The sequence below is a fragment of the Schistocerca serialis genome, chromosome 4 (genome assembly GCF_023864345.2).
Source record: "Schistocerca serialis cubense isolate TAMUIC-IGC-003099 chromosome 4, iqSchSeri2.2, whole genome shotgun sequence".
Classification (NCBI taxonomy): Eukaryota; Metazoa; Arthropoda; class Insecta; order Orthoptera; family Acrididae; genus Schistocerca; species Schistocerca serialis.
Genome location: NC_064641.1, coordinates 921,533,857 through 921,605,945, shown reverse-complemented (window position 1 = coordinate 921,605,945; position 72,089 = coordinate 921,533,857).

The following is a 72,089-nucleotide window of genomic DNA, read 5'->3' as shown; positions in this document are numbered from 1 at the left end:
AAAGAAAAGGTACCGTTTCTAGTTCTGGTTCTCCTGCCATTTCCCCCTTGGCCACTCCATGGGAGGAGGGGCAGGCCCACCGGCTTGGGGCGAAGTACTTCCCCCGCTATTTAGTCTGTTCTCGAACCGATGGGGGGACGTTCGCAACCTCCAAGCCCATGTTCTTTCTTCAGCACATTGAGGATGTCTTCGGGGAAATTGAGGCTCTCAGCAAGATACGATCAGGGTCCGTTCTTATCAAGATCACCTCTGCCACACAGTCGACGGCACTCCAGGTGTGCGACCGCCTAGGGGACATCCCAGTATCCATTGTCCCACATCTGGCACTAAATAGGACGCAGGGGGTTATTTTTCATCGTGACCTCCTGCTACAGTCTGATGAGGAGCTCAGGGCCAATCTGGAGCTACGTGGCGTGCATTTCGTCCGGCGAGTCCAGTGCGGCCCCAAAGACCGTCGCATCGACACCGGGGCCTTTATCCTCGCCTTCGAGGGGGACGTTCTCCCGGAGAAGGTAAAGGTGATGTGCTACCGGTGCGACGTGCGACCTTATGTCCCACTTCCTATGCGCTGTTTTGGGTGTTCGCGCTTTGGGCACATGTCGTCCCGGTGTGAGGCTGAGCCCCTTTGTGGCGATTGTGGACGTCCTCTTTGTGAGGAACATACTTGCACCCCACCACCTCGGTGCATTAATTGTCCTGGCGTCCACTCGCCTAGATCCCCAGACTGCCCCGCCTATCAGAAGGAGAAGAAGATACAAGAAAACAAAACTTTGCATCGGCTCTCTTATTCTGAGGCCAGGAAGAAGTATGACCGCCTTCATCCCGTGTCACTGACCACTTAGTTTGCCTCAGTTGTGTCCACTCCTTCCGCGGTATCCTCACCCCTATCCTGTCCCCCATCCGCCTCCTCTGCCCATCAGGGGGCTCTGCCTCCGCCTCCCAAATCCCTCCCTTCCAAATCCTCCTCCCCCCAAGCCACCTGAGAAGCGATCCTCTTCTCAGGCGTCCATCGGGGAAACGTTCCGGACCCCAGCTTCCGAGGTCCGGGGTTCCAAAACGGACCCCGCACGTGAGGACCTCCTTCAGGTCCAAACCATCATCTCGGTGCCTCCTCGACCTTCCAAGAAGGCCTCCAACAAGAAGTCTCTATCCCCCTCTCCACCCCGGCGCCCCCCCTGCGGGTTCGGGGGTTAGAATAGGCCCGCGGTATTCCTGCCTGTCGTAAGAGGCGACTAAAAGGAGTCTCAAATGTTTTGGCCTTAATGTGATGGTCCCCCTTGGGGTTTGACCTCCATTTTTCAAAATTCTACAGAAGTACGAGCCTTTTGGGGAAGGACACCTTACATGGTGTACCACTGGTCCTAAGTGCACTAAGACCTTGGCACTCAGCATTGCACCGGCGTTGTCACCATACCCATTATTCCTCAAATTGGGCCTAAACGCCTGATGGGTTGTCCACGTTACGCCCATAGTGCCTCTCCATCTGCACCAGCGATCATGATGGACTTTCCATGGCACCAGAAATCCAGCACGGTAGCCAGCCCGTTGTGGTGGGGTCGTCATGTACCCTCTAGGTTGTAGCCCCCTGACAACACAGGGATCGTACTGCCGATACCTGAGCTGCACCCTCCCCACGTTGGCCAAGGAGTAGATGCCCGTCTCCTTGGGGCATCAGGACTCCCGGCAATGGTCATCCTGCCAGGTGGCCCTTGCTGCGGCTGGGTGGCGCCCGTGGGGAGAGCCCCTGGTCGGAGTGGGTGGTATCGGGGCGGACGTTTCGCACATGAAACGTCAACACGTATCAGGTCGCTCTGCGGCCGAGTCTTCCAAAAGAAAAGGTACCGTTTCCAGCTCTGGTTCTCCTGCCCTTTCCCCCTTGGCCACTCCATGGGAGGAGGGACAGGCCCGCCGGCTTGGGGTGAAGTACTTCCCCCGCTATTTGGTCTGTTCTCGAACAGATGGGGGGACGTTCGCCACCTCCAAGCCCATGTTCTTTGTTCAACACATTGAGGACGTCTTCGGGGAAATCGAGGCTCTCAGCAAGATGAGATCGGGGTCCGTTCTTATCAAGACCACCTCTGCCACACAATCGGCGGCACTCCAGGCGTGCGACCGCCTAGGGGACATCCCAGTCTCCATTGTCCCACATCTGGCACTCAATAGGACGCAGGGGGTCATTTTTCATCGTGACCTCCTGCTACAATCTGATGAGGAGCTCAGGGCCAACCTGGAGCGCCGCGGCGTGCATTTCGTCCGGCGAGTCCAGCGCGGCCCCAAGGACCGTCGCATCGACACCGGGGCCTTTATCCTCGCCTTCGAGGGGGACGTTCTCCCGGAGAAGGTAAAGGTGATGTGCTACCGGTGCGACGTGCGACCTTACGTCCCGCCTCCTATGCGCTGTTTTAGGTGTTTGCGTTTTGGGCACATGTCGTCCCGGTGTGAGGCTGAGCCCCTTTGTGGCGACTGTGGACGTCCTCTTCGTGAGGAACATACTTGCACCCCACCACCTCGGTGCCCTAATTGTCCTGGCGTCCACTCGCCTAGGTCCCCGGACTGCCCCGCCTATCAGAAGGAGAAAAAGATACAGGAACTCAAAACTTTGGATCGGCTCTCTTATTCTGAGGCCAGGAAGAAGTATGACCGCCTTCATCCCGTGTCACTGGCCACTTCGTTTGCCTCAGTTGTGTCTACTCCTTCCGCTGTATCCTCACCTCTATCCTGTCCCCCCTCCGCCTCCTCTGCCCGTCAGGGGGCGCTGCCTCCGCCTCCCAAATCCCTCCCTTCCAAATCCTCCTCCCCCGCGGCCCCCACCCCCCCTGCCCCAGGGGCCACCCTTCCTCCTCGTCCTCCCCCCACGCCACCTGAGAAGCGATCCTCTTCTCAGGCGTCCATCGGGGAAACGTTCCGGACCCCAGCTTCCGAGGTCCGGCGTTCCAAAACGGACCCCGCGCTTGAGGACCTTCTTCGGGTCCAGCCCACCATCCCTGTGCCTCCTCGGCCTTCCAAGAAGGCCTCCAAGAAGAAATCTCTATCCCCCTCTCCACTCCGGCGCGCTTCATCTGACGCTTCATCCTTGAGTCGCTGCTCCCGGCCGTCCTCAGTTTCGCCGGGACGCTCTGCTGCCAGGCGTTCCGCCGGCCTTTTGTCGGCAAATGATGCAGCCCCTCCTACACAATCAGGGACAGCGGCCGCAGCTGGCGACGAGTCGATGGAACCGGATCCGCCTGCCGTCAGTTGTAGCGTTGTTGCCTCGCAACCTGGCCCTCCGCGGCCATCGAGGTGACCAGCTCTTCCCCGTCTCGTTCCCCCAACTTTTTGACTAGCAATGGCGTTGTTTCATTGGAACATAAGGGGTATTCGAGCTAATCGGGAGGAATTACAACTGCTCCTCCGCCTGCACTGTCCGCTCGTCCTTGGTCTCCAGGAAACCAAGTTGCGCCCGACTGACCGTATTGCCTTTTCCCACTATACCTCGGAGCGGTATGACCCTGCCCCTGTGGACGGTATCCCAGCTCATGGTGGGGTCATGTTGCTCGTTCGGGACGATGTATATTACCATCCCATCCCATTGACCACCCCACTCCAAGCAATAGCTATCCGCATTACTCTTTCTGCTTTTACTTTTTCCGTTTGTACCGTCTACACTCCACCGTCATCTGCTGTTAGTAGGGCTGACATGATGCACCTGATCGATCAGCTTCCCCCGCCGTTCTTATTGTTTGGCGACTTCAATGCCCATCATCCCCTTTGGGGCTCTCCTGCATCCTGTCAAAGAGGCTCACTCTTGGCGGATGTCTTCAACCATCTCAATCTTGTCTGCCTCAATACCGGCGCCCCGACTTTCCTCTCGGACTCTACTCATAGCTACTCCCACTTGGACCTCTCGATCTGTTCTACCACTCTTGCCCGTCGGTTCGAGTGGTATGTCCTTTCTGACACCTATTCGAGCGACCACTTCCCCTGTGTCGTTCGTCTCCTGCACCACACCCCATCCCCACGTCCTTCGCGCTGGAACATACTGAAAGCTGACTGGGGACTTTACTCCTCCCTGGCGACCTTTCCGGACCGCGATTTTTCCAGTTGTGACAGTCAGGTCGAATACCTCACGGCTGTTATTATCAATGCTGCCGAACGTTCCATACCTCGTACTACTTCTTCTTCACGTCGCGTTTCCGTCCCCTGGTGGAACGAGGCTTGTAGGGACGCTATCCGTGCTCGACGGCGTGCTTTACGCACCTTTCGCCGCCATCCTACGTTGGCGAATTGTATTGCATACAAACGACTCCGAGCGCAATGCCGTAGAGTCATCAAAGACAGCAAAAAAGCTTGCTGGGCCTCTTTCACGAGCTCCTTTACCAGTTTTACTCCCTCTTCCGTTGTTTGGGGTAGCCTGCGCCGGCTGTCGGGCATTAAGGCCCACTCCTCAGTACCTGGCCTGACCTCAGGTAATGAGGTCCTTGTTGATCCTGTGGCTGTCTCCAACGCCTTTGGCCGCTTTTTCGCGGAGGTTTCAAGCTCCGCCCATTACCATCCTGCCTTCCTTCCCAGGAAAGAGGCAGACGAGGCTCGGCGACCTTCCTTCCACTCGCTGAATCTGGAGACTTACAATGCCCCCTTTACTATGCGGGAACTCGAACGTGCGCTTGCACTGTCCCGGTCCTCTGCTCCGGGGCCAGATGCCATTCACGTTCAGATGCTGGCCCACCTTTCTCCGGCGGGCAAAAGCTTCCTTCTTCGTACCTACAATCGCGTCTGGACCGAAGGTCAGGTCCCCATGCGTTGGCGTGACGCCGTTGTTGTTCCTATACCCAAACCCGGGAAGGATAGACACCTTCCTTCTAGTTACCGCCCCATTTCTCTTACAAGCTGTGTCTGTAAGGTGATGGAGCGCATGGTTAATGCTCGGTTAGTTTGGATTCTTGAAACTCGACGACTACTTACTAATGTCCAATGCGGCTTTCGTCGCCGCCGCTCCGCTGTTGACCACCTTGTGACCTTGTCGACATTCATCATGAACAACTTTTTGCGAAGGCGCCAAACGGTAGCCGTGTTCTTCGACTTGGAGAAGGCTTATGATACCTGTTGGAGAGGAGGTATCCTCCGCACTATGCACAAGTGGGGCCTACGCGGTCGTCTGCCCCTTTTTATTGATTCCTTTTTAACGGATCGAAAGTTTAGGGTACGTGTGGGTTCCGTATTGTCCGACGTCTTCCTCCAGGAGAACGCAGTGCCTCAGAGCTCCATATTGAGCGTAGCCCTTTTTGCCATCGCGATCAATCCAATTATGGATTGCATTCCACCTAATGTCTCAGGCTCTCTCTTTGTCGATGACTTCGCGATCTACTGCAGTGCCCAGAGAACATGCCTCCTGGAGCGCTGCCTTCAGCGTTGTCTAGACAGCCTCTATTCATGGAGCGTGGCAAATGGCTTCCGGTTCTCTGAAGAGAAGACGGTTTGTATCAACTTTTGGCGATATAAAGCGTTCCTTCCGCCATCCTTACATCTCGGTACCGTTGTTCTCCCATTCGTGGACACAACTAAGTTTCTAGGGCTCACGTTGGACCGGAAACTCTGTTGGTCTCCACATGTCTCTTATTTGGCGGCCTGTTGTACACGTTCCCTTAATGTCCTCAGAGTTCTTAGCGGTTCATCTTGGGGAGCAGATCGCACTGTCCTGCTTCGCTTGTATCGGTCCATAGTCCGATCGAAGCTGGATAATGGGAGCTTCGTCCACTCGTCCGCTCGGACATCCCTTTTACGCCGGCTCAACTCCATCCACCATCGGGGGATACGTCTTGCGACCGGAGCCTTCTACACTAGTCCTGTCGAGAGTTTTTATGCTGAAGCTGCTGAGTTACCATTGACCTACCGGCGTGACATACTGCTGTGTCGGTATGCCTGCCGGCTGTTGTCTATGCCTGAACACCCCTCTTACCAGTCCTTCTTCGCCGATTCTCTCGACCGTCAGTACGGGTTGTATGTGTCTGCCCTGCTTCCCCCCGGAGTCCGCTTCCGTCGCCTGCTTCGACAATTGGATTTTGCCCTCCCTACCACCTTCAGAGAGGGTGAGCGCCCGACACCACCTTGGCTCCAGGGTCCGGTTCGTATTTATCTCAACCTCAGCTCACTCCCGAAGGAGGGTACTCCGGCTGCAGTGTATTGCTCATGGTTTGTCGAACTTCGTGCTCGACTTGCCGGTCACACCTTTATTTACACCGATGGCTCCAAAACTGACGATGGTGTCGGCTGTGCCTTTGTCGTCGGGGCCGCCACCTTCAAATACCGGCTCCTTCACCAATGTTCCAGCTTTACGGCCGAGCTTCTTGCTCTCCATCAGGCCGTTCAGTATGCCCGCCGCCACCACCATTCATCGTACGTACTCTGCACTGACTCACTCAGTGCTCTTCAGAGCCTTGGGGCTCCCTATCCGGTCCATCCCTTGATTCAACGGATACAGCAGTCCCTCCATTCTTTCGCTGATAATGGCGGTTCTGTCAGCTTTCTGTGGGTTCCCGGACATGTAGGAGTGCCTGGGAATGAGGCTGCGGATGCTGCAGCCAAGGCTGCAGTCCTCCAGCCTCGGCCAGCCTCCCATTGTGTCCCGTCATCTGACGTTTGTGGGGATGTATGTAAGAGGCTTGTGTCCTTGTGGTGGGATGCTTGGTCATCCCTCCAAGGAAACAAGCTCCGGGCAGTAAAACCGCTCCCAACTGCTTGGACAACCTCCTCCCGACCATCTCGGCGAGAGGAGGTCCTTCTGACCAGGTTGTGGATTGGGCATTGCCGGTTTAGCCACCGCTACCTGCTCTCCGGTGACCCAGCCCCGCAGTGCCCTTGTGGTCAGGCATTCACGGTGCGCCATGTTTTATTGTCGTGTCCCAGTTTTAGTCAATTTCGTGTTGTCCTGTCCCTGCCATCTACCTTACCGGATGTTTTAGCTGATGACGCTCGAGCAGCTGCTCGTATTCTGCGTTTTATAACTTTAACTGGCTTCACCAAAGACATTTAACCTTTTTACTTATTTAATCTGCATCTTTGTCAGGTCCTTCTGGTGTCCCCCCATCTCCTTGAGTTTTAACAGATTCCATGTGCTCTAACAACAGTGACTGGGCGCTAATGACCTCAGCAGTTGAGCGCCCTTAAACCCTACCAAAACAAAACAAAAAAAAGGTAGGGATGACCACCTTTATTTGTTGTTTCGGGTATATCGCCAAAAGTTGATACAAACCGTCTTCTCTTCAGAGAACTGGAAGCCATTTGCCACGCTCCATGAATAGAGGCTGTCTAGACAACGCTGAAGGCAGCGCTCTAGGAGGCATGTTCTCTGGGCACTGCAGTAGATTAATTAGTGCTTGTACCAATGTTGCTGCCTGTTCATTTCACACTGCAACCTTTTAGACAGGTTATGAAAAATGATTCATAATCCCAAAAAATTCAACCTCTTAAATTGCTCTTCAATTTGCAATGAGTTTGTGCTTGGCTACCATCGAACCTCTGCTACTGTAGCACCTTTGCACTTCCGTGCTGCATGTCTATCCTCTTTTTTTTTTTCCGTCCCTTTGGAACATGTCACGGGCACTTTTTGTGAATGACGTTCAGGTGCTAGAACTTCAGCACACAGACTACAGTTTCTTCTTTCTTAATCTATCATTCTCCACTTTGGTGGTTGGGATTTGTATTTGTTTCCTCTTCATCACTGTGCAGTTCTGAAGGCCAGCCCAAGTGTTTAAAGTGTAACATGTGACGGGGTAACGTAATTACCGTCCCCAGGTCTGTAGGTAGGGTTTGAACATACATGGTACAGGCCAGGTCCAGGGAGGGGCGGTAGCCTGAGGTGTGAACCATCACCTAATGAGTGTGAACTCCCCTCTGAGGAAGGGTCCCTCAGCAGGAACGAACATGCTATGCCTTTGGAGATGATGGTGGTCTTGGGGATTCTGTCACAATGAGCCAATTCCAATCTGAGTCTCCTAAACGTAATGGGAATGAGGCTAAACATTCAGACTCTTCCAGCTTGCACATTGGTTCCTCATACCACATACTGGACATTCATTTCTTTGCTACAGTTAATCCATTTATTATTCAGAAAGGTGCTGACACAATTGCTGGCCCTGTGAAATCCTGCTCTCATTTATGTAATGGCAGTTTGCTTTTGGAGACCAAGTGTGGTCCTCAAGCGCAACAACTGCTTGCAGCTTCATTCCTCCAAAGCTGTCACATTAGTGTTAAGGCCCATGGAATAATGTGGTATTTACACCAGGCTGCTCGATGGTAAACATTAAGGACAAATCCAAATGTATCTTTCTGATCAGTGTGTCATTGCAGGCCATTGGATAATAAAACAGGTTGATGCAGCGTTAGTTCGTACATACTCTCACTTCTGATAGAGTAGTGCCTCTGTCAAAGATAGAGCAAGTAATGAAGTCATCAGTCCAACCACACATTTGAAGCCAGACGAGCTGTTACCACTGCCACAGTAACAACCACACTCCTGTCACAACACAGCCAAATGTTACTTGTGGTAGGGATGCTCATGAGTGATTGGCTGCCTACTCCTCTCTCCTGCATAAATTGCAGTGGCGACCATGCAGCCTCATCGCAAGATGAGAAATTCATCCAGCAGATCTGAGTGAAGGCTTGCAAGTTGTTGGGTAGTTGAAAGCCCTGCATTTTACCATCTGGCACTTGCAGTACTGTTCTTGATACGCCTTGCTCCACAAAGGACATAGCCATGCAGACGTGTGACCTCAAATTCAGCACTACAGCTGTAAAATTGCCCAGTGTCACAGTAGTGCCACCTTCTCCTCTAGCTGTGCAACAAGCCACCAAATCTTTGCCTCTGGCAATGAAATCACGTGCTACATAATCAGCAGGATGGAAAGGACAGAGGAAATACTCCTGTGAAGGCTTCCTACTTCCTTCAGGCTAACAAACTTCTCAGCTTTCATCTACTGAATGCAAAGCTTGCAAGAAGCCAAACAAAGGCAAACAGTCTTCTCCTTCACTGACTCACAGGTCCTCTTCAGCAGTGTCACCGAATAATACCCTCACCTGCCCAACCTCCGTTTTGCCAGTGCACACTGCTAACCATTTGGCTATGCTGAATCTCCATGCTGAGTCTGATAGAATGCTGACACATATAGCTCACATGGAACAGGACCCTACAGCGACTAGCTGCCAAGTTCCAGCCTTCGAAGACTCAGTACTACAGGCGACAGAGGTGACTATCCATCATTTCTTTCAGTCTTCCCATTTCCCCACCGTGACTTCCATTCAGTGGACCAGTCGCAGCACTAGATCCAACAAGGGGAATTATGGCTACTCTTGCAGTTGCAGTGTCCACTTGTTTTCTCCCTCCAGGAAACAAAATTGTCCTGCTTCAAACCTCTTGATATTCTTTACAGCCCTCTTTGACCTTCTGCCTGGGGATGGCATTCCATCTGAGGAGTCACACTGCTCATCTGCAATGACATTCATTGTCACTCTCTCACTGAACACCAGACTGAAGCTGTTGCAGTCATCACTTCATCTTTCCTGTTTCTATTGTCCAAGTATCTCCATCATTGGGTGTTACCAGTGCAGATGTCCTTCAGCTTATTGGGCAACTTCCTCACTTTTTGCACTTCAATGTGCACCATCCCCTTTTGGGCTCTTCTGAATAAGATATTTGTAAAAATAGCAAAACCATGGTGAAGAGCTAATAAACTTTTATTCACAACTTTTATTTGTGACTTGTTGGTTGATTTTTTTTTTTACCTCTTTCTTGACCTTCATGCAGAAACTGAGTAGTACCTTCGTCTACATGAATGGCTCTGACTGGTGCCGGGTGTCTCTTCATTGGCAAAGAATATTTCCAGCATCAGCTGTCAAAACATTGCTCAGTATTTAGAGCAGTGTTCTTTGTTGTGTATCAGGCCACATAGTGACACAGGCTTTTCAGTTGTATCGTCTGCTCTCTCTATGAAATTCAGAGTCTGTGCTGTATGTTGTCCATCCCTTAGTGAAACAGATCCAAGAGAGCTTCCACTTGCTAACCCTTTATGGAGCCACTGTGATGTATTTGTGGGTCCCTGGTCATGACAGTCTGATAGGAAATGAGGCTGCTGATACTGCTGCTGAGGCAGCTGTCCTCGTACCTTGGTCTGCTAATTCTTCCATTCCCTCTGATCTTTGTGTTGCTGTCTGTCAGGAAGTGGTCTCGCCTTGGGATTAATCCAGGTCTTCCCCTCAAGGAAAAAGCTCCAGGGAATTAAACTTCTTAGTGGCTTGGCAAACTTCTTTTTCCTCTTAAATGAAAAAAAAGTCCTGGAATGTACAAGCTTAGCTACAGAATTAGTCCTTCACCAGCCACAAATGACACTGTATTAATCAACAAGGAAGTTTAATAATCATAAGCAATCTTGGCCTCAATCCCAATTCTAAGAAGTCTTACCATGTAAGTAAGAACATCATTCTGGGTAAGCACTAATATATCACGGAAATGAAACCAGTGCCACTCACTAAAAACAAGCCAGCACTGCTCATACACTGCAGACATTGTCCTGCTGAACTGGCCTCCATCACTTGATTCCACATTGCTCTCCTTTAATTCCCATGGCGCCAGCAGTACAGCTCGAGGTTATAATTCAGATGTGCCACTTGTCCTCATAACAGATATTCCATTAGAATACTGCTGTCATCTGCAAACATAGTAAATTTGTACTCAACACCATTCACAATAGCAGGCAGATGATTATCAGAAATCAGAGGACAGACACAGGACAGAAGGCACTTTCCCCCCAAATCCTATTCCATTGATATTACTAAAAGACTAACTTCATTACGTGCAGTGCCAGTTTCATATTGCTTATCTGACCGTGTCCTGGGTCAACGGAAATATTCATTTTTAAAATGCAGTCAGTAATCACAAAAATACTGAAAATGAAACTGTTCCCAGAATTTAGTCAGTAAGAGGTATGATATTGAATCAGAGGTTAAACATAGGAAGAAAAGTATTAAGAAACGGTGTGCATGTCTTCAGCCAGTGCAGATAAAGATGCACAAAAAACACACACTATATTCATCCAGTGTTTCATAATGAGAGCACTTAGCTTCTTCCAACAAACATTTATTATAAATTCAAACCTTTTCAAAAGTCTTAATAGCAGACATTTAAAACATCATTTACAAAGTAACAGAAGTTCAAAGAAACTGCAGTGTGTAAAAAAAACTCCAAATAATTTGAAGTTTAGTTATTTGAAGCAATAATAGCAATTAGAAACCCAATAGCAAACGTTTTCCCTTAGTTTGTTTGTGGCCTTCCATAACATTTTCAAGGTTTGCTTGAGCTACAATAAATCCAGGTTTATGAAAACTATATTACAAATGTGAGTTTACCACACTTCACTTTCCTTTGAATTCTGTCACATGCTTTTGAAATCAAGACTTAAAGCTACATATGTATTACATTCCTGCTTTGTGTCCTTTAGCCTTTTCACTATCCAAGGTTTTCATTGCATACTGTTGAAGCTTTAAGAATACAGAAATAATCGTAATGTGATCTGACTCTCGTTCCTGTCATGCTATTAAATAGGTTCTATTACAGTAACTACATGACATGGTAGTTTGTAGACATACATACTTAGTAGAAAAATATGATCTGATCTTCATGGGCAGCTACACAAGAATGTATTGTTACTCCTGTGCTTTTTAATCTCTCTCTAGGAGAGCTTACATCACAGACTTGTGGGCTTCTTATGATTTTCCTGTAAATATATTTTTGTGCACACTACTGTAATTCAGTTGCAAATTTTTTCCTTTGAAGCGAACAACTGTGCATATAGAAATATTAGACGCACTTTTATGATCTGAAATACTGAGTGCCTGTTAATGTTGACATCCCACCTCTTGTCCTAAGCAGACTAATAAAAAGGTTGATGTATCGTTACATTACAAAGAACTTATTGTATGTGTTGTCTGGCAATTTAATGTGATTATGTATAAGCTTAGTGGTGGCCATGTGTTTAAGATTGTTTGACACACAGATCACCATGTCTTCAAAATATTAGACCCCATAAATAAGACATAGTAATACATTTATGTTCCTTGACATGATGTAATTATATTGGACTTGACTAGCTGTAGTGAGTGAGCTGCTTATGACATGGCAGTTTTGTGTGTTTACATAAGTTAGGGTTGGTACACTGTGTTTTTTGTTATGGCATATATACGTCAAGAATATGTGCACCCTTTTTTATTCAGTTTTCTTCAGTTTTGTTTTTTATACAATACTGGCACTGTGAGGATGGTAAATGACTGAAACCAGTTGTAATAAAGTAACCTCTCACTACTCTCACCTGTCAGAGGAAAGAATTGTTAGCTCAAGAAGCCATAGTTTCCTCAGTTAAACATTTCTGTTGACATCTTCACTGTTTTGCTATGACTTGTTCACATTCTATTACAGTCGTATGATATGTATTTAAGTGTGTAAAATACAATAGATTTCATGTAAGTTTACATTCTGATAACTTGAATTAGTAGTACAAATTTGCATAGTTAATGAAATCAGAATTTCTGTGCTTCGGGTGTGTTATCCATTAGCACTCTTAAAAATATTTTGTTCCAAAAATGTATCATTATTGACATTTGTAACAATTAGTCATTTAAATTTGGTCCCTTTGAAAGGAAGCATAAGTATTTCATATTGCTATTACTGAAGCTCCTACATTACTGTCGATTCTTGCAAGCATTGTAAAATGTCTGGTACAAATATTTGCAACAATCTGAGCTTCATGAAGTTCAATTAAATGACACAATGTCATATTTTGTACTTCCAACATAGACATTATAGTATTTGGAGATTTATGAACTACAGGAAATTGTAAAGCACTGATGTAGAAAATGTATTCTACCCTTCATGTAACATCCAGTATTTAGGTTGCATGTTCCATAATATGAAAATATTTAAAATGATATTCCTCAGTTACTAGAAACTCTTACCCAGCTAGATACAAGATATTCTTTGTTTGCATTAAGGATGTATATTATACCGTCAGCCACAGGTTCATATATTATTGACAGACCTGTATGTAGTCTTTGTATCTTTGGCAGAAGTTAAAACATCTAACTAGATCTTGACTGTGTATGTTGATGTTACAAGTAGATTTGTTGTGATTTGTGCATGATAAAATGTTGTTCTGAAGTGAGAGGACAGAACCTTTGTAAGTTGCGTTACAGATCTTCAGCTACTTCATGCCCTTCAGTAGGTATTTCATAAGAAGTGTGCTATTATGCATACATGGCTTTATATGTGGATTGATAATTTGTGTGCCACATCATGTGGGACATAGTGTAAACTGTTCATATAGTAATAACTAATGGGTGATGATGCAAATTGAAATTTGGATTGTCATTAATACATTTTGACTTCACTTGACAGTAGAAATTACATATTGCTCTGTGGTGGTATGTCTTTTCATAGGCACTTGACAGCAGTGTGGTAGTCCAAACTGGCCAGTAATATGATAAATGTACAGACTAAAAAAGTTTCCTTCTGTGGAATATTTGGAGACTGTCATCACATATAACAAATGTTCATCAAAGTTAGTAAGCTGTAAATGAAAAAAATTGTTAGCTAAGATGGTTTAGACTGTGTTAGAGCTTCTAAATGTCATTATTTAAACTTAATTTAGGGAAACCTTCACTGCCTTTGTAAGTATTATGGAAACGTGAGAGGAACTCCTAAAAATGTTGTTTACCGTGTTCTATAACCTAGGTATGTAAAAATCTATAAATTTTGTCTTGGTTGAAATCAGTCATTACCCAAACATACATGAGCTAAAATCGTGAGAAAACATTTTGTTTCAAAATATTTCAATTGGTGACTCATCAGCTGTAAAGTCTCCCAGCTTTGTGCTAAACTTGCAATGTGTTACTGCTGTATGATGCTTTTCTATAGATACACATTGAATATGTAATTTAGAAAGATTGTAACATTTCTATCGAATGATTTCAATTTGGTTATGATGAATATCATCTTTCGTATTACCACATCAAACATATAGTATAGCTATTTCAACTATTATTCAAATGAGGAAAATCTTTCATGTGCATAGTTTCTATTTTTAGCTAAGGAGTACCCTGCTTGTAGCAGGTAAACAGAAACCTTTCAATGTTAATTGGATGCAACATGTAAAAAGTCTCTGTAAAGTGTCTGCGTGTTGTAAAAATAAATGCTATTGAATAGCAGCACTGTTAATCTTTATTTTTTTATGCACTGGTGGGAAAAACTGTTACTCAACAATCCATGTAAGAAAAATCTAAATTGTAATCTAACCCTTAAGGCAAGGATCTTCCTTCTGTGTATCAAATAACCTTAGACAATCTTTCAAAAGATAATCACATGTCTGTCTGCTCTGACAAAGCTTGTGCTTACTTGCAGACATCTGTTTCTCTCTCCTGTCGGCCTCCCTTGGCCAACTCTTGATTTTTTCGACCCCGACGGTATTAGGTTGCGAGGCCTGAGGGTGTCATTCATTTTCTTTCTCTAATCTTACATTCCATGGGGAGGAGGGCCTCCATAGACACAGTGATGCCAGTCCTCTGCGAACCTGTAAGAAAAATGTGGTCCTCCAAACTGAGGGTTATGTGACTGCTGGTAATCTATCCTTGCAGGAGCAAAGAGATTGTGAGAACAGAATAGACCATAATGGGTGTGTGGACATGAGTGTTCCTACCATCATTCACCTACAATGACACTCATTTGGGAACAAAGTGGTCTGCAGTTGGGGACACTGCTCTGCATGGAAAATGAAGTTGGTGACCACATAAAATGGGAACTGTTCCAGGTCTTCGAAGAATTATCATCATAAGAAGTAATGAAGAATAATGGAAACTTGTAACCCCATGTTGGTGCAGTCATTACAAGGACAATCCTGAAGAGAAGCACAGCACTTCACCACTGCACTGAGGCAAGTGACAAAGCACAACAGAGGAGGCTGGTGTTCGAAAATACATGTCGTGATATGCACCCATTGGATATTGCTGAGGGACAGAATGAAAGTAATTTTAGTGGTGCCTAGTGTGAAGAGAAGACTGAAGTGGAAATAATAAAACATTGTGAGGGACTGTTGCTGTAATGATGAACCAATGTACTTCAGCCCACAACTCACATTACACAGCCTCTCACATGATAAGATTCCAGAGTTGAGTCATCCCATACCTCATGGACATCTGCACTAATGGTCTTCATTTGTATTTTGGTGACCACACTAAGAGAAATATGACTGTTATTGAAGATGTTTCTGGACATTTAACAGGAAGACGTGATGGTCAGTCAGCTTGTCAAGAGATCTGAAGCACCTTCACCTGCAATCTTCCATTTGGGAGAGGGACATGAACTACCTGTACGCCAACATAGTTCCACAAAAATGTTAAAATTGTGACAAAGTAGCTCTACCTGCTAACCAGCTAGCACGTTTCCTCCTGTCATGCATTTCCTTCACCTTTGCTGACATGTTTACCATTAGAGCCAAGAAACCAAGGAACGAACAGTAAACGATGACTGCTGTGTCTGCATGCTGTGGATTCTATGATGTAGAAGCGTATCAGTTGCTTGTAACACAGTCATATCTCAAAGAATATTCAGCTGAATGCAGTATTAAATACCAGTGGACTGCTAATTTCGTCTGGTGAGAGAACGGACAGCTTATAATAAATAAAGTGTGAGATGCCAGTCTTAGTGGAAGTCCCATCCTGATGTTTCACGGACCAATCAGTGAGATGTGGTGGAACTATGAGTGTTGTAGAAAAAGTTCAAAGAATAGTGGTAGGTCTATGGGTGGCTGTTCCTAAGTTGGCCCGGCTGAGGATTTATATCACGATATTTCATGAGGGAAACAGGATAACCAGAAGAATGCAGCATGTTGTGTGGCACAAGAAACTACCACCTGTTCTCAAAGATCTGTGTGGACTTCGCAATGAACTACATCAACGGAGAAGACCATCCAGAATTCGTGATAAGAGGTGAAAGGGTACAAAGTAACCTGTTGTTGTCAGGAGTAAATTGCCTCCTAGTCACTGCTGTTACTCTGTCTTCAGTGTAATATCAGCCACAGTTACCACTAGTGTGATGCATGTGCCATGAAATCAGTTGTGACCAGGAGCAGGACAAAAACATTTTACTAGCACAGGCAGTGTCACTGGGAAAAAAAAATCTGGGTTTAGTTTCGCTTGAGATATTCCTAACATATTTATGTATGTACCTTTCCTGCAGCTTTGCTGTTTTTCTCGTCAATTATATTTAACAATAAATATTGTGTACATAAATATTTGTTACTTGAGAATTACCTGCCTCTGTTCTGCACCAATAGTGCAGGACAGAAGCTGTGGAAGCCCCAACTGACACAGGTGATGAAATGTTAACACTACTGCCTGCAATGTATCAAGTAACATAACTTACGTTGTATGTAATAAGCAGATTTAAATGAATGTACCAGGTAAATGAAGTTAATTGGCGTCTATAATATACAGTAACAGAGACCTACAAATATTTTACAGATATGACAAATTACTTTGATCATTAAAATTAAATGTACTGAAAGAAATCACAATGTCACTATATTTGCCATTTATTATATAGTAAAAAATGCTGTACCAGTTTGATGCTCAGCTTATGTTCAGTGCTGATAGATATGTGAAAGAGAGGTGTATTTTGTAGTAAAAAAAAACACACCAAGCTGTTAAATGTTTTATTACTTGACAGCTAGCTTTGTATGAATATTTCACACCAAAAGAAGTTCCATGCAAGCTGTGCTGCCCAATTTTTATATAGGATGCTATGTTTTAGATTGTCATACTTGTGAGTTAAGTGATTGATTGGCTCAACAAATGATAGTGTGAGTGGAATAATAATAATAATAATAATAATAATAATAATAATAATAATAATAATAATAATAATAATAATAATAATAATAATAATAATAATAATAATAATAATAATTTTATTTAATAATAATTTGCGAAACATAATATGAATGTAAAGTTATGTAATACCTCCTTACATCACAAAAATTCATGCGCTTGTATAAACATTGTAAAGTCAAGTTTTCCACTCCATTTTTAATTACTAAAATTGTCCCAGAATTTGAACCATACCTGCTGTAATGCACTTGCCGGTTGTGGCACTGCTGTTAAAGCTAGAAGACTGCCTAGTTGTACAAGAACTGAAGAGCAGCTGTAATTTTGTGTTAATACAAAAGTTAAATTGAAGTATACTGAGAACTCTCCTGAAAAAGTCTAGAAAGACAATTACGCAGTTGCACCTGTTCATTAAGGATGTTTTACTGTTCATTGTTGGGACACAGTGAAGGTAATGTGAAGGAATCCTCCACTCACCACCGCAAGCAAGACATAATCTGTAGTTCGATCACACGGTTCTCCTCAGTGTGCAGTGTGTTCCACAATTCCTATTCCAGGCTTTCACAGGTTGTACAGGAGACTTTGTATATTTGTCAACATTGCCTCCTTACCAAAACCTCATCTACTAAACTTGCTCTACAAGTGTGTGATAGGAATTGTGAAATACCCTGTTTTCGTTAGTTACCAGATTATGGGAAAATGGTTCGCATACTTCATTGCGCCTCAGTAATACAGCATCTAGTGTATCTAATTTTCAAACATCTGCTACTATACAGATAGTGGAATCATGTGCAATTACTACACATAAATTTATGCATAATGTTAACATCATGTTAACATGTTAACATGTTGTCAATTGGGTTCAAAACAAGTCTGTTGTTTGTTGGAAAGCTGGCATAGATGATGATTTAATTAACCAAGCTTGGGGAGCAAATTGTCGGTGCAAAAATGTGCTTGCATGTCACCAGCTTTCATTCAGTCTTCCTTAATGAATATTACTATGAAGTAATAGAAATATGTTGTTAATCTGTAATGCTCATAGAACTGTCTGTTGATAACATTTCTAAAATGAAACCTCAAGTCTGTAAAATGTATAACAGTTCCCCATATGAATTAAACTGATGATGACTTCATTGTTTATGAATGTGAACAAAACGATCGCCATTTTTTCATACTAGAATTAGCAGTCAGATAATGTTTATGAACGAAGTAAACTATTATGTACATACTGGTTTGCAAGTGACACTAATGAGGAACAAAAAGTTTGTTGGAAGTTACTACGAAGTGTTCTTGCATAGTTATTTTGAATGGAAACATATTACTGCATTGATATTACCATGTTTGTGTACTGTATCTGAAAATTCTATGCCTTATACAGGTTTACAAATGTACTGGTAAATCTGTATTGTCTAAAGAATTGATCACCCATGCTTAAAAGAGCTGCAGACTAATTGCTCTGTAAATTAGTTCATGTGTTAGTAATTTACTTGGTGCATGTGGCCAACAAAATGTTCGGGAAAGGTTTGATGTTAAGCATAAAATTTGTTGGTAGTTGGTAAGTGCTCCCACTCAAAAACACTGGATGGATAGTCAAGGTAGATGGATGCAATCCATGCTAAGATGACAAGCACTCACTTTCTCCAGTTCCTAACTGTACTATTTGTGTTATTCACTTGAACTTCTACTATATTACACATCTTAAAGAGTAAATTATGGCATTCTAAATTTCTGAATTTTGTCAATTTGGGGAAATAATGATTATGAATTTTTCATTGTCCTTAGAAGCTGTGACATAAGCAATCTGAGACTGGTAGCGGCTCTGGGCTAGTTACTTACTGACCAAATCTTACAGTCACATACAGGTACATAGAAGATAGAACTGAATACCAGTTACTGAAACAGTTATTATAGTGATCATAGTAGCCAAATACTCAGTCACATAAGAATGCAAAGTTAGAATTACAGTATTCTGGCTGCATAGTGACTTCAACATACTGAATCTTGAGTTATTAATGCCCCTACATTTTCATCTGTTTTTCTTCAATGTTTTTAGTACACCAATTCTTGGCTACAGATTTCCCCTCACATGTATGTATTCATGAAAGAGGGTGTGCCCTCAACATAGATGTTAAAGTACTACACAAGCACTGTAAGAATTCTCCTGTCAGTGAAAAAAGGTGAATATGTTCCTCTGTAAAACAATATGAGAAAAGTGAGGAACCAACTGCTCAATCCTCATTCCCCTTTCTTCACCAAAATTTTAGTATGTGATTTTATTCGTGCTGTTCAGATATCGAACATTCTAGTCTTTCACCCCATCTCTTTACAGTTCAGTATTCATATGCCCCTAGAATGTGAAACAAAAATGAATATGGCTATAGCAGATGTGGGGGGGAAACTGACAATACCCCCCAACCCCACACACGTGCACACAACTCTTTCAGCGAAAAAAGGTGAATATGTGTTCCCGTAATTGGCTTCCATGCAGTCAAAACCAATGGACTATATGCTGCTAAAAGTTCCCTTGTCCATTGTCTCCAATAAATACTAGATGTCTCAGCAATACAGCACCATAGGTAGCATCAGTGTTTTGTATAGCTGGATCTTGAATGATCTTGAGACACCTGGATCAAAGCAGTTAAGTTAGACTGTAGGAGCATTGGTTTCCTGGATGGAATGTGGAGTCACTCTACTTAATATGATGAGTTCTCCATGAAGAAAACTCCCAGATCTTTAGATTTGAAAACACATGTGCAGGAACGGTCTTACACCTTTAATGACTGCTTCACCCACATATTGACCTTGTCAATAAGTGGTAACAAGATAATCCAGCCTGACTTCACTTAAGGCATTGGATGATATTTCTGGAAATGGATTCATATTCTCATTTTCTTCCTTAAGGCAACCTCCAAATCCCCTCTAGGTTAGTGTAATTTTGGAACACCCTGTACAGGCAGGCACATGGACATGCATATGCATGCAGATTTGGGTGGTTGTAGACTCTAAAGATGGTGCACAGGGTTTACAATTCTCCTCTATAGATATGCAGCTCAGCCTTTTGGATCCAGTTCTCATAGACCCATCAATTGCTGAAAATCATTCCGCAGCTCATGTCTGCACTGCCTGCTTGGTCTTGTAATTGGACACATCCACCAGGATTTCCCACAAGCACAGTTTTGGCCTGGCAAGTGTCTTTCCTCCTAACAATGTGCACTGCCAGCCTTAATCTCTGCATTGTCACTTTCAGCATGACATTCAGTGTTCAATCAGGTTGTACTATTCTCATTTTTTTTCTATATGTCTGGGTGTTTTATTCAGGGATTGCACCCAAAGCTGTTCATTGTATTTTCCTGTTCAAAGATCTAAAAGTTCTCTTCATCTATATCTTGCAATGCTTCAGATTCCTGTCCCATATTAAACAGATCACTGGATTATAGGATGAAAGTTTGATCTCACTTGGCAGGCTTTCTGATATGTTTGTGTGTGAAATAAGTTTGACATCTTGAAATACGTTAATTTCTGGGTAAGCTTGTTGAAAAGTTTCTACTTCCATAACAGCATTCTCCACATTAACCACAGTCTAATACAATGGTTTCTTACCTAATATCTTACTGTTCTGACAAGCGTTTTCTCTCTCTACTAGATCTGCAGTGTTGCCTACATATCCCAATAACTGTGTTCTCCAATTTAACTCAACCTTTCCACCTTTTGATTTCTTACATGACTTCCTCTATGACAAAACTGAAGAAAACTGTGAAATAACACCATCTGTCACATTTGTGATGCTGAATTCCTTCAAAAGCATTCCTTACATTAAAAATCAGATTCGCTCTGCTTTACACACAATTACTACTCTACCATTTTGACATCACCATAGCTGAATTAAGTTTAGGAACATCTGTTCCACTGAGTCTGCTGATGGAAGCACTATTTTGACTGAAAGTTACTTCAGTAACGCCTCCTTTGCTTCATAAAGACATTGCCATCACATTTGAAAAGGACTACTTGGAAGATTTGTGTTTCACTTTCAAATTCCATTATTATGGCTCTCCACTGGGATACTGTAACACTAGTACCTCTGCTGGCGACGTTCTCCTTGCTCGGTGGCCGAGACTTGGCTGATGCCTCGGGTGCTTTGGCAGCAGTAACCCAAAGCAGTAGTGCTGAAGCAGGTGCACTGTGTCCCAGGGCTTGTCTCTGTCCTGCAGTGCAAGTGTCAAGGACATGTTCTCATGGAACGCAATGTATGCCCATGCTTCCATCGGCTTGGTAGAGATGGTGTCAGGATTCATCAGACCAACAAGTAATCCGCTAATGCTCCAATCTCCAGTACTGAGGGTCACATACCCATTTGTCGTAGTTGCCGATGCTGTGGTAACATTAGCAAATGCATGGTTTGTTGGTTGTAGAGGTCCATTTCTAGGAGTGTTCAGTGCACTGTGGTCTCTCAAACTTGTACTCCTCCCAGCACTACAGTCTGATGGTAGTTTTGCTACAATTTGCCACCTGTCCTGTTTTACCAGTCTGCCCAGCCTATGAAGACACACTGTGTGATCAAAAGTATCTGGACATCTGGCTGAAAATGACTTAAAAGTTTGTGGTGCCTTCCATCAGCAATGCTGGAATTCATTATGGCGTTGGTCCATGCTTAGCCTTGACGACAGCTTCCACTCTTGCAGGCATACATCCAATTAGGTGCTGGAAGGATTTCTGTGGAATAGCAGACCATTCTTCACTGAGTGCTGCACTGAGGAAAAGTATCAATGTCGATCAGTGAGGCATGGCATGAAGTCAGCGTTCCAAAACATCCCAAAGGTGTCCTATAGGTTTCAGGTCAGTACTCCCTGCAGGCCCATCCATTACAGGGACGTTCATGTCATATAATCACTTCACCACAGGCAGTGCATTATGAACAGGTGCTCAATCGTGTCGAAAGATGCAGTCACCATCACCAAATTGCTCTTAAACAGTGGGAAGCAAGAATGTGCTTAAAACATCAATATAGGCTTCTGCTGTTATACTACCACACACAAGGGGTGCAAGGCTCCTACATGAGAAACACGACCACACCACACCATAACACCACCGCCTCCAAGTTTTATCGTTAGCACTGCACACGCGGGCAGGTGACACTCACCGTGCATTCGCCATACCCACACCCTGCTGTGGGATCACCACTTTGTGAGGAGTGAAGAATCTTAGTACACAATGTATTTCCACTATCCAATTGTTCAATGTTTATGCTCCTTACACCAAGCGAGGCATCGTTTGGCATTTACCAGCATGATGCGTGACATATTAGGAGCTGCTCGACCATGAAATCAGTTTTCTCACCTCCCAACTAACTGTCACAGTACTTTCAGTGGATCCTGATGCAGTTTGGAATTACTGTGTGATGGCCCGGATAAATGTCTGCCTATTACACATTATGACCCTCTTCAACTGTCGGTGGTCTGTCAATCAACATAGGAGGTCGGAGTGTACGCTTTTGTGCTGCATGTGTTCCTTCACGTTTCCACTTCACTATCACATTGGAAACAGTGGACGTAGGAATTTTTGGGAGTGTGGAAATTACACTTACAGACGTATGACACAAGTGACACCCAATCACCTGACCATGTTCGAAGTCAGTGAGTTCCATGGAGTGCCCCAATCTGCTCTCTGATGTCTAATGGCTACTGAGGTTGTTGATATGGAGTACCTGGCAATAGCTGGCAGCACAATGCACCTAATATGAAAAACATGTTTTTTGGGTTTCCAGTTACTTTTGATAGTGCACGTAATGAGGGTGGTTGCCAAACCCCACAATATCAGGGGTTTGGTTCCACCACAGATTGGAGAAAATTGTGATGGTGCGCTGGTTAGGCATGAGCATTTTGGGGGACTGTGCTACTTGTTCATGGTGCAATGAGTACAGCAGTGTCTTCAGTCATACTCAGTTCACACACATTCCCATTCTACATTTGGACAGCACGGTCACTGATTCTACGTGCACTGTGCATCTGTGTGACTGTCATTTCTCACCAGGTGGTGTTGCTATCACCTGGATGCATGGTGGTAAATGTTCTGGCTGATCAATGTATATGCTCACAGGTTGCACTTTGTTGTGGCACATTTGCTAAATGCTTTTGCTGTTGCTGTTGTGAAAGGGATTCCTTCTGCTTAGGTGCAGCTGTGGCAACTATTTCCACATGTCGCCTGGTTAGCTTGGTGCACAATGGCTGTAGTGTTTCTGTAAGGCATAATAAGTGCCCACCTGCTGGTGGTTCAGCTGCAAAGTACATCCTACTTTTTGCATTTCTGACTGAATACAGTCTTTGTGCTACATCAGAAATGAATTAAGCTAGTTGTTTGCTAGTACAGCTAAGCTTTTTACAGAAAACATGGGAAACCACAATGTTTTCCACATCAGTTACTTCCTCTGAAAGGGGTTACTGGTGGTCACTGTGAGCCACACATTCTCGTTCTTATAATAATGCAAATTACAGGTTTCGTCTCCTCTATCATTTACCTAACCTAACGTTGTTCCTGGCTGCAGTAATTCTTAGTCTCTTTCCAGTTCACAACCTGCAAATGAACTTTTCTGTGAAATTAAAGTTCACATTTCACCTTTTGGGCAATTAGAGCTTTAGCTAGTCCTATTATTCAGTTCTATACTGTAAGGCCAGCTAGAAAATAAATATGCAACATAATGCAGAAAATAATGGTCTTTGGACTGCACATGGTGTTGCATAGTATAGTTCATGGCAACAATGGGAATGTGAACATTGCGAAGCAAGTAGCAAACACTCTCTGTATGTCTTTCGTGTCAAGACGAACGACAAGTGCTGCCGCCTGTGTTTTTCAAAGTAGTAAAAGCACGATACTGTCCTTTGTATGTTATATGCGTTAGTGCGGATATCAAAATATGTATACTCCCCCAGGGGGTCCACAACTCTTTTGTGGATACGTGTGTAGTGAGCACGGGACCCCGAGCTAATGTGGCCTTCCTTCCTTTCTGGGCTGCATACCTTCCCCATCCCACATCCTTCCCCATCCCACATCCTTCCCCATCCCACATCCTTCCCCATCCCACATCCTTCCCCATCCCCCATCTTCGCCCCCCCCCCTCACCACTGGCTCTTTCCTTCACTTTCTCCCCCTCTGGGAGTATGGTTTGTGCCTGGAGACGGACGCTCATAAATGTACCGCATTCTTCGTCTTCCTTGCTTGTATGTCTTCCTCCTTCCTTTGTCCTTCTCTTTTCCTTACCTCTTCTCTTTACCCTTTTCTCCGCTGCGGCGTTTGAGACCTCTCTTCTTTCCTTTCCCTTTCTTCCTCCCTGTGCGTGTCTGAAGGCCGACCCATGCATTTTTGTGTGTAGCCGGTGACGGGGTAACGCTTAATTTCCCACGCTGCGTAGACAGGTAGGACACATACGTACCCCCTGGTAACGGCCAGGCCCAGGGAGGGGTGATTAACCGAGCTGATACCTTCCGAAAGTGCCGATTGGTCCCTCCGTCCGTTTGTCGGGAGGTGTGACCTGAGGTGTGAACAATCACCTAAGGCGGGAGTCCCCTCAGAGAGGGCCCCAAAAGGGAGGAGGGCGCCATCAGAAACGCCGGTAATCGTGGGGGATTCTCCCGCAATGGTTTCCTCACCTTCCACTGTCTGCTCACAAGCATAAGTTCACTGAGTCTCAGCCACAGTCAGTTCTTCCATCGTTGCCACAGTTCCTTGTTGATTCTCGGACTGACGAAGGACACGACTTCTCCACGGTCAACCCTTTCATTATTCAGAAAGGTGTCGACGCAATTGCAGGTCATGTAAAGTCTTGTTCCAGATTATGGAATGACACCTTGTTGTTAGAAACAGTCAGTGCCCTCCAGGCACAAAAATTGCTGTGTACTTCACTGCTCCACACCTTCCCTGTCCGGGTTGAAGTGCACCGCACTTTAAATGCCTCGCGTGGAGTCGTTTATACACGCTCCCTCGATGGATTGTCTGACGAAGAAATTCAGCACTACCTGTCTGACCAGGGCGTAACGGCTGTTCATAGGGTTATGAAAAGGGTTGACACGAACATCATTCCTACCCGCACTGTCTTCTTGACATTTGACAAAGTTCAACTCCCATCGAAAATTAAAGCAGGCTATGAGATAATTTCCATTCGCCCTTACGTCCCAAACCCTACTCGTTGCTATCGGTGTCAGTGGTTCAGTCACACCAGCCAGTCCTGTTCCAATCTGGCCAAATGTGTTAAGTGTGGCAAGGATGCCCATGAGGGTGCTTGTCCACCTCCATCCCCTCGCTGCATCAGCTGTATGGGCGACCACGCTGCTTCCTCTCGTGATTGCCCCGATTTTAAGGACGAAAAGCTCATCCAGGAAATCAGAGTGAACGAAAAGGTGTCGACCTTTGCTGCTCGAAAATTATTCGCCAGTCGACAGCACACCGTGCCTCGGACAGGAAAATACAGCACTGTCCTTGCTTCTCCTCGGCCAACAAAGGAGGCGGCCACGCAGACTTGAGACCTCACCTTTAGTACCACGGTCGTCAGATTGACCAGCGCAAAGATCGCCCGTTCAACCTCACCACTTTTGCCTGCCCACCCTATGGCTCAGCCTTCATCGGGTTCTGCTAAATCTCAAGCCCAAAAGTCATAAACCAAGACTTCGAACAAAGAGCATACTCGTGAAGATTTTTTACGTACCCCAACTTCAGAACCATCAGTTCCTCCTTCTTCTAAACATCATAATTCCAAGAAGGCTACAAAGAAACCCATTTCATCTCCTTCTCCGCCAAGGCGTGTCCCATCTACAGCACCACCTGGTGGAAATCGACCTCGGCCATCTTCTGTGTCGCCGAGGCGCACTGCTGGCGGTCGATCTACGGGCCCACTGCTGGTCGCGGGAGCTGCTCCTGACCAACCTATGGATCAGGATCTTCTGCCTTCGGCTGAATGCCATTCCATGCTGTCGGTCGCAAGCTCTGAGCAGTCGTTGAGTTGACAGTGACCTTGGTCACAGTCCTCAATTTTCTGTTCACCCTATGTCCATTATCCACTGGAATATCCACGGCATTTGAGCCAATCGGGATGAATTGTCGATCCTCTTACGATCCTACTCGCCAGTCATCTTCTGTCTTCAGGAAACAAAGCTGCGTCCCCATGACCACTTTGCTCTTCCTCATTTTCAGTCCATCTGATATGATCTCCCCTTTGTTGAAAGCACTCCAGCACATGGAGGACTCATGATTCTTCTCCATGATACTCTCCATTATCACCCAATCCATTTAAACACTTCCTTCCAAGCTGTCGCTGTCAGTCTTTCCCTTTCTGGATGCACGTTCTTTGCACTGTATACATTCCATCGTCCACACCCATGGCACGATCTGATCTCCTTCATCTTTTTGGTCAGCTTCCACCCCCCTATTTGCTGGTTGGGGACTTCAATGCCAACCACTTGCTTTGGGGATCTCCACATCCTTGTCCACGTGGCTCACTATTGCTAGAAGTGTTCCACCAAGCGGATCTAGTTTGCCTCAACACTGGGGTCCCCACATTTTTGTCTGCCTCCACGACAAATTTATCTCACTTGGATCTTGCCGTCGGTACTGTTCCGCTAGCTCGGGTCTTCGAATGGTTCGCCCTTGATGATACACACTCGAGTGACCACTTTCCATGTGTCCTTAGACAGCAGCCTCAACTGCCATATATGCGCCCGCGACGCTGGAAGTTTGCCCAAGCCGATTGGACACTTCTTTCGTCTCTAGCAACATTCGATGACTGTCGCTTTCCCAGTGTCGACGATGAGGTCACACATATTACTGATGTTACTCTTACAGCTGCGGAACGTTCGGTACCACTCACCGCCGAATTCCCCCGGCGCCCCCAAGTTCCTTGGTGGAACGAGGCATGCCGTGATGCAATACGTGAGCGGCGACGTGCTCTTCGCATTTTCCGTCACCATCCTACTTTGGCCAACTGTATCTGCCATAAGCAGCTCTGTGCGCGATGCCGTCGCGTCATCCGCGATAGCAAGAAGGCAAGCTGGAAATTCTTTATTAGCTCATTTAACACCTTCACTCCCTCCTCGGAAGTTTGGAGTCGGCTTCGACGGTTCTCAGGCGCGCCTAGTTTCTCCCCGATCTCCGGGCTCACTGTCGCGCATGATACCTTAGTGGACCCCGTCGCAATTTCTAACTCACTGGGTCAGCACTTTGCTGAGATTTCGAGCTCTTCAAATTACCTGCCAGCATTTCTCCCGAAGAAACGTGCAGTGGAAGTGCAACATCTTGCTTTCTCCTCTCAAAATCGCGAAAGCTACAATACTGTTTTCTCCATGCGGGAACTCCAACATGCCCTCTCTTCTTCTCGCTCCTCCGCCCCAGGACCGGATGGTATCCATGTCCAAATGTTGCTGCATTTATCCACCCATAGTCTGCGTTTCCTCCTTCGCCTTTATAATCTAATTTGGACCGACAGTACCTTTCCCAGGCGATGGCGGGAAGCTATTGTCGTTCCCGTTCCGAAACCTGGAAAGGACAAACATCTCCCCTCTAGCTATCGACCCATTTCTCTCAAGAGTAGTGTCTGTAAGGTTTTGGAGCATATGGTGAATTACCATTTAGCTTGGTGGCTGGAATCCCGCAGTCTTTTAACACCTGCCCAATGCGGATTCCGAAAGCATCGTTCTGCAGTTGACCATCTTGTTGCTCTCTCCACTTATATCATGAACAATTTTCTCCGGAAACGCGAAACGGTAGCAATATTTTTTGATCTGGGGAGAGCATACGATACCTGTTGGAGGACAGGCATCCTCCGCACACGGTTCTCTTGGGGCTTTCGAGGTCGGCTGCCCCTTTTTCTTCACGAATTTATGTCAGAGCGCACATTTAGGGTGCGGGTGAACACTACTCTCTCCTGTACTTTCTCCCAAGAAAACGGGGTACCCCAGGGCTCCGTGCTGAGTGTTGTACTTTTTGCCATCGCCATAAATCCAATTATGGATTGTCTCCTTCCTGATGTCTCGGGCTCCCTCTTTGTGGACGATTTTGCGATCTACTACAGCTCTCAACGGACAAGCCTTCTTTAACGACGTCTTCAAGGATGTCTCGATCGCCTCCACTCTAAGAGCATCGAAAACGGTTTCCGTTTTTCTCCCAGTAAGACCGTTGGTGTTAAATTTTGGCGACATAAGGAGTTTCTTCCACCCACCTTACACCTAGGACCAGTCAACCTTCCGTTTTCAGACGTCGCTAAATTCTTGGGTCTTATGTTTGACAGAAAACTGTGCTGGTGCTCCCACGTTTCCTATCTTTCGGCTCGCTGTCTGCGATCCCTCAACACCCTCCGTGTCTTGAATGGTACCTCCTGGGGAGCGGACTGAGTGGTCCTTCTCCGCCTTTATCGCGCCTTAGTGCGCTCGAAATTGGACTATGGAAGCATAGTCTACTCCTCTGCTCGGCCGTCTATTCGTCGGCGTCTCGACTCTATCCACCATCGTGGATTACATTTAGTGTCTGGAGCTTTTTACACCAGCCCTGTGGAAAGCCTTTATGCTGACACTGCTGAACCTCCGCTGTCCAATCGGCGAGCAGTCCTTCTGAGTCGTTATGCTAGCCATCTGTCTTCCATGCCTGCTAATCCAGCCCATGACATTTTTTTCGACGCCTCCTTTGATGTAAGGTATGCAGGCCGCCCCTCTTCCCTACTACCACCGGGAGTCTGTTTCCGTCAAGTGCTCCATTCTCTTTCCTTCCGCTTTCCTAAAACCTTCTTGACAACTTCGGGTACAGCGCCGCCTTGGCTCCGTACCCGCATCTGCCTGCTCCGAGACCTTTGTCGATTTCCCAAGGATGGTACCCCTTCACTTGTTTATCGTCGGGTATTTGCTGCTCTATTTGCTGCTCTATGTGCACAAATGACGGACGCCACATTTATTTACACCGATGGCTCGAAAACATCGTTAGGTGTAGGGAGTGCCTATATTGTTGGCGACACCCCAAATCACTTTCGGCTTCCCGACCAGTGTTCGGTTTACACTGCGGAGCTTTATGCTGTTCTCTAGGCTGTCCACTACATCCGCCGCCACCAGCGAATACAGTACTTTATCTGCTCGGATTCTCTCAGCTCTCTCCTCAGTCTCCAAGCTCTTTACCCTGTGCACCCTCTGGTCCACCGGATTCAGGACTGTCTGCGCTTGCTCCACCTGGGGGGCGTCTCGGTGGCGTTCCTCTGGCTCCCAGGACACGCAGGTATCTGTGGGAATGAGGCGGCCGATGGAGCGGCCAAGGCTGCAGTCTCTCTTCCTCGGCCAGCTATTCAGTAGATTCCCTTCACCGATCTATGGAGAGTTTTATGTCGCAGAGTTGTTCGTTTATGGCACGCGCATTAGTCGACGCTTCCCCATAAAAATTTGCGGGACGTCAAAGCTCTTCCTTGTGCTTGGACCTCTTCCTCCCGAACGCGTCGTCGGGAGGAGATAATTTTAACTAGACTTCGGATAGGTCAGTCTTTTTAGCCATTAAGAAACTGCAAAAAGGTGGGAATTTTAGGAGATGGGACCTGGATAAACTAAAAGAACCAGAGGTTGTACAGAGATTCAAGGAGAGCATAAGGGAGCAATTGACAGGAATGGGGGAAATAAATACAGTAGAAGAAGAATGGGTAGCTTTGAGGGATGAAGTAGTGAAGGCAGCAGAGGATCAAGTAGGTAAAAAGACGAGGGCTAGTAGAAATCCTTGGATAACAGAAGAAATATTGAATTTAATTGATGAAAGGAGAAAATACAAAAATGCAGTAAATGAAGCAGCCAAAAAGGAATACAAACGTCTCAAAAATGAGATCGACAGGAAGTGCAAAATGGCTAAGCAGGGATGGCTAGAGGACAAATGTAAGGATGTAGAGGCCTATCTCACTAGGGGTAAGATAGATACCGCCTACAGGAAAATTAAAGAGACCTTTGGAGATAAGAGAACGACTTGTATGAATATCAAGAGCTCAGATGGAAACCCAGTTCTAAGCAAAGAAGGGAAGGCAGAAAGGTGGAAGGAGTATATAGAGGGTCTATACAAGGGCGATGTACTTGAGGACAATATTATGGAAATGGAAGAGGATGTAGATGAAGATGAAATGGGAGATACGATACTGCGTGAAGAGTTTGACAGAGCACTGAAAGACCTGAGTCGAAACAAGGCCGCCGGAGTAGACAATATTCCATTGGAACTAATGACGGCCGTGGGAGAGCCAGTCCTGACAAAACTCTACCATCTGGTGAGCAAGATGTATGAAACAGGCGAAATACCCTCAGACTTCAAGATGAATATAATAATTCCAATCCCAAAGAAAGCAGGTGTTGACAGATGTGAAAATTACCGAACTATCAGCTTAATAAGTCACAGCTGCAAAATATTAACACGAATTCTTTACAGACGAATGGAAAAACTAGTAGAAGCCAACCTCGGGGAAGATCAGTTTGGATTCCGTAGAAACACTGGAACACGTGAGGCAATACTGACCTTACGACTTATCTTAGAAGAAAGATTAAGGAAAGGCAAACCTACGTTTCTAGCATTTGTAGACTTAGAGAAAGCTTTTGACAATGTTGACTGGAATACTCTCTTTCAAATTGTAAAGGTGGCAGGGGTAAAACACAGGGAGCGAAAGGCTATTTACAATTTGTACAGAAACCATATGGCAGTTATAAGAGTCGAGGGACATGAAAGGGAAGCAGTGGTTGGGAAGGGAGTAAGACAGGGTTGTAGCCTCTCCCCGATGTTGTTCAATCTGTATATTGAGCAAGCAGTAAAGGAAACAAAAGAAAAATTCGGAGTAGGTATTAAAATTCATGGAGAAGAAATAAAAACTTTGAGGTTCGCCGATGACATTGTAATTCTGTCAGAGACAGCAAAGGACTTGGAAGAGCAGTTGAATGGAATGGACAGTGTCTTGAAAGGAGGATATAAGATGAACATCAACAAAAGCAAAACAAGGATAATGGAATGTAGTCTAATTAAGTCGGGTGATGCTGAGGGAATTAGATTAGGAAATGAGGCACTTAAAGTAGTAAAGGAGTTTTGCTATTTGGGGAGCAAAATAACTGATGATGGTCGAAGTAGAGAGGATATAAAATGTAGGCTGGCAATGGCAAGGAAAGCGTTTCTGAAGAAGAGAAATTTGTTAACATCCAGTATTGATTTAAGTGTCAGGAAGTCATTTCTGAAAGTATTCGTATGGAGTGTAGCCATGTATGGAAGTGAAACATGGACGATAAATAGTTTGGACAAGAAGAGAATAGAAGCTTTCGAAATGTGGTGCTACAGTAGAATGCTGAAGATTAGATGGGTAGATCACATAACTAATGAGGAAGTATTGAATAGGATTGGGGAGAAGAGAAGTTTGTGGCACAACTTGACCAGAAGAAGGGATCGGTTGGTAGGACATGTTCTGAGGCATCAAGGGATCACCAATTTAGTATTGGAGGGCAGCGTGGAGGGTAAAAATCGTAGAGGGAGACCAAGAGATGAATACACTAAGCAGATTCAGAAGGATGTAGGTTGCAGTAGGTACTGGGAGATGAAAAAGCTTGCACAGGATAGAGTAGCATGGAGAGCTGCATCAAACCAGTCTCAGGACTGAAGACCACAACAACAACATCTTTTAAGCGGCGATCCTCCCCCACTCTGTCCCCACTGCTCTCGGCTGTGGACGGTAAGACACCTTTTAATTGAGTGCCCCTATTTTAATCCGTTTCGTTCCCATCTACAGCTATCGCCTGATATATCGTCGATTTTAGCAGATGACACGCGCTCAGCCGATCGCGTTCTCGAATTTGTTAGTGCCAGTGAAATGACGTCATTTGAAGCTTTTTTGGGACAACCAACCCCTTTCTGTAGTGTATTTTTATGCCTTCCTTCTGCTTTGTTTCTCAAATTTTATGACTTTCGTTCCCATTGCTGCTGGTTTCCATTTCGGGTTTTTTATTGTTTCCTAAGTCACGGACCGGGCGCTAATGACCATAGCAGTTTTGCGCCCTAAAGCCAAACAAAAAAAAAGTACCATAGGATGAACCAGCAGAAAAATGCTCCTGTTGGAGCAAATAAAATATGAATATGTTCCTCTTTGAAATACTGACAGGAGACTGGGGAACCAGCGGCCTCAGTCTACATTCTGCCTTCCTCTCCAAACATTTTTGTCTATGAACATATTTCCACTATTTTAACACAGAATATTCTAGAGTTTTACCTGTTCTCTCTCTGTAGTGAAGCCTTCATACTCAGTATCTCACTGTCACTGTCACTGTCACTGTCTATGTCTCTGTCTATCTACCACTTTCTCATTTTCTCCCACTGATTTACAGTATATCCCACTGCCACTGCCTCTCTCAATTACACTGTTTCCTTTTGTCTTTCTTTGATACTCCCACTCTCTCCACAACACATTAACAGTTCAAAAATTCTGGGGCATCCAAGTTATTTTTCCTCTTAAGCACTGGTGTGTAAAATTTTGGTCTAAAATTTGCTCTCTGACAACTGTGTGTTCAAGCCCACTAATCTTAGAGGGTCCAGACTCCACCCCTCCATCATCCACAGAGCCTGTGTATTGTACACACACATCTTTTGTTTTGACTACACTGCCTCCTCTCTCTCTTTCTCCCACAGACTGTCTTCATTTATCTCTCCTCCTCCTTTACTGCCACTGTCCCACTGACCACTAATATCTCTTTTTCCACTTCTCTAAAGAAATTCCCATCACTTGACTGTTAATTGTTCATTTGTTTTACACAGTCATGCTCTCAGCTTCATAGCCTTTCTCAAGATCATGTTGAAATGTTAAAATACCTTTACCCCGTCTGTACTTATCGAAAAAATATTTTTCGTCTTAAAAGATGAGTTTTATTGCATGATATGAGTACTTGTCTAAGATACGAAATCTGGTTCACATTGTGCACAGTTGAAAACCAGAACTGGCCTATGGAAATAGAAATGTTTTTTCAGTGATGACATGTCACAGCAGGGCAGACATTTTTTAACATTTGAACATACACACAAGGTTTGCTATAAACCCAATGTCATTATTGTGCAAAATAAAAGCACACTCAGAAGTCAAATGAAGGACATTTGTGACAAAACATTTTATCATTTGTTTTACTTTATCTGGTATTTTGCTCATAAATTGCCATTCATTGAAAATATCTGGTTTGTGATTTGTACCATAAACGAGTAAAACTGTTAGAAATATTTTACGGAATTTCCAGTCTTTCCAGTATTACAAGATTTTTGCCATCATTTTCTTTCCAGATATATTAAGATCCTTGTTACCCAATTTTTTGTTACTGCAATACCACTTTGGCCATATCTGTGTAGGTATAAAGTGTCCATTGTTTAGAGCAAGTGATCATAAAGCTTCATGGTGAAAAAAGTCTGACTAAAAACACAATTTTGTGACATGAGAAATCATTAATTCGCCCTAGAACTCTTGCCACATGTCCATGGCATCAGACAAAACTACATTTATGCATCAGACCAGTAATTACATGCATATTTTGCAGCAAAAGTATGACAACTTGGAACCACTGGTTTTTAGTAACAAGTAATGTTATAAATAAACGTTTTGATGTTCCCTGAGAATGTCATCTTTAGAACATACAGTAAAGTTTTCCATTATTTCCCATCAAAAAGAAATGAAAGTGAAAAAAATGGCTCTGAGCACTAGGGGACTTAACTTCTGAGATTGTCAGTCCACTAGAACTTAACTATTTAAACCTAACAAACCTAAGGACATCACACACATACATGCCCGAGGTGGGATTTGATCCTGTGACTGTAGCAGTCACGCGGTTTCGGACCGAAGCGCCTAGCACTGCTCGGCCTACCCGGCCGGCTAACTTTTACATTTTACCCTGTACTGTAGGATAGTTGGAGTACCACAATTCTTCCTTCAGGTATACAAAATGTCACAAGAGTGATTATGTCTATCCAAAACACAGGACCATTAGTTCATTGATCAACATAACCTGAGACATGACCCACAAAAATTGAATTTTTACACACAGCTTTTTCGAACATAGGAATGCTTCACACCATCATGCATAAACCAATTGCAATTGTAGAGGTGTGGTTAGTGTTCAGTAAGAAATTATATTTACACTGTATTTAATCCCAATGAGCACATTTTCTTTATCTCCAATATTCCTCAGACTGTCATGTTTCATGTCAAACCTTCTTTAAAATAACAGTAAAATTGGGTTAGTATAACAATACAATGAAAATCAATTTTTAGCTTATGCAAGCTTCCAGAGTGAGACAAGGTACGTTATATTTTCAATAAAATTGGGTTGATATATTTCTAGTTAGAATCCAGCCAAGTGTCACACTCCATGACTGGTCCCCACTCTCAGCAGCCCTGATTACAATGGCTGAGCAGCTTCTGAATACTGCACATTCCTGTTCTTGATATTAAGCAATGCTGAAGTTCATTTAATGAACAATATCCGCTGGATAGAGGACAACTGGAAGCTAGGGTTTTGGAGTGAAGTGACAAATTATCTCCTCCATGGCAATCTGATGGCTGGATTCAGTTTGCGAAACCCTATGTTTGCTTTACCTGCCATCATCTTCGTGCCAACAATGACATGCACAGGAGGCATGCCATACAATATGCTAGTCCCCCTCGTTAACTTGTTCTCTCCATATTGCGCTTTAGAAAATGCTAAATGCAGAAGGATAAGCATATATTTGACAGTACTCTGTACTGTCTACAGCAGAGGATGATTGCAGAGACAATGACTGTTTGAGTGAGTTCAACAATGCCAGCTGTCATGAAGTGGAATTATGAGGAAATGATATATGGACAGTGACATTCCTGAAGTGTGCCTGTATGCCCATGTTCCAGCCTGAAGGCAATGGTTTATCTTAAGGATGAGATATAAAGGTGGCTTCACTCCAAACCCGATGTCCACTATCTCCATCTTCTCCAGAATCCACTATCAAGGAAGGATCGATGAAAGTGTCCCCAGAGGAGTTCAAGTCATCAAAAAGGAGAAGGATGGGCACACCCCATCTTAAAGTCCACTAATATGTGCCCTTATGCATTGGAGTCCGTAGTGTGTAGAGTAGGAACACCAACCTCTGACGGTGGGCACTTACTGTTACTCACCTAGTGAGGTTGCATCTGGAGACCTAGTACTGGGGCCGGCCTCTGGTTCCCGGTCACGCTGACTGGCCTTGCGCTTAGTACCTCCAGCTGTAAATACACAGAGGAAAACTTCTTTTAAAAATCTTCATCTGCTGCTTTAACGAAGTGTTCCAATTATACCTGCAATGACTGGCATATAAGGGTATTTTAACTTACTGAGCTGTACTGAGCCTACAACCGATTTCAGCAGCCGTTATTAAGAAACAGAAGCCCATGTTCATTGCATGTCTGTAGAACAGAAAGCACAAAAGAAAGAAAGAAAGAAAGAAAGAAAGCTTTCGGCATTGTCCTCAGGGATAGAAATTTTATGAACTGTGCTTATACATGACACTCCAGAAGAATGATGCACAGCCCTATGCCCTATTAACAACAAATTACTTTCTTTTAATATCATGATTACAGTATGAAAATAGTGATATTAAACAATTCGTCATACATAAATGTACAGATGTTGGTCATTAGATTTATTTCTATTTTGTAAGTGGTGACGTATGTCTTTTTATAAAAATGTGATGTAGCAATGACTTTAATTATGAATTTTAAAGTAATTATAAAAGAGTTTCAGAAAAGTATGGAAGGTAAGGTATAGAAGATAATTTGTCATTTGACTAAATCACTACACTGCAACACATCTGGCTGTAGTGTTAGGAGAAAAAAGACATGAAACAGAAGCTGTGGTTGACAGAGGAGTAAGACAGGTGTTGAAGTCTTGCACAACTAAACAATCAAGCACAAAATGTGAGATTAAGTGACCACAGGCTAAATTTATAGTCTGCCCACACCACTTGTCATAGCCAAGCACCAAAAATGTATCGAACATAGGTAATTTATAGATATAGTGCCTGTTCTTTTGGTCACACTTCCATAACAGACACCATACCTTTATAAACACAGGTGCCTAATGGCATATTTGCCTTTCAGTCCAGATGCGCTATGTTGTCCACTATTCTACAGAAATACAGTACACCTGCAAGCAAAGAACAACATACTGGGTACAACATGCTGTAGTGTCAGTCATATGGATATTTGGGTTAGACAGCAAGAGTAATTAAGGTGACCACTCATGTAAAGTGAAAAATCTGTCCCAATCCCAGTACAGAAGAAATTTTCATCTGCCACTATTCTGTTGTTTCAATGCCATATTTAAGTAAAAGTCAAATTTCTTTTGTTAGCCATGGATAAAAGTTCATTTCCAAAAATGGGGATGTCTGTAGTTAAGCACTGTAGATACATCCAACGTCTTCTCATTTGTGCATTTGTGTGCAAATAATCCTGCAGCATGAGAAAAAAAATGCTGTGAAAAAACTGGTACAATACATACACACTGATGAATTAAATTGTGAGGATCTGAACAGTGAAGTTTGGAATACATTTTGATTGGTTGTGGATGAAAACAGCAAGTCAACTATGTACATATACTGCTTTGCATCATTGTGTTTCCAGTAGGAACTTCTCATTTAAAGCAATGCATTTGTAAGAAAACCCACACTAACACAGCTATTTCAGTGATACTGAACATATTAAACAACAGTATAACAATGATGCGTGTAGCCATGTGTGCTGAAGGCACAAGTCCTTCTAATGCCATTTCTGGTGAAGGTTTCAAAGAACTAGGCCAATGATTAATGGATCTAGGAGCAGATTCAGCACTTCATATGTACTGAATACATCAGTACAGCACCACAAATATCAATGTTGTCTGCCATGTCTTGTGCTTGGAAACAAATCTGTTCCATCCATTAACAGTAGTTACTGATAGCAACATAATGCCTATCTTATCATCTTTGAGTTTGTATTCAGTACTGCCCAGTTCTGTCTCAGGATTGTTCTTCCACCCCTATTAGTTCTACATGAACAGTGACGCACAGAACTATGGATAACGTAGCTCACTTAAAATTGGCCGATATGCAACTTTCATACGGGTTCACTGAATGCAGTGGAATGATTCCACTGTGCTGAGCTATTCCCACTGCAAAGGCCGCCACATCACAATTTCATCTATGTGTAGTGGCATTAACCTGCATTTTGTTTTTTGATGTTTGCATATTTAAACCCTTCCACGTTTGTAAAAGTTTTTCATGGAAATAATTGTGATATGGGTATCAAACTAAATCAATTATAATTACATTGTTACTGTGTGACAAGCTGCTGTAGACTGTGTCCCTTATACCAAAATATTTAGGTAATGCTAAACAACATCTAGACATGTCTGTGGAGTTCCAGTTCACTATTTGTACATTCTTCAACCCTGAATATTTTGTGACATTGTTTTCCAGTTTTGTTAATTAGTTCATGTAAGTTTCAATTACAGTATACTGTACATTCATTAATAAGCAAAAATACATGTGTCACAATTTAACTTTAAGGAACAACAACCTAGTCAGCTTTGTAGACCAGTTGTTCCTGACACTGAATAAGTAATTATTTATACATTATTTACGTAGTTCAAAAGCCATTAATCACTTAAGATACTATTTCATGACACCACTTATTCCTGTACACTGACACTCTTTTCTAAAATTCTGATAACCGGTAGTCTGAAATTTTCTGTATGTGGCGGCTTTCTTAAGTTCCCAAAATAATTTAGCTCAAAGGAAGTATTGAAATGTAAATTTTTTTAGTTTCTGGAAAACAGTGACTGTTGGAAATCAGGGATATTTTGTTGAATATCGACAAAGAGGCACCATGTGGTGTAAATCAAAGATAGAATCACTTAGTACATGAAAGAGTTAGTAATAAAACTCATCTGTTTACCTTTATAATCATCAATATCATCAACAACATCATTATCAACATCAACAACAAAGACAGCAGGAAGGATGAGTCAGAGCATCCATCGTAGTCTTCCAAACTCAAGTTCAAAAGGAAATTCTTCAGAGGCACCTTGAATGTGAACTAATTACCAAAATTTGGTAAACAGGAAGAACTTTAAATTCTCTTAGACAAGCATGACATACAATTTTTAGCAGTACAAGAAACAATTTTCGACAAAAATGATACAGTACCTAAACAACCACAAAATTTTTTGAGGAGAAACCAGCAATAAAAATTATAAAAGGTATGCCAATACTTGGTAGTGCCCTCTATATTCATAAAAAGTTTGAATATAATGTGACAATCTCATTCAGAAAGACACTTCTCACAGTGAAATGCAAAAATAAACAGTGTACCTTTTAATTGCCACATTCCAAATAATGATGATAAGAAAAATACAAGTGAAGTAGCAGCATTTGATAACTTTTGGAAGACAACTTTTGTGATGCTACTAGGGTACTTTAAGAGAATATCCATCCCATAAAAGATGGAACAAAAATGGCTCAGGACTTACTAATCTTCATATAACATTCAGTTCATGTTTATGTCAACTTCTTTCATAAAATTGCTAAGAAAAGTAAAAACGTGGATATCACCAAATATAATACTAGAGGCACTGCAATGAGATCAAGTGGCTATTTCTCAAAACAATACTAAATATATTATGCATGTGAAAGTAACAAGAAACAGAGAATTAGTCTCCGATCATTACACGACAAATTAAACTGTAATTTCTCCCTATTAAAAACCACAAGAGACAGAAAAAATTGATAAAATATAAGAGAGGCTAAACATCACAAGAGAAAATACAACATTTTCAAGAAGAAATTAAAATAGAAAAATCAGGAAAATGGGAAGAATTATCCAAAGCAATCAATAGGGCAGTGAAGAATGTATTAGAACAACATAAATGAAGATAGCCTGGTGGAATGAAACTGGTGAAAAAGCTGTTGCAGAAAGAACAACAGAAAGGAAAAAAGGAAATGTTCTTGGAAGACTAAGCACTTTGATGAATTTGAAGTGCAAAGGAAAGAAACTGAAAGAATAATAAAGGGTGCTAAATGGTCTTTTGGGAAGTGTAAACTTCTTGACATATGAAACAGCATTGTTAAAGAACACACCCAGAATTTCTATAGGATTTTTAACAATCACTTAAAGGGCTACCAAGCTTCAATGATTTACACTACTGGCCATTAAAATTGCTACACCACAAAGATGACATGCTACAGACTTGAAATTTAACCGGCAGTAAGAAGATGCTGTGATATGCAAATGACTAGCTTTTCAGAGCATTCACACAAGGTTGGCACCAGTGGTGATACCTACAACATGCTGACATGAGGAAAGTTTCCAACCGATTTCTCATACACAAACAGCAGTCAACCGGCGTCGCCTGGTGAAACGCTGTTCTGATGCTTCGTGTAAGGAGGAGAAATGCATACCATCACGTTTCTGAGTTTGATAAAGTTTGGTTTATAGCCTATCACAATTGCAGTTTATCATATCGCAACATTGCTGCTTGCGTTGGTCGAGATCCAATGACTGTTAGCAGAATATGGAATCGGTTTGTTCAGGAGGGTAGTACGGAATGCCGTGCTGGATCCAAACAGCCTCAGATCACTAGGTGTCAAGATGACAGGCATCTTATCTGCATGGATGTAACAGATGGTGCAGCCACGTCTCAATCCCTGAGTCACAAGACAACAACAATCTGCATGAATAGTTCAACGATGTATGCAGCTGCATGTACTATCTGCTTGGAGACCATGGCTGCAGTTACCCTTGACGCTGCATCACAGACAGGAGCACCAGCGATGGTGTACTCAACGATGAACCTGGGTGCACGAATGGTAAAACAGCATTTCTTCAGATGAATGCAGGTTCTGTTTACAGCATCATGATTGTCACATCCATGTTTGGTGACATCACAGTGAATGGAAATTGGAAGCGTGTATTCATCATCGCCATACTGGCTTATCACCCAGCTTGATGGTATGGGGTGCCATTGGTCACACATGTCGATCACCTCTTGTTCGCATTGACAGCACTTTGAACAGTGGACGTTACACTTCAGATGTGTTACGACCCGTGGCTCTACTCTTCATTCGATCCCTTCAAAACCCTACATTTCAGCAGGATAATACACGACCGCATGTTTCTGGTCTTCTATGGACCTTTCCAGATACAGGAAATGTTCAACTGCTGCCTTTGCCAGCATATTCTCCAGATCTCTCACTAATTGTAAATGTCTGGTCAATGGTGGCCAAGCAACTGGCTCGTCACAATACACCAGTCACTACTCTTGAACTGTGGCATCGTGTTGAAGCTGGATGGGCAGCTGTACCTGTACATGCCATCCAAGCTCTGACTCGATGCCCAAGCGTATCGAGGTCATTTTTACAGCCAGAGGTGGTTGTTCTGGGTACTGCTTTATAAGGATCTATGCACCCAAATTGCATGAAAATGTTATCACATGTCAGTTCTAGTATAATATATTCATTCAATGAATACCCATTCATCATCTGCATTCCTTTTTGGTGAAGCATTTTCAATGGCGTGTAGTGTACTTCAAAGATGAAAATGGTAAAATAAGCAAATAACCAGATCTGTAAATTAATAAGAAAGTATGGTACTGTCAACAACTCTTGAATTGTGGACAAATGAACTATTAGCTAGAATTTCCCTATCTTCATGGAAACACCGAAGCAAATCCACAACACACAGCTAAGGAAATAAAAATAAAAAAAATAATAAATACTGTGAAAAACAAAAAAGCCAGTGGAGAAACTTATAAAATGTCCCAACCAAAAATAGTCTCAACTAAAAATGACAAACAACTAAACAACTTCAGACTATATATTAATAAATATGGGGAAGCTGGAAAAATGTCAAAAGACTGGGTAGTGACTCTTACCCATCCTGTGCACAAAAGTTGTGATGAGCATGATGTCAATAGTTGCAGAGATATATCTCTACTGTCACTTTATAGCTACTTGTGAGAATATCAGGTTGGATTTAGGAAGGGCAGATCTTGCTCAGAACAGAATTTCAACATCAAGTCCATAATGTGCCACACACTTACAAACTCTGAAGACATGGTTTTAACATTTACAGATTTTAAAAAGGCAATTGATTTGATTGACTGGGAAACACAAGACAAAGTGACTCAAGAATTTGGCATTAAAGCTAAACTACCTTATTCATGCAACTTTCACAGACAATGAAGCAAAAGTACAGTTTTGGTGTGAAGTATTGAAGGCACTCAAAATAAAAACAGGTGTAATGCAAGGTGACAGCCTGTCTACACTCCTCGAACTTCGTCCTAGAGAAAATAGTAAGATAATGCAAACAAAAACTGACAGAACACAAGGTAGCACCAGTAAGACTAGATGCTACGAAAATAAATACTGAAATTCACTGTTGGCTATTTGGAAATGATTATGCCATTCTAGATGAAAATCCAACAAATGTAAAAATACAAATCAGTCTCTCAAGAGAAATAGCCAACAAAGCAGCATTAAGAGTTTGTATAGAAAAAAAGGAAAATTTCTGACAAACATTAGAATGCCCCTGTAACCCTAGAAACAGATAGAGATAAGGAGGGTTAATGAATTTAAATATTTGGGAGAAATGATAAATGAAGAGAGCATGTGGTATAACCAGGAATGTTTACAACACAAGGTCTCTGTCTAACATTTTGAAAATATAGCACTACAACCCAGTAGCAAAGCCATGTGAATGTTTAGTGTTGAATTACAAATTACACAAATTTTAAGTCCTAGAAAGAGGAATCATTTGAAACAGTCACTGTGCTAAGAAATATAGAGGTATATATATTAGGAAGTAATGAATAACTAAATCACAACATAGAAAACATAGTTCAAATGCTACAGAAGAGACTGAATGAAGGAGAAACTCCCCATACAAAGATGTGTGTGCATCCGCAAAAGATAATCTTATGCATCTGGTGGAACAGAGATTGTGTGGTGCTCTACAAATTGCTTTCCTGGGGTGTTATTTGCTCTGCTGACATTTATTGTCAACAATAGATCTCCTGCAGATGCAATGAAGAACAACAACCAGGAAGACTACGTGCTAGTCCACAATAACACCCACCAGCAATTGTGGCACCCAAATGGACCAGGCTATTTCATACGTCAGCCACGTGGAAAAATACTGGTTTGAGGGAGAGGGGAAGGATTACAGGGACACTATTCTTCATCTCAAGACACAACAATGAGGTTTCGAATCACTGGCTGTGAATGTGGTTGACTTGTTCCAGTCCCCGATCATATTGGATATTTCGTCTTGAAGAATCTCAGCTATGTTGAGTGACAGTTGTATACTTAGATATATTTATCTCAAGATGATGAGCTAAATATGTGCTATGACTACAGAATAAAGTGTGTGGGGTCTAAACATTGCTGCTTATAGTGGGGTGCTTATTGGCAATGATTGCTTTCATCGAGAGCTATTTTTAAATGTCAGTTTGGTACTTAAAAATTTGTCTTCTTTTATCTTTGATCACATTTCCCTCACAGTCTACCACAGTATACATTTTTAACACAACTGCAACATCTGTAACCAATCTGTTGCAGTTATGATGACACTACCAATTATACACTAAATATTATGCACTACATAATTAACATCCAGTGTCAACTTAAAGTATAAAATTTTGAACAACTGATTCACCGAAATACTTTAGCGTACCACCAATAAAGAATTAAAGTCAAAGAAGAAGACTAAAAAGAAAGTACCACATAAGAAAACATTTGCATGCTATTTTAATTGTATAATTAAGCTACTGAAGAAAGTGAAAATCTCACCTGCCAATAGCTCTTCAATGCGTAACTTTTTTGGGAGCTGCAAAAAATAAATAAATAAATAAATAAATAAATAAAATTAAGCAGTGTAATAACTTTACATCAACTGAATTTGAGTGTAAATCAAACACCTTTAAACATGGCAGTAGTATGTCATCTCACTGCAATGCTCATCTCTGTATTAGTAAGTTGCTAAATTAAAACAGTATTGGAGGTAACAAATCAGGTGCAGAGACAAGCAGATAGATGTGAAAGTATATTGAAGTGACATTTATGGAAACTGCATAATGATTCAAGTGAATAATCACAAAATATGACTTTTAATTTAGCTCAGTAATATGAATTCACTAGGGCTGCCAGCTGCCACGTACAGCCATCGTCACAGAGCAGACAAAGGTGCCCATGAAATGCAAGTCAGCAGGGTGGGAATGCAGATCATAGCTGCCAGATGTTTCAAGGTTGGTGTAAGACTGGCAGTGACAAATACAGTATAGTTTGCAGGAATGAACACCCCTCAGCTATGACCTGGTGAAATAGTCCAAGGGATCATGGAAGGGGAAAGAAGTAATAGACTGTAGGAGATGATACGTCACATATAATTCTGACAGTGTCTCCACTGTATTTCCGGTTACTGATCAGCAGCAGATCCCCAACTTTTGGGGCTAGGTGGTTCTAGTCCCATTTAGCAGAGATCACAAGTCATACGTCACACAGTGTAGCATAGTTGTGGTAGAAGGTTGTATACCTGGAAGAATCCTGGAGATACTAGAAGGTATCAGATAGATTATATAATGGTAAGACAGAGATTTAGGAACCAGGTTTTAAATTGTAAGACATTTCCAGGGGCAGATGTGGATTCTGACCACAATCTATTGGTTATGAACTACAGATTGAAACTAAAGAAACTGCAAAAAGGTGGGAATTTAAGGAGATGGGACCTGGATAAACTAAAAGAACCAGAGGTTGTAGACAGTTTCAGAGAGAGCATAAGGGAACAATTGACAGGAATGGGGGAAAGAAATACAGTAGAAGAAGAATGGGTAGCTCTGAGGGATGAAGTAGTGAAGGCAGCAGAGGATCAAGTAGGTAAAAAGACTGGAGCTAATAGAAATCCTTGGATAACAGAAGAAATATTGAATTTAATTGATGAAAGGAGAAAATATAAAAATGCACTAAATGAAGCAAGCAAAAAGGAATACAAACGTCTAAAAAATGAGATCGACAGGAAGTGTAAAATGGCTAAGCAGGAATGGCTAGAGGACACATGTAAGGATGTAGAGGCTTGTCTCACTTGGGGTAAGATAGATACTGCCTACGGGAAGAGACCTTTGGAGATAAGGGAACCACTTGTATGAATATCAAGAGCTCAGATGGCAACCCAGTTCTAAGCAAAGAAGGGAAGGCAGAAAGGTGGAAGGATTATATAGAGGGTTTATACAAGGGCGATGTACTTGAGGACAATATTATGGAAATGGAAGAGGATGTAGATGAAGACGAAATGGGAGATACGATACTGCATGAAGAGTTTGACAGAGCACTGAAAAACTTGAATCGAAACAAGGCCCCGGGAGTAGACAAAATTCCATTAGAACTACTGATGGTCTTGGGAGAGCCAGTCATGACAAAACTTTACCATCTGGTGAGCAAGATGTATGAGACAGGCGAAATACCCACAGGCTTCAAGAAGAATATAATAATTCCAATCCCAAAGAATGCAGGTGTTGACAGATGTGAAAATTACAGGCCTATTAGTTTAATAAGTCACAGCTGCAAAATACGAACGCGAATTCTTTACAGACGAATGGTAAAACTGGTAGAAGTGGACCTCGGGGAAGATCAGTTAGGATTCCGTAGAAATGTTGGAACACGTGAGGCAATACTAACCTTACGACTTCTCTTAGAAGAAAGATTAAGAAAAGGCAAACCTACGTTTCTAGCATTTGTAGACTTAGAGAAAGCTTTTGACAACGTTAACTGGAATACTCTCTTTCAAATTCTGAAGGTGTCAGGGGTAAAATACAAGGAGCGAAAGGCTATTTACAATTTGTACAGAAACCAGATGGCAGTTATGAGTCGAGGGACATGAAAGGGAAGCAGTGGTAGGGAAAGGAGTGAGGCAGAGTTGTAGCCTCTCCCCGATCTTACGCAATCTGTTTATTGAGCAAGCAGTAAAGGAAACAAAAGAAAAATTCGGAGTATCTATTAAAATTCATGGAGAAGAAGTAAAAACTTTGAGGTTCGCCAATGACATAGTAATTCTGTCAGAGACAGCAAAGGACTTGGAAGAGCAGTTAAACGGAATGGACAGTGTCTTGAAGGGAGAATATAATATGAACATCAACAAAAGCAAAATGAGGATAATGGAGTGTAGTCAAATTAAATCGGGTGATGCTGAGGGGATTAGATTAGGAAATGAGACACTTAAAGTAGTAAAGGAGTTTTGCTATTTGGGGAGCAAAATTACTGATGATGATCGAAGTAGAGAGGATATATAATGTAGACTGGCAATGGCAAGGAAATTGTTTCTGAATAAGAGAAAATTGTTAACATCGAGTATAGATTTAAGTGTCAGGAAGTCGTTTCTGAAAGTATTTGTATGGAGTGTAGCCATGTATGAAAGTGAAACGTGGACGATAAATAGTTTAGACAAGAAGAGAATAGAAGCTTTCGAAATGTGGTGCTAAAGAAGAATGCTGAAGATTAGATGGGTAGATCGCATAACTAATGAGGTACTGAATAGGATTGGGGAGGAGTATGTGGCACAACTTGACTAGAAGAAGGGATTGGTTGGTAGGACATGTTTTGAGGCATCAAGGGATCACAAATTTAGCATTGGAGGGCAGCGTGGAGGGTAAAAATTGTAGAGGGAGACCAAGAGATCAATACACTAAGCAGATTCAGAAGGATGTAGGTTGCAGTAGGTACTGGGAGATGAAGAAGATTGCACAGGATAGAGTAGCATGGAGAGCTGCATCAAACCAGTCTCAGGACTGAAGACCACAACAACATCCAACAATGCCTTCATCTCATCCTTTGAGGGTGACTCATTATCCAAGAAATTTAATGTCACTGTCTACCGCTGTGATGTAAAGCCATATATCCGTCCCCCGATGTGGTGCTTTAAGTGCTGGTAGTTCGGCCATATTTCTTCCAGCTGTACTTCCAGCGTCACCTGTCGGGATTGTGGATATCATCCTCATCCTGATGCTCTCTGCAGTTGACACAGTTGGGAGGCAGGGCACAGGGAGTACCATTCGTTTTGTTCGCCATACTGTAGGATTCTCCAGAAAGAAACAAAAATAGTAGAATAAAAGACCCTGGACTGACTGACCTACACTAATGCTAAGAGTAAATATGAGGTGCTATATCCTGTGCATATGAGTCAACATACGCCGCCGCTACAACAATAGTTCTACCATCTTCTGTTCCACTGCGTACAGTTGGCTCTCATAGCTGTTGGACTCTTACCGGTGGCAAAGCTGACACCCGCCAGTGGCTGAAGCAAATGAATGTAGATGGTCGTAGCACTTCATAGTCCTTCTCAGTCCCAGAGACTGAATCAGTGAATTCCTCTGTATCTTTTTCTTTTAAGGTTTCTCTTGCTGCTCCTCAAGTTATCCGGCTCAAAGAACCAAAGCACTGTAGTGACACCCACACCACCACTACCTACAACCTGGCTGTCTGAGGAGATGGAGATACCGGCATCCGCTGAGGACCTAGACCTCACTGGGGCCTCGGACACAAAGGATGTGGACTGTAAATTCATATGTGAATCAATTTCTTTTGTTTTTTTTTTTTGTTTTAGGGCGCAAAACTGCTATGGTCATTAGCGCACGGTCCGTGACTTAGGAAACAATAAAAAACCGGAAATGAAAACCAGCAGCAATGGGAACGAAAGTCATAAAATCGGAGAAACTAAAAGCGGAAGGAAGGCTTAAAAATCCACTACAGAAAGGGGTTGGTTGTCCCCAAAAAAAGCTTCAAATGACTAACGTCATTTCACTGGCACTAATAAACTCGAGAACGCGATCGGCCGAGCATTTGTCATCTGCTAAAATTGACGATATATCAGTCGATAGCTGTATACAGGCACGTAACGGAGTAAAATAGGGGCACTCAATTAAAAGGTGTCTTACCGTCCACAGCTGAGAGCAGCGAGGGCAGAGTGGGGGAGGAACGCCGCTTAAAAGATGTCAATGGCTAAAACGACAGTGCCCTATCCGGAGTCTAGTTAAAATTACCTCCTCCTGACGAAGCGTTCGGGAGGAAGAGGTCAAAGCACAAGGAAGAGCTTTCATGTCCCACAATTTATTATGGGGAAGTGTTGACCAATGCGCATGCCATAAATGTACAACACAACGACATAAAACGCTCCGTCGATCGGCGAAGGGAATCAATCGAATAGCTGGCCAAAGAAGAGAGATTGCAGCCTTGGCTGCAATATCGGCCGCCTCATTTCCACAGATACCAACGTGTCCCGGGAGCCAGAGGAACGCCACCGAGATGCCCCCCAGGTGAAGCAAGCGCAGACAGTCCTGAATCCGGTGGACCAGAGGGTGCACAGGGTAAAGAGCTTGGAGACTGAGGAGAGAGCTGAGAGAATCTGAGCAGATAACGTACTGTATCCGCTGGTGGCGGCGGATGTAGTAGACAGCCTGGAGAACAGCGTAAAGCTCCGCAGTAAAAACCGAACACTGGTCGGGAAGCCGAAAGTGATTTGGTGTGTCGCCAACAATATAGGCACTCCCTACACCTAACGATTTTTTCGAGCCGTCGGTGTAAATAAATGTGGCGTCCATCATTTGTGCACATAGAGCAGCAAATAGAGCAGCAAATACCCAACGATAAAAAAGTGAAGGGGTACCATCCTTGGGAAATCGACAAAGGTCTCAGAGCAGGCAGATTCAGGGACGGAGCCAAGGCGGTGCTGTACCCCAAGTTGTCAAGAAGGTTTTAGGAAAGCGGAAGGAAAGAGAATGGAGCACTTGACGGAAGCGGACTCCCGGTGATAGTAGGGAGGAGGGGCGGCCTGCATACCCTACATCAAAGGAGGTGTCGAAAAAAATGTCATGGGCTGGATTAGCAGGCATGGAAGACAGATGGCTAGCATAACGACTCAGAAGGACTGCTCGCCGATTGGACAGTGGAGGTTCAGCAGTCTCAGCATAAAGGCTTTCCACAGGGCTGGTGTAAAAAGCTCCAGATACTAAACGTAATCCACGGTGGTGGATAGAGTCGAGACGCCGAAGAATAGACGGCTGAGCAGAGGAGTAGACTATACTTCCATAGTCCAATTTCGAGCGCGATAAAGGCGGGGAAGGACGACTCGGTCCGCTCCCCAGGAGGTACCATTCAACACACGGAGGGTGTTGAGGGATCGCAGACACCGAGCTGAAAGACAGGAAACATGGGAGGACCAGAACCGAAAATTACATTGCAGATGGATTTTTATAAATGTTTATTTAGGTACTTGTAATAGTTGTGTGATGTGGAAAAGGGAAGTTTGATGATGGGTTACAGCAGTGATCATGAATTAATCCTCTGAATGGGACTAAATCCACTTTGATCCTGTCAACCTGTGTCAATTGCTAAGAGGATGGGGGCTCGACTACCACCTCTGCACTACGTCAAGAGAAACAAGTACTATGTTCAATATGTGAAGGCAGAACAGAATTTTCTGACTAGTCATCTGCACAGAAGTCGGTGGAGATGACTGCACTGAAGTCATTCCATGTGTATGCTGTGTTATGGTCGTAGTATGCCTCCTACCGGATTTACGTAGATGATAATGAAGTTAGTAACTGTTGGGGAGAGATGAGGGTGCTTGTACAACATAGACTAGCATGGAGAGATGCATAGTACATGCCTTCAGACTGAAGATAACAGTAACTTGGATCCATAAACACAGAGAGTACAAGACTAATATCAAGTCTTGTATAGCTTACATACTGGGCTGCTGCTACATCAGTTCCATATTGTCTGGCTTCCTTCCTTCCTTCCTTCCTTCCTTCACTACCACTGCAGTTCCAAAAGTATGAAGTGTCAGACTAGTGGCATTATGGTTACTTCCCACTCCTCAAATGATTCCCTCTTACTGAAAGTTGTAGGGATGTAATGCAGATTGTCACTTAGTATCACTAAATTTCCTTACTGTTATGTAGCACTGACTGGGGCAAATGACCAATTGTTGAAATCAGATCGCCTCAAAAAAAGCTGTGCTTTGTCAGGCTGTGGAGGGTGGGCGGTGGCGGCGGCGATATGCATGTTAAAATCTCCCAAATGTAGGAAAGGTTCAAGGAGTTGATCAATAAGGGCAGCCAATACATTCAGGGCTACTGCACCATCTGAAGGACGATATACATTGGAGGCAGTTCTTTCCTGCATTGTTCTTATTCTGATGACCACGGCTTCGAGAGGAGTATGAAGGGGCACACATTTACTACATACTGAGTTCAGGACATAGACGCAAACTCCACCTAACACACTATCATAGTCGCTACGTTTCCTGTAATATCCCTTATAGCTGCAGAGGGCAGGGCTCCATATTGCCAGGAACAAGGTTTTGGGGAGGGCAATGCAGAAAGCAGGTGTTATGCTTAACAGTTGCCATAGGTCAGATGGGTGGTGGAAAAAACTGTCACAATTCCACTGGAGGATTACATGATCATGAGACAGGAAAGGCACGAAACTGTCAATGATGCAGTTTACGCCTCTGAGTATCTGTGCGATCCACATCCTTTGTGTCTGAGGCCCCAGTGAGGTCTAGGTCCTCAGCGGATGCCGGTATCTCCATCTCCTCAGACAGCCAGCTTGTAGGTAGTGGTGGTGTGGGTGTCACTACAGTGCTTTGGTTCTTTGAGCCGGATAACTTGAGGAGCAGCAAGAGAAACCTTAAAAGAAAAAGATACAGAGGAATTCACTGATTCAGTCTCCGGGACTGAGAAGGACTATGAAGTGCTACGACCATCTACATTCATTTGCTTCAGCCACTGGCGGGTGTCAGCTTTGCCACCGGTAGGAGTCCAACAGCTATGAGAGCCAACTGTACGCAGTGGAACAGAAGATGGTAGAACTATTGTTGTAGCGGCGGCGTATGTTGACTCATATGCACAGGATATAGCACCTCATATTTACTCTTAGCATTAGTGTAGGTCAGTCAGTCCAGGGTCTTTTATTATACTATTTTTTTCTCTTTCTGGAGAATCCTACAGTATGGCGAACAAAACGAATGGTACTCCCTGTGCCCTGCCTCCCAACTGTGTCAACTGCAGAGAGCATCAGGATGAGGATGATATCCACAATCCCGACAGGTGACGCTGGAAGTACAGCTGGAAGAAATATGGCCGAACTACCAGCACTTAAAGCACCACATCGGGGGACGGATATATGGCTTTACATCACAGCGGTAGACAGTGACATTAAATTTCTTGGATAATGAGTCACCCTCAAAGGATGAGATGAAGGCATTGTTGGATGTTGTTGTGGTCTTCAGTCCTGAGACTGGTTTGATGCAGCTCTCCATGCTACTCTATCCTGTGCAAGCTTCTTCATCTCCCAGTATCTACTGCAACCTACATCCTTCTGAATCTGCTTAGTGTATTCATCTCTTGGTCTCCCTCTACGATTTTTACCTTCCACGCTGCCCTCCAATCCTAAATTTGTGATCCCTTGATGCCTCGGAACATGTCCTACCAACCGATCCCTTGGTTTGCCCTGGGAAACTGTGGCACAGATCTCATGCACTGTCCCATGATGCATGTTAAGAGTATCATTGGACTAACTTGACGGGCGATGGAAAACAGTTCGGAGATGTCCGACCTCGCAACGGGTGCAGGGTGCCCAACGATCAGGACAGACTGTCCATCGGTGCCTCACAAAACAAGGAGGGCAGGCCCACCGGTTGCCCTGACATCACTGGACTGGCTGCTCAGATGTCACCAACACACCCAAAAGTAAGCAATCGTGACACAGTCTTCAGGAAGAAGGCCGGTGAGATTCCGACCCTGCAGCAGTTGTCGAACTGCAGGGATCCAGGGATCTGCCGGTGAGCTGTAAGAAGTTCATTTGCTGCCTTTGTGGGATCTGCCAGTGAGCTGTAAGTAGTTCATTTGCTGCCTGCGTGATGGCAGAAGAGTGCAGAATTTCCAGTATGTCACCCAAAGATGGATTCTTGAGTTTGATGGGTGCAGTGCAAAGTTCTGTATCAGGAGGCAGTAGACCACTTACGACACAGATCAGGGAATTGGCGTACAAAGTTTTTGAAGATAGATTGGCAGAGATGAAGTCGCAATGATAGCTGAAACCTTGCTATTCCATCACCTGTGATTGATAAGAATGGCTTCCTTGCTTGTGGTACTTATGGAACCTCAGGTGCAGTGTGACCACGTGGACCTATTGTTAATAATAGGTCAGCAGCAACGAATACATTTTCTGGAAGGTGAGTGCAACTGGGTTTAAGTGTGGAGCCAACTTTATAAGTGAGAAAAATGTGTCTGGGAATCACAGCAAACGATAACAACCACAAACGGATATAGCAGTAGACAACTCCGTAGAGTAAACCAGATCAAGGGACGAGATGTAACATGATTTGAGAGTCAATAATGAAGCATAAGGTATGGAACACAAGAGCACATTCAGAACAAGACTGAGTCAGTCTGTGTACCTGCACAATCAGCTTTCTAAGGACCCCGTGAGTGCAGACAGGCTGATGTGGCAGGCACGGCCAGTGTGCAGCACTGTGGCGGTGACAGCAGTAATCTCAGGTTATAGGGGCACTGCCTCAAGGGTGTAATCTCGCAGGCTGTCCAAATTGTTGGACCAGGACACCAGGTAGACACAAGCATTCTTGAATTTTACAAGTGGAAACACTCTTTCTAATACATCCTATGTTCCCATAACCTTCATTCATTGGTCATTGTCCCATTGTTCTCCACCTACTTAGCTGCTTCCCTGTCACCACTTCAGTACCACACAGCCTTCAATTTCTCAAGAGCACCCATTGTCTTTTTTCCTTTTCTCCTTCCCCCACACCCTATCACCCACCATCTAAACCCTGACTGCAGCTAACTGCACCACCCCCTCCTCATCACATTCCTGTGGACTCCTACAACCACAACTTTACTGTCCACCACCTGTGCTCTTCTCTACTTGGCCCTACCTGCCCCAGCCTCCTCCTCATGCCCAGCACCCAGACTGATTCTTCTCTCTCTCTCTGTGTGTGTGTGTGTGTGTGTGTGTGTGTGTGTGTGTGTGTGTGTGTGTGTGTGTGTGAAATGCTTGACATACAGAGACAAGAAGACCTATCTATGAAGTGTGTGTGTGATGATTTATTTTAAGATGATTTTACGAAGTGCATCCAGCCACAATTGTAGCATTTTAGAAATTTACTTGAATGTGTAATTGCAATAAATACATATTTTTGACATCTGTAGGTGGTAATTGACATTTTTAATGAGTACTGTGATACAACATACTACTTTGGTAAACTCATTTATTTCACAATGTCTATAGTATGTATGAATGTTGGTGGCTACCATAAAGTTATTTTTTTGTTAAAATAGAGGATTTACACTTTTATACATTTTAGGAGTTCTCTCTCTTGTGCATGAAAGCTGGTGCAGGTGAATGAAGCAGTTCTGCAGAGTGGGACAAAAATAGCTACTGTATCATGCTTCAATGCAATAGCTTTTTTCAGTGGTTTATTCCATACCACGTCATTACAGTTAAGCGATATGCTGCGTCCTTAGATCTGTGAGCAATGTGACCACTGCCATTACATCTGGAGAATGAAGTCAAGTGTCATTATGATTTGGTATGCGAACTGCTAATCCATGTATAGCCTTTAGTTATTGAGGGGAGTTTCTCTTCCAAATGAGGAGTCGGTATGTGAGTATTCTCTGATAAACATTTTGGATTGTTCTACAGAGAATTTAGACTCGAGGTAACATTTCAGTTACCAGTGCAGTATAAGTTGCAAAGGTTGTGGGGTCAGGAAACCAACTGGAGTGTGGGATGTAATGAGACTGAAGTTATGGTAAATAGGATGTGTAGAAAGGAGTTTAATTAATTAAGTAAGTTGGAAGTGTGCAGGGCAGCACACAGGAGGAGCAAGTGATGAATGGCTGAAACCCTGGGCTGATGAAATTTGTGACCACCCTGGAAAGAGGCCAGGAAGGAATGTGGGGTTAATTATATGCTACAAAATGTAACTTTCTTGCTACTGGTGAAACTCACATTTGCTCTGCCAGTCTCAGACGTGCTCGTTGAAGTTCCTCTCCCCTCCACTCTTTGCGGAAGAGGTTCCTGATGAGGTCCTGATTGACAGAAAAAGAAATTTTGAGTTAATATAACAAAAAATTTTCTCTGCAAAAGTAAAACAACCAAATAAAATAAGATTGTTTCAACATGAAATGTTGGGGCGTCAGCAGCAGGAGGTGGGCCGTTGTCCTCAATAGACCCTGATTGAAAAAAATAATTTTTTTGAGTTAATATAACAAACATTTTATTTGCAAAATTAAAACAACTAAATGAGAAACTAAGATTGATTCTGTACTTTTTCATTTCATGTTGAAACAGTTAGTTCAATCTTTTGGAATCCCTACTCATCAGTGAACGACTGAGCATCTAATCTACTATATTATGTATGAGAATCAACATTATTAATCAAGAGCCAGAAAACCAGAACTTTACTCCAGTTGTAGGCCAGTTATCTAAAGACCGTCAGGGGCAAATAAACATTTACTGTCACCATTTCACATAATTGTTTATTACATTTTAAATTGCTTTGTTAGTTCAGGCAATAGTTGTGTGATTCAGCAATCAAGTTTTTATAAGGACAATGATCAAGGGAGGTACATAAGTAACAGAATAATAAAATTGGATAGATAAAAATAAAGTCTAGTCATCAAGCAGCAGCAGAACACACACATAAAGGAGGTTATACTTACGCAACCTTTAGGAGCCAATGGGCCCTCCTCCTGGCAGAAGGGGAAGGAAGAAGTGTGCAGGAGGAGGACCAGAAGGGTTTAGGAAAAGCGATATGTTTCAGAAAAGTCATCCGGAACTGCAGGTCTGGGGGACTTACCAGACGGAGAAGGAAAGACTGATTGTTGGGGACTGCATCAGAGAAGATTTGAAAAGCTGAGAGCTTAAAGGTGGAAGACAGGGTAATATGCAAGACAGATTACTGCTAAAACATAATGTATGAGTTAGTAAGAGTAAAAAGCTGAGTGCATTGTGGGAGGGGGACAGTGAAAAATAGATAGATTAGAAAACTAAGATGGAGTGAAGAAAGAAGTAGCTACTGTGAAGAAATTCAGAGGCTCATAAAGTAACGTAAATTAAAGACAGGTAGATGGCAAGAACCTAGGCCACATTGCAGTGCTAATTCCTATGTGCAGAGTTCTGAGGAACTGTTGTCTGTGGGAAGAATCCAGAAAAAGCACGAGTGCTGAAACACGTACTTAGGTCACGACCGTCATGATTTTGGGCATTACCTGCAACAGGATATTGTATGTTGCCAGTATATACCCTCTAGCTATTCTTATTCATCCTAACTGATAAATTGGTGGTACTTGTGCCATTCTAAAAGGCCAAACAGTATTTACATAACAACTGATCTATTCTATCAAAGGGAGAGTCACCCGTGCAACAACATTTCATATGTTTCGCCACTTACAGGGCTGGTGTAGGTAGAGTTAGGAGTGAGGACTGTCACAGGGGTAGGAGCCATTGGGTAGGAAGATGGTGCAGAAGGAGCATCGTGCCTGACGTAAATATGGCAGAGGTTGGGAAGGCGAAGGAAAGGTGTTCTGAGTGTGGTGGATAAAATTTCAAGACAGAATGAATCTTGTTTCAGGGCATGATTTTAGGAGGCCATAGCCTTGTCAAAATAGCTCATTAATGTGTTCCAGACCGGAATAATACTGCGTGAAAAGTAGTTTGCTCTGAAGTTGTTCTATTGGGGGGATCGGCAGTACCAGGACTGGATGTGACGGCCCAGGTAATCTGCTTTTGAACTAGACTGGTGGGGTACTCATGTCCAGTAAAGGCTGAGGTGACAGTAGTGGTGTATTGCTGTGGTGTCTGCATCCAATCAAATATGTCTGCCTCCAACCCAAGTCTGTATGGGATGGAACGTTTGACACGGAAAGGATGGCATAATGTAAGTACTGTTGTTTGTCAGTATGTTTACAGTGGACAGAAGTGGCCTTCAATGAAGACGAGATCAATATCAAGGAAAGTGGCATGGGATTTGGAATAGAACCATATAAAATTTATTTGGAGAAGGTGTTCAAAGATTCCAGAAATTTTAACAAGTCAGCCTCACCATGAGTCCATATGGCAAAGATATCATCAATGTATCTAAACCAAACCAGGGGCTGAAGACTTACGGATCCCAGGAAAGCTCCCTGCACGTGATACAGGAAAAGGTTGGCACAGGAAGTAGCCATCCTGGTTCCCACAGTTGTACCCCTGGTCCATTTGTATATCTGCCCCTCTAAGGTGACGTAGTTGTTAGTAAGTATAAAGTTGATTAAGGTGAGCAGGGGGGACGTCATAGGTTCGGAATCACATGGGGCTGACTGAGAAAATGTTCAGTGGCAAACAGACCATGTACATAGGGGATGTTAGTAAAGAGGGAGATTTGGATTAGGTACATTGATGACATCTTTGCCATATGGACTCATGGTGGGGCTGATTTGTTAAAATTCCTGGAATCTCTAAATACCTTCCCCCAATTAAATTTCACAAGGTCCTATTCCGAATCCCATGCCACTTTCCTTGATTTTGATACTGTCCTCACTGCAGGTGGGCTACACACTTCTGTCCACATTAAACCTTCTAACAAACAACAGTACTTACATTTTGCAAAGCATGCTCTACAAAATGACACTCGTGACCTCTGTGCCTGTTTCACCACATGCGCCATCTGGATTCTTCTCCTAGACAATAGTTTCTCAGAACTCCGAGGTGGGAACTAGAGCTGCAACATGTCTTTGGTTCTCACCACCCGCCTGGCCTTAATTCACATTAATTTCAGTGTCTCAGTAAAGAAAGTAGTAGTTACTGTAAAGAAATGCTCTTTTAGTTTTTTTACATCTTTCATTTTCTGACTTGTCTATTTTTCACTTCCCCCCTTCTACATCTGTTACATGCAACACACATAGCTTTTCACTCTTATGAACTCCTGCACGATGTTTTAGGAATGATCTCTGTATCGCATATTAACCTGGCTTCCACTGTAAATCTCCAAATCTTATTGATTATTTTCGTTGATATAACAGAATAATGAGTGTCTCGTGGTAATGCATGGAATGCTGCTAACAGTAGTGAAGTTGTGTGTAAAGAATTATCAATTCCAACTTCTGGTGCAAAAAGAAGCGTCGTTGGTCAAAATCGTATTGTTCACACTATCTTTCTGATTATGTGCGTGGCCATGAAGACATTTCTAAAATAACTAATTATGAGACAGATGTCTGAAAATTAGCTTTATACAGTTATGTCAAGTACATATTTCAATACATTGCAATAATGTGTGTAAACAAACTGTAATACTTGATACCTATTGTATTTACACCAAATGTCTGGTCCCCACTGATGTAATCCACATAAGATTAAAGACTGACAAAGTATACTTGTTTGCTGTATGTGGCAATGGCATCATGTTATTCATAGTAGCAAAGGAATTACTGTAGGTTTTATGTGCTCTGGAATGTAGATGGTCAGCACTATGTCATTGAAGACAATTAGAGAAACAAGAATGCTGAGAGGAAATTTGAAAAGTCCAGCTACACAAAGCACAACAGCTAGAAGAAGAAACACAGATGAGTTGTCTATACCTAGATCGAAATGATAAAGTGATTGACACTATTACGGGAGGAGGCAAAGTTGTTCGTTCACATTTGTCATTGTACACATAAAATGGCTGCTGCAGAACAGCTGGGCATATCTGTATTGGTTTAATTCACATGGTTTGTTACTATGAAGCACTAGTTCGTTTAGAAGGGTGGAAATAATCTAATTACTTTCTGGTACACTTTCACAACTTTTTTAGGACATTCTGTAACAAAAAATAAATAAGCCACATAAGGAAGCAATGCAACAATGAAAATGAATCCTAACTGTAATGTTATTGGCCACAAGTGTCATCAGCATTTGACTTTGGTAACTGACATGTGGTGCAGTAGAATGATGACAATGGTGAACAGAATAGAGGCATGAAGAAATTCGGTCTCTGGTTGGTTGTTGCTATGGCAACTGTCCTGTAAACAACTGTCAATCACTTTGTCATTCCGATTCAGTTGCAGTGACTTAGGAAGACCTTCCTACGGTACGAGACTCAATTAAACTAGTGACAAAACTTCAAAACACCACTTCCCAAAAATATACCTTTTTGCCACACAAGGAACATTTTCAAGTAACTATTTGAGACAAAGAACCAAAATTTTCAGTATTCATCCAGCTTACCAATTTGCAAATTTTATTAGACAACAACACATATACAGAAGGGTCCAGATCCCCTAAAATGCTTTCTTACAATAATGTGAGTCAGTGAGAGTGTTGTGTTCAGGGCACCATTATCGATTTTGTAATGACTGACCACTGATTTTGAGCTCATATTCTGGTTACATTGCACGATGAAGATCAACGTGTTGTACCTTGCCCGAATATTTGGAAATGTCTACTTTTATTTAGTGTACGAATATTACATTTTAGTTGAGTGCTGCTATATGCACAGAAATATTTATGAGAAAGCGTGGTTCTTTAAGCATATATTGGTAAATGTCATCTTTGAAGGATTGTAAAAGACAGTCCCTAATTAGGAGAAAAATTTCCTTTTCACAAATCACAGATACAACATAGTTACATTTGCAGTTGGATTTTTGTTATTTTCTGATTAATATTCAATCACTATAATGTCAAACATAAGATGCTGAAACTGAACTTACTGTTGTAGGTACTGGGCAGAGAAAGCACGAGTGTAAAATTGAAACTTGTGCTTGTTTCATTGAATTTAATTATTAATGAATACTCCTTATGTTTCTCAGTTAAGAGTTTGTAAAGTAATTGCATTAGCAGCTGCAATATATGCGAGGCTTCGAGAGCACAGTTGTCAAGTCAGTAGACTAAGACTGTCGTAATGCAAGGTAAGTGCATTTTCACCGGCAAAGAATGCAAGCTCCGTAGTCTCATTTCCACACAGCATTGCGCATTCAGTTGTTGTGAGCAGAGGGCAATAATATGTTAAACAGCATGTGAATGCTTGACATACAACCAGCTGTCAATATATGAACAATGAAATGTAATGTACATTTTAACAGTAAATGAAAAATGTATCAGATGGATACATTTTGCAAGAAATGATGATGAATAATGGCCAACCTATCTTAATCAGTTTCACTGCTGCTGCTATTGCAGCTGCCTACTTGACTCAGCAGCAGTTGTATTTCTATTTCAATACAGTAGGATTTTTGTGCACAAATATTTTGAAGTTTGTGTACATGACTCACTGAATTCCTCCAAACAGTCTGGGGAACACTCTCCAAAGCAAAGCAAGTGTAAAGCATCAGATATCTTAAAATTCTTGTCTTCCTTTCCTATCATGTTCTTGTCAAATGTAAAAGTAAATTCAATGGTGACAAATTTTCAGTGTGCCATTGGTAATCACGGATGTTTAATTTTCTTGACCACTGACCACAATACATATTCCAAAATCTATTCTTGTGAGCTGGAGCACAGTCACTTGTGTCCCAGTAGGACAGCTTTAGTAAATTCTTCTTACAATGTCGCATTATACGGAAGGTCTGCATTACTGCTTTCCATTCGTTCAATGGCAGAATCCTTTGTGGTACTGGATTTATCATCGTGTGATACAGAGCTTGATTTAAAACAACTTCAGACCTTGTTAGGTAATTTTTCAAATGCTCCTAAACGACTCTTCATAGTGTCTGGAATTCATTCTAAAAGATACTCTGCACCTCCGTTATGCCCAATAAAACACAATCCAACATTTCAGTCAAATCCGTCATCATAATCCTTTTTCTAGAACTCCAGAACCAAAAGGTGCTTTGAATTCCTCCTTTCCAGCCATTCCACTCATTCACACTTTCTCTGCAATTATCATTTATGTTTTCTGACACAGTGTTTTTTGTTTCTACCATCCTAATTTTCTGGAATGATTTACACCACACAAACTCCCAGCAATGTAATAAATAGTCCACCCAGTGTTTCAAAAGTGTCTTATTTCCCACAAGAATTATTCTTCTTTCCCTGCTACTCTGTTATTTTACATCAGCACAGGTATTTTTTGAACTAATTGTATCGGAAGCCCAATTTTAGATTAGCACATTAAAGGGTTGTTTCACTCATTTAATGAAAACCTTCCACTTCCGTTTTCAACTTTTCCGATACAGATGCTAACATTGGAAATTATTTCTCCACTTGGAAGTTGTGGATTTTCCTTCTTATGACTCCTCCTGTAAACTTTCCAATGCAAACTTCTGTTGCCTGCCAGAACTCCTTTTTGACAATATAAGCCATGCAGTTTTCCTCTATTATCTCAAAATCCGCTTCATCCACTTTCTTTTTTCGTTTACAAAATACGACAGTACACACGTGATGAATTATGACAGTGAAAAGAACCTGTGACCACTGGAGACAGTGCCACAAGTCCCTCCAAAAAAATAACATAACATAACACAACACACATACACAAATGTAAATCCACCTGATGACAGTGGTTTAAACCTTTGACACAGGTCATGGAGATAGATAAAGTGACTGGTAACAATAAACTTGTTTTTTCATTTAATGTCAATAACAGTTACGGTAAAGTTTAACCTAAAATGTTCACATTTAAAGTCATCTACTTCCATAACACCATGACATTCACAAGTTCTGCACACTGGCGGTGACGTGGAACTGCCCGTGCCTTGTTCTTTTTATGCTTCTAAGTAAGTATGCACACAGATCATCACACACTTTCCACAACTATGTAAAAGATACACATTTTCACACGAGTGCAAGGCAACTAACTATGTTATGATGATTGCCTCACACAAGTACACAACAACAAATGGGAGCAAGATTGTTCCCCTTCTGACGGGAAGCCCCAATGTAAACATTGCAACAATGAACAAAAAATTGAAAATACTGTTCTGAGGTTTGGCAACATAGCAGAAGCAAGTATGCACCACATAAGACAAACCAGCAAATGAATTAAAGATGTGATACTAACATTGTATGTAGATTAATAGGCATAAAAATATAACAGCCGTGAAAGGCGACAACAGAGCTTGCATTTACACTTTGTGTGTTGCTGATACGCATCAGCATTTAGAAAACTGTGGTAATTTACATCAACCAGAATTACTACAAAATAGCTAAATGGAAACTGATGAAAGTTCACCTGTGAATAGAGAATGAGTATCTTTAAACTACAAACAGGCAATTTTTCTCTCCTAATTTCAGCCTGATTTCTATGAGTCCTCAAAGCTCACACTCACCAAAAATGCATGAAAAATCATGCCTTCCTTTAAGTATTACTGCATATATTGTTCTATTTTCAACTGAAGTGTCACATTCTTATAAAAATGTTTACTTTTATTTTATATGAGTCCAGCAAGATATGACAGTCTGATGTTCGTCATGTGATGTAATCAGAATATGAGCTCAAATTCAGGTGTCTGTCTACTATCCTTCTCATAATGACAAACACTGGAGGTCCCAGGCTCAGTCCTGTAAAGGGGCAGGAATTTTTCCTTCTTTTGATCCCTCCAGGACAGTGCTAGGGCCACATAGCCTGCTGTCACATAAGTATTCAGGATCTTCCCTGGAGCGAATATCCCACCACTCTCCCCCTCATAGAGCCACAGCAAAGAAATACTGTACTCTACCTGCAGATAGACCAATAACCCAGTCCAGAGCCTGCACCACAAATGTTCCCTGTTTTTATCATAAATGCAGTGTTCACTGTGTATCCTAAAAGAAATTTAAATTTCACTATTCTTGATGGTGTTCGGACAGCAACCAGCCACAAATTTACTTTCAGTTCCTTTATTCAAAGGGCACCGGCACCGTTACGGGTTCCGAATCATTATGATTCATCCTCAGATGGTGACATTTTGCGTTTTTTACAGATTAATTTTCCTAAAATATAAATAATACATAATTATAAACACGCCACACACAGACGGTTGCGTTAACGATTTTCATTGCATGTGACTTACGTGCATGTGACATAAGTCACATGCAACAAAAATCTGTAACGCAACCATCTGTGTGTGGCATGTTTAATTTTACTAAAATTTAAATAATACATAATTATAATCTGTAAAAAACACACAACATGTCAAAGAAAGCGTCTAAACCGTCTGAGGATGAATCGCAATGATTCGAAACCGATAAAGGTGCCCTTTGAATAAAGGAAATGAAAGTAAATTTGTGGCTGGTTGCTGTCCTAACACCATCAACATTTGTCTTCAAACAACAGCCACGGTCTCTGGTATGATTTTTTTTTTTTTTTTTAAGTAATTTAATTGAAAGATTTGTTGCTTTGGTAAAAATAAAATTGGTTCTTTTTGTCGTGCGGTACTCTCCGACGTTTGAAAAGTCATGGTGTTCTGTTCGGAGCAGGAGGCGGCTGTCTCTTCTCATTCGCGATATCGAAAATTACTAAAAAAAATGAACAGAAATTTTTTTTACAGAGGAAGGTCGCGCGGAGAAAACAGACGGAAGTTACATGAAAGAAACCTAAGGGACCAACTAATTGGATTTGTATGAACATATAAACGGAACTGAAAGAACTTGGAATAAATACTATACCGATGTTGTCACGACAGCCTCCTGTTCCGACAGAACACACGCTGGATCATAAGCTGCATAAATCTTTTAAACAGGAAAGATTATCACAAGTACAATTAATGAAAATAAGGTTGAGATTTTCTTTGAAATTAAATAAACTTCAAGGCTTCAAGTATTATATTATGAAACGGAAACTTACATTTAACATGGCCACCCCATTGTGGTGGTGGAGCGAATTTTCATGATATACATTCTCGCTTGTTTGTGGCTACATATATTTTTAATCACTTAAACTCTTAAAGTTACAATAAAATGATTATATCAGTATGGAGCAAAATACTTTTGCATCCGACTCGCAACACATTCACAGAACAGCTAGAGAGCGGCGCGGCTCCCCGCAGAAGTAAAAATTGGCTTTTTTTTTTTTTTTTTTATTTTTATTTTTTTTTTTTTTTTTTTTTTTTTTTTACTGATCGATAGCAGCGTATAACAGTTTATAGCTATCATGATATTCTGCACTTTTCAGGAGCACGGCAAAGATATCTGGTTACAACATTCATTGGTATATGTTAAAAGTTCGCACATACTGACGCGAATACAGAAAAAAAAACTTTACATGTTAAAAATCGCACTGATAAAGGCTGTAATGTCATAGGTCTCCATCATGTCATCATATGACAAAATTGCATTAAATTTCACTGACGTAATAAATTCCTTACAGTTGTATTACTATATTAGCACGTTTACAAAAGTGTCGATTTACAGTTGAGAATTCACAGAGGTATGACAAAGCCAATGACATTGTAGGCAACATTTCTAAAAATAGATTAGCTGCCATGAAAAATTAAGACTCAAGAATCTGCAATTAAAATAGTATGTGGTTAAAAATAAATAACCAGTTGCAATACTGTGTTGGTGGTAGCATTGCATTCTTACAACACTGGGGTTACCACCAAATTTTACAAAAAGGGAAAAGGAAGGTTGGTTGGAGTTTAACATCCCATACTTCAGAAAAAAGTTTAAATGCATTTTTTAAAAAACAGAAAAAACTACAGTTAATCAATGTCATAACACAAAATACACCAAGAGGAAATGAGCCCACTGTAAGGTGCAAACAGTATTCTGTAGCAGAAGTACTAAAATTTTAACTTTTACAGTACACTTTCCATAGCTGCAAGGACTGAATTACCTGTGGAGCCAGACACCGAACCTGCGGATGCCTCTTGCAGCCTTTTGTTCTTTGGCAAGCCTTTCACTTCCAGAAGTTCTGCAGCCTGTTTAATCAAGAATACCATTATTAATTACTGTTTCTTTGGTCTTCAGGGTAGAAGCAGAAAACAGCCAAAGAAGAAACAGTGTGTTAAACAGATGTGGGAAATCAGTTTGTAACAAGCAGATTCCTTGGAAAGTAATAGAAACATTTTTTTCTCTAAAATATATTGTGGACACACTATATGATGTTCAATATATACATTTCTTCAGGGATAATAACAATTATTCATCTTAATTAGTTTTAAATACCAGTTCACACATAATCAGATGTCATTAATTTGGGTTCAAATTGCAGCAAAAACCTAGTAAATGAGTGTGCTCTTGGGATTTTTATATATATATATATATATATATATATGTATGTATATATGTATGTATGTATGTATATATGTATGTATGTATGTATATATGTATGTATGTATGTATATATGTATGTATGTATGTATATATGTATGTATGTATGTATGTATATATGTATGTATGTATATATGTATGTATGTATATATATATGTATGTATGTATATATATATGTATGTATGTATATATGTATATATGTATGTATGTATATATGTATATATGTATGTATGTATATATGTATATATGTATGTATGTATATATATATATTAACCCTCAACAGTTACATACAACATACACAGAAGCACCAAAGAAAGCAGTATAGGCATGTGTATTCAAATACAGATATATGTAAACAGGCAGAATATGGTGCTGTGGTCGGCAACAACTATTTGAGACGACAAGTGTCTGGCACAGTTGTTAGATTGGTTACTGCTGCTACAATGGCAGGTCACCAAGATATAAGCGAGTTTGAATGCGCTGTTATAGTCAGCACACGAGTGACAGGACACAGCATCTCCGAGGTAGCGACGAAGTGGGGATTTTTCTGCACAACCGTTTCACGAGTGTACTGCGAATATCAGGAATCCAGTAAAACATCAAATCTCCACCATCTCTGTGGATGGAAAAAGATCCTGCAAGAAAGGTACCGACGGTGACTGAATAGAATCATTCAACATGACAGAGTGCAACACTTCTGCAAATTGCTGCAGATTTCAATGTTAGGCCATCAAAAAGTGTCACTGTGTGAGCCATTCAACGAATCATCATAGATATCGGATTTAGAGCCAAATGCCCACTCGTGTACCCTCAGCGACTGTACAAAGCTCTGTGCCTCGCCTGGGCCCATCGAAACTGATGTCAGACTGTCAATGACTGGAACACGTGTTGCCTGGTCGGACAAGTCTCATTTCAAATTGGATTGAGTGAAAGGAGATGTACAGGTATGGAGACAACCTCACAAATCCACGGACCCTGCACATCAGCAGGGTGAAGACTGGTAGAGGGTCTGTAATGGTGTGGGGCACATGCAGTTGGAGCAATACGGTACCCTAAGATGTCTAGAAACGACTGATAGGTGACGCACACATAAGCATCCTGTCTGTCGGAATGCACAGTGAACACGAATGGATGCAGGTGATCAGACTTGGAAAATTCCAGCAGGACAGTGTGACAACCCACACATCCAGAATTGCTAGAGCAGCTCCAGCAACACTTCTGAGTTTAAACACTTCCACTATCCACCAAACTCCCAAGACACGAAAATTATTGAACATATCTGGGATGCTTTGCAACACGCTGTTCAGAAGAGATCTCCACCGCCACTAACTCTTACAGATTCGTGGACAGCCCTGCAGGATTTGTGGTGTCAGTTACACATCAGTCTAGTCCACGCCACATCGTGTTGTGGCCCTTCTGCGTGCTCACAGGGGCCCTACACTACACTAGGTAGGTGTACCAGTTTCTTTGGCTCTTCATTGCACAGTAGTTTTAGAGTCTTTCACAACCTAAGAGGATGGGAAATAGGAAAAGATGGTGGTGTTAGGAAAATGTGATAAATCATTTAGAAACTTTTCACAGGAAATAAAAGAGGCAGGGTGTTCACAAGCAAATCAGACAGTACAATGTAATATCTAATTCATTAAGAGACTGTTACATAGCTGTATTAGTGGGTACACATTCAACAGTTTAAAGAGCAGAAGCTGGGAAACATATCTACATTTGTTGTGTGCTTTATCAGAGTGTCTGTTGTCATCTTCAGTCCAAGGACTGGTCTGATACAGATCTCAACATAGTCCACCACGTACAATCCTCTTCTTCATCTGTATCTATATAAATACTCCGCAAAGCACTGCACAGTGCATGGCGAAGGGTACCCTGCGCCACTAATAATCATTTCCTTTTCTGTTCCACTCACATATACGGTGAGGAAAAAACAACTGTCTATATGCCCCTGTAGGAGCTCTAATCTCTCTCACCTTATCTTCATTCTTCTTATGCAAAATATATGTCGGTGGCAGTATAATTGCTCTGTAGTCAGCCTTAAATGCCAGTTCCCTGAATTTTCTCAATATTGCTCGTTGAAAAGATAATAATATTCTCTCCACATTTTCCCAATCGAGTTCCAAAAGCGTATTGACAGTATCTGCAACTCTGTTTGAACCTGCCGGTAACAAATCTAAAGGCTCACCTCTGAACTGTTTCAATGCCTTTCACCTGACCTGGTGCAAATCCCGAGCATTCTAACAGTATTAGACAGTGGGTCGTGCTAGTGTCCTATGTGCAGTCTCATTTAGAGATGAACCACACATTCCTAAATTTCTCCTAATAAACTAAAGTTGACCATTCGCCTTCCCTACTACAGTCCTTAGGCGCTCATTCTGTATCAGATGGCTTTGCAACATTACAGCTAGATATTTAATCAATGAGACTGTGTCAAGTAGCACACCGCTAATACTGCAATCAAACATTATGGCTTTGTTTTTCTTACTCATCAGCAGTAACTTACATGTTTCTACATTTATAGCTACCTGCCATTCATCATACCAACTGGAAATTTTTTCGAAGCCACATTGTATCCTCCTACAGTCACTCAACACAGACACCTTCCCACGCACCACAGCATTGTCAGCAAACAGCTGCAGACTGCTGCTTACTCTATTTGCCAGATCATTTATGTATACAGAAAATAACAGTGGTTCCATTACATCTCCTCCCCTCCCAGACACTCCTGAAGATACCCTCATCTCTGATGATCACTTGTTGTCAAAGACAGTATACCAAATTCTGTTACTTAAGTCACCGAGCCACTCGTGTACATGAGAACCTATTCTGTATACTTGTAGCTTCATTAATAGTTGGCAGTGTGGCACTGTGTCAAATGCTTTATCGAAACGTAGGAATACAGAATCTGCCTACTGCCTTTCATTCATAATTCCCAGGATATTATGGGGGGAAAGGGTAAGCCAGTTTCACATGAGTGAGGCTTTCTAAAAAGTTTTGATTTGTGGACAGAAGCTTTTCCCCCTCAAGAAAATTTATTGTATTCAACTGTGAATATGTTGAAGGATTCTACAACAAACTGATGTCAAGGATATTAGTCTGTAATTTTGTGAATCTGCTCTTTTACACCTCTTATATACAGATGTCACCTGTGTTCCCATTATAACATACCAGATGTGTTTTCTGGTGGAGAATTCAGTTGAGTAGTTTCCTTGTCATAAAATGTTTGTGGTTCCCATTCAAAAGCCACTTCCTTTTGGCTGCTAATACAGTAATTGTCCAGTACCAACTTTCATTATAGATCCCTTCCATACACCTCGCTGTTGCGAACTGGCATTAAACTGTAACACAGACACAAATTTGAACACACTTCGCCCGGAGTCCAACATGACCATCGATCTGTGTTCAGTTTTTGATGGGCAATCCACTGGGCCCTCTTAACACTAAATCTGAAGGATGTGCAATGGAGGGTTCCCTGGTCAGCATGATCTTTAACTAAAGTATAACAGTGGTACCGGTTATAAGCTCTTAATGCCTGAATAACTACTGCAACCCACATCCTTAACAACCAGCTTACTGAATTAATGCCTGTGTTTCCCTGTAAAACTTTTACACCCTCTTCCACCTCCCCCCCCCCCCCCCGCCCCCCCCCCCCCCCCCCCCCCCACACACACACACACACACTTTTACCTCCATTACCAAATCTGCTATTCACTGATGCATTAGGATGTGTCAACTGTCAAAGTGTATGAAAAGAGAAAGCTGAGACAGGCGAATTTCTATCACAATTCAATATTGTCTTGATCTTGAGCCCAGGAGATTCCATAAAAAACTAACAATTATCTGAAGTTATCAGAATTTTTACTGCCCATCTAAAGCCATATGATACACCACTCAACAATGAAACAAAACAACATTGTTGTGAAATGCCTTAGATCCCTGCATCCTTATCCTTACTGCTCCATCTTAATATCCAGTTCCATTGCAACATATCTTATGTAAAGACTTCAACTATTAATCAATTTATTTCAGCAGCTGTTAACACTAACTGTTAAGAAGGTTACATGTGTTACAAGGCTTCAGGAGTCAAATGTGAGGCTTGCTCATAAAGGATGACAGTATGAAATGGGCTTCACAAACCAAACATTATGTGGGAAATGGCTACTGGAGTATTGATAATGCTAGTACCTTAACACCATCTTATCAAAAGTTATCAGAACATCTATTACCAGACACTAAAAAGGAGTGTCTACACCTATGTGATGACTCTGCTATTCTCAGTAAAGTACCTGGCAGAGGATTTAATGATCCACCTTTAAGCTGTCTCTCCACCGTTCCACTCTAAAATGGCACACAGGAAAAACTAGCACTTAAATTTTCTGTGCAAACTCTAATTTCTCTTATTTTATTGTGATGATCATTTCTCCCTATGTAGGTGGGTTCCGACAATGTTTTCACAATTGGAGGAGAAAAATGGTGAAAATTCATAAGATCCCATCGCAAGGAAAAACGCCTCTGTTTTAATGATTGGCACTCCAATTCAGATATCATGTCTGTAGCACTATCACCCCTATTTCGTGTTAATACAAAAAACAAGCTGCCCTTCTTTGAACTTTTTCAAAGTCATCCATCAGTCCCACCTCATGTGAATAAACACCACACAGCAATACTAGGGTGGACAAGCTTGGTGTAAGCAGTCCCTTTCGTAGACCTGCCAATGAATTGCAGTTTATGGTTTTTATGGTTTTCTCTACCCACAACATTATCTATGTGATCATTCCAATTTAGGTTATTTGTAATTGTAGTCCATAAGTATTTAGTTGAATTTACAGCCTTCAGATTTGTATTATGTATCACTTAATTGAACCTTAGTGGATTTCTTTTAGTACCCATGTGAATATCTTCACACTTTTCTTTATTCAAGGCCAATTTCCACTTTTTGCACCACAAAGATACCTTATCTGAATCATTTTGCAATTCATTTTGGTCATTTGATGACTTTACAAGATGGTAAATGATACAGCATCTTTTGCAAACAATCTAAGATAACTACTAAGAATGTCTCCTACGTCGTTCATATAGATGGGGGGCAATAGTGGGCCTTGGGGAACGCCCGATATTACTTCTGTTTTACTCAATGGTTTTCCATCTATTACTATGAACTGTGACCTTTCTGGCAGGAAATCATGAATCCAGTCACACAACTAATGCAATATTCCATAGGCACACAGTTTGGTTAGAAGATGCTTGTGAGGAATGGTGTCAAAAGCCTTCTGGGAAACTAAAAATATGGAATCAATTTGACACCCCCTGTCGATAGCACTCATTACTTCATGAGTATAAAGAGCTAGTTTTGTTTCACAGGAATGATATATTCTGAACCCATGTTGACTGTGTCAGTAAATCATTTTCTTTGAGGTACTTCATAATGTTCGAACACAGTATATGTTCCAGAACCCTACTGCAGATCGGTGTTAGTGATATGGGACTATAATTCAGCAGATTACTCCTACTTCCCTTTTTGGGTATTTGTGTGACCTGAACAATTTCCCAGTCTTTAAGTATGGATCTTTCTGTGAGTGAACAGTTGCATATAATTGCTAAATATGGAGCTATTGTATCAGAATGCTCTGAAAGGGACCTTAAGTGATTTAAGCTGCTTTGCTGGACCAAGTATATTTACTTCTATGTTTCTCATCTTGGCAATTGTTGTGGATTGGAATACAGGAATATTTACTTCATCTTATTTGGTGAAGGATTTTTGGAAAACTGTGTTTAATAACTCTGCTTTAGTGGCACCGTCATCAGTGACTTCACCACTGTTATCGCACAGTAAAGGTATCGGTTGCGTCTTGGCACTGGTATGCTTTGCGTACAACCAGAATCTCTTTGGGTTTTCTGCCAGATTATGAGACAGAGTTTTGTTGGGGAAATTATTAGAAGTATGTCACATTGAAGTGTGTACTGTATTTCGAACTTCTGCTAAATTTTGCCAATTTTGGGGATTTTGTGTTCTTTTAAATTTGGCATGCTATTTTTGTTGCTTCTGCTACAGCAGTCTGACCCGTTTCGTGTACTATGTGGGATCAGTACCATCACTTATTAATTTATGTGGCATATACACCTCAGTTGACGTCAATATTATCTCTTTGAAATCATTCCATATCTTTTCTGCACTTACACGATCAGATCGGAATAGTGAAGCCTGCCTCTTAAAAAGGTGTTAAGAGCATTTTTATCAACTTTTTTAAATAGCTATACTTTGTGTTTCTTTTTTGTGGTTGTAGGTGTTGCAGTATTTAGCCTGGCAGCAACTGCCTTGTGGTTACTTTTTGATGGCTTTAGCTCACCTGGAGGCACTTTCAATGATGTGTCTGAATGTCTGGAGAAATGGTGATCCAGAGAAGGTAGGGATGCTGGGGACTGGAGCCAACTTGACATTCTGACTCAGCCCAAAAGTTTCCATTGGGTTCAGGTTGGGACTTTGGGCAGGCCAGTCCATATCAGGAACGTTACTGTCCACAAACCATTGCCTCAAAGATGCTCTTTCATCACAGGGTGCACACTCTCTCTCTCGATGACACAATCGATCGAAAACCCCAATCTATTCCTTCACTATACACAATACACAATGCTGTTAAATATGTTCGTAGCCTACCACACTTCATGTATCTTAAACACGATAAGGTGACCACACCATAACTGTGGCAAACACCCTCATACCACAATACAACCTCCTCTGTACATCACTGTTCGTATTACATACGATGGTGGGAAATGTTCTCCGGCCATTCACATCATCCGAACCCTTTCCATTCCATTGCCACAGGGTATAGTGTGATTATGACTCCAAATCACGGGCTTTGAGTCATCCACGGTCCAGTGCTGTCACTATTTACACTATCTCACTTGTCTCTTAGCAGTGTATGGCTTATGAGGAGCTGCTCCACCACTGTACCCATTCTTTTTAACTCCTTACTCTCTTCCCTCTGCTGCAGGGAGAATCCTGTTAGCACAATAACTGATGTGAGTTTTACAAGCTGTGCAGACAGGTGTTCCAGCAGTTACCAACCAGCAACAACAGGGAAAAGAGAAGATGAAGGAGTGAATAACTCATTGCTGGTGTACAAACTAAGTTTTGTATTGAGTGATTGATTGACAATTATTTGTTTGTCATTGTACTTTTGTTCAGTAAATTTAACACTTAATTTTTCTGCTTCTCATCATGGAGGCATTATATATGTGAAAGACTGAAAAATCATTAAATGCAATCACTTTCGTTTCTGTAAGTATAAAACAATGTTTCATACACAACTGTTTGAAGAATGCATTTTGCGTACTGTTTGTAGTGATGCATAATTATCATACTGTAAGACTGATAGTATTTGTATTGACGTTCAATAAACAGTTTCTATGGAGGGGGAGTAGTTAGGACTGATGGTAGCTCTTTGGATCTGACAAGTGATTCCTTCCACTGATTTCTCAAGACTTTTTTTTTTTTTACAACTACCCTTTGCAGAGCTCGGCAATTCCTGTCAGTCAGTGCATGAGGCCTGCCCGGTCTCTGTTTAACTGTGGAAGTTCCTTCACATACCGATTTCACAGCTCAGCAAGGGTTGAAATATCCCCAATCGATTTTGTACTCTGGTAACATCTGACGACTAGTCCGTGTTCGAAGTCACTGAACCCTCCTGATAGACCCGGTCTGCTGTTACTGCTTCACTACTGACAACATAATACTCATCACCTCCTTTACACTGAGGGGCCCACTTTTCATGACATCTAGTGTATGGTTCCACATTACACAGAGGTGTCCAGATACTTTGATCACATAGAGTTATATTAAAATGATGCATCTATGCACTACAACTACTGCAGATAAAAGGTACTGCCTACCTTGTGTATCCACAGGAAATGTATTTCAACTAAACTGCCAATGAAATCTACACCCCTGTCTCTGGAACATACCATTCAAATAATCTTTTTTGCCTTTTGTAATCTACAAGCCACCATTTACAAACAAATAGAAAAGACAGTGCATAAAACATACTTAAGTTCCATTAATACATTATTTGCTGGAAGATCATCAGGTATGTTGCCCAATGCTTTCTATGTAACTGTGTAATATTATAACACTGAAACCGTGGCATATTTCTGATTGGCTTTTAAACCTTTAATTCAGTTCCCTTTAATTTCTTAGCAACTGTGTCACCACTATGCTGTTGCAATTTTTTCCAGTCTGCCAGTATCTTCCGCACCATGAACTCTTCTAGCATATGTTCCTCAATTTTTTGAAATTGCACGTCTTACCGTAGATGTGTTTGACGGAATACTGAATAGAAGGAGGGCTTCTCGTTTTGCACTGTCCGATATGATCTGACAGTGCTGTTAGAGAAAGTGAAGTCCTTTGAAGGGGAGGAAGAAATGAAATGAAACTTTGTAGGTTGAAAGGGTGTGTGATGATCTTTCCACGATTACAACAATATGTGATACTATTTCAGTGATTACAATACTGAGAGTCACATTTTCAAAGACTTTTCCATTACGGTATTGAACTCTCTCTGGCACGGATGCACGTACCGATTTTGTTAGGAAAGTTTGTAGTAATCTGAGAATTTCTGTGTAAATTCTAGAACCACTCAGCCTTCCACCATCTCGAACACATGATATTTTAGATGTGAGTGGGAGAAAAGAACCCTATCTACTGCACGTCACCCATCCGTGTTGCAGGTCCGAAGTTTGTCGCGAGAAGACCGTAGACACGGTGGTCGAACGACACCAACCAGTACTCGTCGGTCGGTCCACTTAAGTGTTAACGAAAGTGAGGAACTTCTGTATTATTTTGTGCTGTTTTGTAACTGTGACTATTGTTAGTGACAAAAGAACAGTAGAGTTGAGGAAGACTTAAGTAACTTGACACAGACCTGATAGAGGCGAGA